The 72089-nt window shown below is 38.9% G+C and overlaps 1 protein-coding gene across 4 annotated transcripts; it reads right to left on the bottom strand.

The window, feature by feature from the left end:
- Positions 1-31710: 31710 nt before the first annotated feature.
- lnpa (limb and neural patterns a) lies at positions 31711-66603 on the bottom strand. 4 transcript variants are annotated; one of them, XR_007935541.1, is made up of 14 exons: positions 66511-66598; positions 63837-63886; positions 62721-62762; positions 59272-59459; positions 55883-55941; positions 47490-47530; positions 42751-42834; positions 42621-42675; positions 40457-40678; positions 39299-39404; positions 38671-38741; positions 36685-36847; positions 36169-36294; positions 31711-32611 (listed from the first exon to the last, which is right to left on the bottom strand). XR_007935541.1 is itself a non-coding variant. In XM_051930686.1 (13 exons), the coding sequence occupies exons 2-12, from the start codon at positions 63861-63863 to the stop codon at positions 36702-36704; spliced, it is 951 nt and encodes a 316-aa protein (XP_051786646.1). In that variant the 5' UTR covers positions 63864-63886; positions 66511-66603; the 3' UTR covers positions 31711-32611; positions 36685-36701. The 4 variants fall into 4 exon arrangements, 3 of the variants coding, with proteins under 3 accessions (XP_051786646.1, XP_051786645.1, XP_028662083.2); XM_051930686.1 differs by lacking the exon at positions 36169-36294 and having other exon boundaries at positions 40547-40678; positions 66511-66603; XM_051930685.1 differs by lacking the exon at positions 36169-36294 and having other exon boundaries at positions 66511-66595.
- Positions 66604-72089: the final 5486 nt, after the last annotated feature.

The raw sequence follows: 72089 nt of genomic DNA, 5'->3' as shown, positions 1-72089 counted from the left end.
ATACTTAAAAGCTCGAAGGGCACGTATTGATTTTTGATTGTTTGTTTTTCTCTGTCTCTCTTCTCTCTCTCTCTCTCTCTCTGCTCCTGACGGAGGGGGTGTGAGCTGCCGCCTTCAACAGCTTTGTGCCGCGGTGCTTCGCATACTTAAAAGCCAAACAGCCCTATTGATTTGTTTGCTTTCCTCTCTCTTTCTGACAGTCTCTGCTCCTGACGCGCACTCCTTTGAAGAGGAAGATATGTTTGCATTCTTTTAATTGTGTGACGGAACTGTCATCTCTGTCTTGTCATGGAGCACAGTTTAAACTTTTGAAAAAGAGACAAATGTTTGTTTGCAGTGTTTGAATAACGTTCCTGTCTCTCTACAACCTCCTGTGTTTCTGCGCAAATCTGTGACCCAAGCATGACAATATAAAAATAACCATGTAAACATATGGTTTCTACTTCGCGGATTTTCTTATTTCGCGGGTAACTCTGGAACGCAACCCCTGCGATGGAGGAAGGATTACTGTATTTGTGAATTTCCCATTGGGATTAATAAAGTATCTATCTATCGATCTATCTATCTATCTATTCCTCAGAAGTGTTTCATGGCTTCATAAGATACCTTGGCTTGCTTTTACCATTTGGAATGTGTAGTTGCCATTGCTCAACGTAAGGGCATGAGCTGTGCCAGCAAAAGTCAAACAAGCCATTAGGAGGCTGCAAAAGAAAAAAAAGTATTGGAGACCTCAGTAACACCTTAGGATGATCAAACTCAACTGTCTGGAATATCATGAAAAAGTAAGAACACACTGGTGAGCTCAGGAATCACAAAGGGGCTGGTAGGCCAAGGAGGACCTCCACTGCGGATGACAGCAGAATCCTTACTTCTTTTTCTTCCTTGTTCAGTTGCTCTCATTAGGGGTTGGGACAGTGGATCATCTTGTTCCATCTCTTCCTGTCCTCTTCACTGTGCTCCGTTACACCCATCACCTGCATGTCCTCTCTCACCACATCCATAAACCTTCTCTTAAGCCTTCCCCTTTTCCTCTTGCCTGGCCGCTCTATCCTTAGCATCCTTCTCCCAATATACCCCTCATCTCTCCTCTGCACATGTGCAAACCAACACAATCTCACCTCTCTGACTGTCTCCCAACCGTCCAACCTGAGCTGACCTTCTAATGTCCTCATTTCTAATCCTGTCCATCCTCGTCACACCCAATGCAAATCTTAGCATCTTTAACTCTGCCACCTCCAGCTCTAGCTCCAGCCCATATTACATAGCTGGTCTCACTACGGTCCTGTAGATCTTTCCTTTCACTCTTGCTGATACCCGTCTGTCACAAGTCACTCCTGACACTCTTCTCCACCCATTCCACCCTGCCTGCACTCTCTTTTTCACCCCTCTTCCACAATCCCCATTACTCTGTACTGTTGATCCCAAGTATTTAAACTCATCCACCTTCGCCAGCTGTACTCCCTGCATCCTCACCATTTCACTGACCTTCCTCTCATTCACACACATGTATTCTGTCTTGGTGGTCCTACTGACCTTCATTCCTCTCCTCTCTAGAACAGATCTCCACCTCTCCAGGGTCTCCTCAACCTGCTCCCTACACACTCTACAGATCACAATGTTATCAGCAAACATCATAGTCCATGGGGACTCCTGTCTAATCTCGTCTGTCAACCTGTCCATCACCATTGCAAATAAAGTGCTCAGAGCCAATCCCTGATGTAATCCCATCTCCATGCTGAATGCATCTGTCACTCCTACCACTTCCCTTGTATGTATCCTGTACAACACTTACATACTTCTCTGCCACTCCGGACTTCCTCATAGAATACCACAACTCCTCTCGAGTCACCCTGACATATGCTTTCTCCAGGTCCACAAAGACACAATGCAACTCCTTCTGGCCTTCTCTATACTTCTCCATCAACATCCTCAATGCAAACATCACATCTGTGGTGCTCTTTCTTGGCATGAAACCACACTGCTGCTCATTAATCATCACCTCACTTCTTAACGGAGCTTCCACTTCTCTTTCCCATAACTTCATGCTGTGGTTCTTCAATTTTTATCCCCTTGTAGTTAGTACAGCTCTGCACATCTTAAGAGTCGGCACAAGTACACTTCTTCTCCACTCCTCAGGCATCTTCTCACTTTCCAAGATTCCATTAAACAATCTGGTTAAAAACTCCACTGCCAACTCTTCTAAACACCTCCATGCTTCCTCAGCTATGTCATCTGGACCAACAGCCTTTTCATTCTCACGTGTATATTACACACACACACTGCTGTAACAATTAGTAGCAATAGCACATAACAAAGCTTCTTTACTTTCTGAAATGCTCTTTCTCACTCTGTCCTTGAGATTCCAGAAGATCGAAGAACACATACATTTAGGTAGGTCATAAGTAAATGGTATGCAGGGTGAACTCCAGGTTGGTGGTAAGGCTGTTCTCCTGGCTTTGCAAGCCATCTTTGCTTCCATTTGGGAGACAGACGTCATCTGAAAGGGAAGGGTGATCGCCTACAGGAGGATAACCCTGCTCTCAGTGCCGGGTAAGCAGGCCCGGTCTTAGGTATTATGGGGCCCTAGGCGAAAGGGGGGGTCCAGGAGCCCCCTGAGGGGGGTGGAGCCCTCCTGGAAGCTCTGTGAAATGCGTGAAAATTAGACCAAGGAGTCGATCCGGGGCCCTAGGCAGTCGCCTACTTCACCTATGCCTAAGGCCGGGCATGATTGGGACAAATAATGCTGTAGCATATTTAAGTATATATGACAATTGCTCACTCGGACAATTTGTTTTGGGGGCCCCCAAGAAGGCGGGGGCCCTAAGCTATAGCTTGTGTAGCTTATACGTAAATCCTGCACTGCGGGTAAGGTCCTTGCTAGGGTCATCCTCAATAGGATCTGTGATCATCTGCTCTCCTACCACCGACTAGAGCTGTCTGGTTTTATGCCCAAGAAGTCTACTATCGACTGCATCCTGGCACTGAGGGTACTCATGGAGCACAAACAAATATCGGCAGTTTCTTTGCAGTCTTTGTCAATTTTCATAAAGCGTTCAATTCATTTGATCGAGTGGGCCAGTGAGAGATCCTAAGACTTCGTGGGATCCCCTCAAAGTTGCTGGACTTTATGTCCAACCTTTACACTGGTATTGCGAGTGAGGTGCAGAGTGGAGGCAGAACTTCTGCATTTTCCCTGTTGATTCTGGGGTTCGTCAGTCATGTTTTTTCTTCTACTCTGTTCAATGCTTGCATGAACTGGGTGTTGGGCAGGGTCTTGGGGTCCAGCAGCTGTAGGTCATCTGTTGGTGAAGCGAGATTCCCCGATCTTGACTTGGTCGATGATGCTGTAATCTTCATGGAGTCAACGGAGGCTCTGAATGGGGCTTTCGAGAGACTGAGTGAAGAGTCTGAGCCGAGTGTCTGGGCTTGTGAGTATCCTGAATAAAAGCCAACATCAGGCCTTTAATGACCTCTTAGGCACAGCCATAAGCAGTGTGTCTGTCTGTGAAGAGAGTGTTGACCTTGTCAAGAGGTTTACTTACTTCGGCAGTGACATTCATGTTACTGGTGACTCTTCCTATGAAGTCAGTAGACAGTTCTAGAGCCATGTGGCACAATACCCAGAGGGTGATCTGACTCATAGGATTCTAATTATTGAGGACCCAGGTGGCTGGAGCAGGATAAAGGCTGTGGAGGATAAAGGGTCATTTTCCGGAGGGTGGGACTAGTTCGCGTGTCCGCCTGGGGGGTTGACAGCCAGGATCCTGAGCTGTTTCATCAAGTGATGGGTGTGGCAACATGCTGTGCCACTGAATGCTGCCCAAAATGACCTGACAAGTAAATTTATTTGGCTTTCTCAATTAGGGCTCTTAATTTTGTTTTCTACTTTTGTAGGCTCCTTTTTGGTGTTTATTTCATCATCTGTTACTCTTAATTGGATTCTAAAGTGCTTTATAAAGTGCGTTCTAATGGTGTCACAATTTATACGGCTTTTGAATGTGAATGGAAAATACGGTGCTCTGGGTAGGCACCTACAGAATCACCGCACCAAATTCAGTTAGGATCAGTGCCAAGGTTCCTGCCACCATGAGATGTCTATATTGTCAGTTATGAATTTCTGCAATTAAAGTCCATTCAGCACCCCATTTATTTTTTAACCCATCCATTCATCCATTACTGAACCTGCTTAATTAGCATCAGGGGTCACTGGGCCAGCAGCTCATTCCAGTCCATGAGAACCAAAACTGAAGAAAAACACCAGTCCACTGCAGGACAGAATTTCGGACATCGGACTCATTTACGGGTGCCAATCCACTTAACCTACGCCTTTATAGAATATGGAAGGAGAAGCATTGCTATCAGATGGTGAGCATGAAAACTTCACACAGGCCAGGGGTCAAAAAGTGAGCTGTGGGACAGAAGCACTAAACCTGTGACAATGGGCTGTCATTTCATTAAGTAATACTGTAGTTAATGTTTGATTGTTTGTTTGTGAAGTACTAAACTTAAATCAAATTCTATTAATTGGGCTTACTTACCAAGAAGCCAACCATCACACACAGTGTGACCCTGAAGTCTGCTACTCACACTATTTGATAAAATGAAAGAACTATGGGTTGAGCAGGACCACCTCAGAATATTGTTGGTCAGATCATCGCATATCAGTTGTGTACTAGTTAAATGTAAGGTAAAGAAAGTGCTTTCTGGTTAGAAAAGTACATTCATTTTGTGATAGTGTCTTTATCGCAACATGAATGGTCAATTGTGCCAGTTACGTTAGATAAATTGGCCATCACTGCAAATTGCCTTTTGATCTCAACCTACTTAGTACGACTAAGGAAACTGCATGTCTAGATCATCGCATATTAGTTGTGTATTAGTTAAATGTAAGGTAAAGAAAGTGCTTTCTGGTTAGAAAAAGACACTATCACAGAATGAATGTACTTATCGCAACATGAATGGTCAATTGTGCCAGTTACGTTAGATAAATTGGCCATCACTTCAAATTGCCTTTTGATCTCAACCTACTTAGTACGACTTTAAGGAAACTGCATGTCTCTGGGTAGCATCTTAATTATATAAGTGTCGATTAAAAAGTAATTTTTCCGTTTCATGAAGGTAGACATGGGAATGCTGTGTGTGTGTTTGTGAACAGGTTACATCAAGATGTTTGAACCTGCAGTTCTGTCACAGCAAGTGGAAGCAACTCATACGTATTGTCATGGTGGATGAAGGAGACGTTCCTGTGAGAGCACAGCAGAGGCATGTGATCGAATTTTGCGTTAAGCTTTGGAAAAATGAATACCTCTTGAAATGTTACAGCATGTATATGGTATTGAAACAATTGGCCGTACTACTGTATTTCTGTGGTAGAAGCACTAAGTGAATGACAAAGCACATTTGGGAAGGCCATTCACCATTTGGTTAAAGACGTCAACATTGCCCAGGCTAACGAACTGTTGCAAGAAGACAGAAGGCTCACTTTACGTACTTTCGACTTCACTTGGCATCTCCCTTGAACAGACATTGTGAGACAGAAACAGAAAATACATTGTGCGTGTAGCAGATGGGTACCCAGAAATCTCACAAAAGAATTACCATATGCACTTTGTCATTGACTCGCATGTTGCTGACATTAAAGTGCTTCCACTACAGTACGGCTAATCGTTTCATCACTGTGTGCTTACTATAAAATTTCAAGAGAGTTTCATTACCACAAAATTCAATCACACACCTCTACTATAGTCTCGCAGGAACATCATCTTCATCCGCCATGACCACACGTACAAGGTGCTTCCACTCGCTGTGGCAGAACGCTGAAGAATACATCTGTCAAAATGCAGGTTCACGCATGTCAGTGTATGCCGTTCACAAACACCTGCACAACATTCCCATGAACGAGGAACAGAGACAGTCTTGTTACTTTTTAGTCAGTTCTCATACCATCTCAAACATGGTGTGACAGCGAGATTCCTGACCAATCAGCCAATTCATGCTGAAACACACCTGTCGCCAGATAATCAATGGTTATTAAAACACGTAGGGGAACAAGGATTGAGCGATTTCTGCGTGATGGTCTCTGTAATGTAGGCTTCAATTCAGCACACAACTCCAAGAGAATGGCTCTAGAACATCTAAACTGGCTTATAAGAAATCATCACAATAATCTCCAAAAACAGCTAATGCCTACCATTGACAGTTATGTCATTGCAATACACAGTCCATTCTTTTTATAGATAAAACACAGAGGATACATATTAAGACAACTAAGATCATGCATTATGTGTCATTACCAACATTGAAGATAGATGCACTGACATAAAATGGTCTGTTAACTTTAATATTATTAGTTCAGGAATATCTGAATGCGACATTGAAATCCTCAAAGAAATGAGATTTTCTGTTCATTTCATTGACCTGCCATCTGGAATCTCTAAAATGCCAATACCAAAAAAGCCAAACCTACAGACGATCTAAACTTCCTGTAACGTGAAGCCAATTTTCACGCCAATCTGCATTTTATAAATCCTGACTATTGCATTAGAAACGACTCCTACACATTTCTGAGTGTAAGCAAGTTTTATACATGGGTCCCAGGTGCTGCGTATGGCCTCTGGCACTGCCACATTGACCTTACTCGGTTATTAACCATCCTTAGCATTATACCAGAGCGTCACTCGGGCTGTATAAAGAGTGAGAAAAGCATTCGTCCCGAGTGTCCCTGAGGCAACCGTATAGAAACCCCAAAATAACAAAGTCCAGTTTTGAAGGTTCTTGAAGTCCTACCATTCACCACAATACTTGGTCACTTTTTCCACATGTCTGTGGTTCTCTGGATGAAGAAAAAGTTCTTAATGTTTGTGCCAATTTTACCTTTAAAAAGTTTCCAACCCATTCAAACCCATTTTAAAGCAACAGTCTTGATCCCCTGGACTAATTCTATTCATAATTTCGAACACTTCAATCATCTCACTTCATAAATCGCTTTATGCTTAAACTGAAAAGGCTCAGCTCTTATAACCCTTCCTCATAATTCATCCCCTGTAGCCCTGGAATCAGATGAATTGCTCTTTTCTGGATTTTTTCTAATGCTGCTATGTCTAGATGAGAACAGGCCCTTTTCAGTCCAGCAAAGCTTTACAGTCCTATCCACTTAATTCTCCTAAAATAACATCTAGTCCATTTCTGAAAGTCCCTAAAGTCCTACCGTCTACTACACTACTTGGTCACTTATCCCACGTGTCTGTGGTTCTCTTGTGGGGAAGCTTCCTAATGTTTGTGTGAAATTTACCCATAATAAGTTTCCAATGTGTCCCTGTGTTCTTGATGAACTCATTTTAAAGTCACCGTCTTGATCCACTGGACTAATTCCCTTCATCATTTTAAACACTTCAGTCAGGTCTCCTCTTAATCTTCTTTTGCTTAAACTGTAAAGGCTCAGCTCTTTAAATCTTTCCTCATGACTCATCCCCTGTAGCCCTGAATCAGCCTAGTCGCTCATCTCTGCACCTTCTCTAGTGCTGTTATGTCCTTTTTGTAGACCAAAACTGCACCCAGGACTCCAGATGAGGCCTCACCAGTGTGTTATAAAGCTTGAGCAGAACCTCCTGTGACTTGTACTCCACACATCAAGGCGCTATACAACTTGACATTCTGTTAGCCTTCTTAATGGCTTCTGAACACGGTTTGGCAGTTGATAGCATTGAGTCCACTGTGACTCCTAAATTCTTCTTATAATAGGGACTTTCGATTTTCAGACCTCCCATTGCGTATTCAAACCTAACATTTTGACCTCCTATGTTTAATACTTTACATTTAATTTGCTTACGCTGTAAAGGCTCAGCTCTTTTAATCTTTCCTCCTAACTCATCCACTGTAGCCCCTGAATCAGCCTAGTTGCTCTTCTCTGGACCTTTTCTTGTGCTGCTGTGTCCTTTTTGTAGCCTGGAGACCCAAACTGCACACAGGACTCCAGATGAGGCCTAACCAGTGTGTTATAAAGCTTGAGCAGAACCTTCTGTGACTTGTACTCCACACATCAAGGCGCTATATAACCTGATATTCTGTTAGCCTTCTTAGTGGCTTCTGAACACTGGCTGGCAGTTGACTGTGTCAAGTCCATTACAACTCTTAAATCCTCCTTATAAAATGTACTCTCTTTCAGACCTGCCATGGTGTATTCAAGCCTAACATTTTTACTTCCTATGTGTAATTCTTTTACATTTACTCCCATTAAAATTTCATCTGCCACAAATCTGTCCAAGCCTGTACACCGACCAAGTCCCTCTGTGATTATTCAACAGATTCAAGACTATCAATCAATCCACCTAGCTTGGTATCATCTGCACTTGGCGAGAGATGTTCACTGACCACATAAGGCAAGACCTTCCATCCCAGTGAGTGGGGTGTCCATCTGTGTCTATCAAAATGTTGGCAACAGTACTGTGTTAAATTACAAAGACATACAGCAAGTGGTCCAAATGGGACCCACACATCCAAGATGGTTACTTACTGACAGATTTCATCTGCCACAAATCTTCCCAAGCCTGTTTGCTGTCCAAGTCCCACTGTGATGATTCAACGGATTCTTGACTATCTGTCAACCCACCCAGCTTGGTATCATCTGCAGATGTAACCAGCTTGTTATATATATTTCTATCCAAATCATTTATATCTATTAAAAATAGCAACAGCCCGAGCATTGCCCCCTGCTGGACACCACTCTTATAATCAGCCAACTGTGATGAGGTTCCTCACACCATCCCCTTTGCTTCCTGTGTCTGAACCAATTCTGCACTTATCTACACACCACACCCTAAACTGCCACTTCTTTTAAATTTGATGCCAACCATCTCATGTGGCACCTTATCAAATGCTTTCTGAAAGTCACCATAAATAACATCATATGCATCACTCTTAATGTATCCAGGACTCTTAAGTAGGACTAGTCAACACATACAATAATTCATGTAATGAAACAATTTAATTTTTATTTATACAGCGGCTTTCTTTGAGGCCACTACCATAAGTACTCTAAGTACAACATGCTTTTTTCCCCCTAGAGATTCAGATTTCTACAATTTGAATGCAAAAAGAATGAGGTGAATTGCTGGGAAGGAATTGGGCTTCCTTGAGGTTTGAAAGCTCCTTATCCCCTAAGCCTGCACTGTGTAAGTGGAGTAAATGATTATACATCACCTTCAAAATGTTTCATTAGTAGGGAACATGAACTGGCCTGTATGTTGCGCCTGTGTTCCCGAGAGTAACCTCCTGTTACTGCTCCATTTTAGAAGGATGTATTACAATTTCGGCTTGGAACTTCTCACATCTGGAAAAAAAAAATAGATATATGTTCTCTTTAACTATTCATTCACACAACAGTTTCATCCAGGTCTCAAAATAAGGAAGAAATAAAATTGCTGATTTTACGAAGTGTTGCTTCAAAGATAAGAAGTGCATTGTGGAGCAGGGTGGTGGAAACAGAAGTTTAAAAAAAAAAAAAAAAAAAGAACACAGAGAAGTGGAAGAAGCAAATCAGAACTGACCGGACACTGAAACATTAAAACAAATCACACTGTTTCATGGGTGACAAATTGCGACTGGGCAAGATAACTTGAAATTGAAAAGGCCTAAAAACCTTATAATCTATCTATACCCATCCATCCATTTTCCAACCCGCTGAATCTGAACACAGGGTCACGGGGGTATCTAAATCTATAATTAAATAAATAAAGACATATATAAATAAATAAAGTATATTTATAAACCAGGGGTATGCAAAGTTGGGCAGCACGGTGGCGCAGTGGTAGTGCTGCTGCCTCGCAGTTAGGAGACCTGGGTTTGCTGCCCGTGTCTGCTTGGGTTTCCTCCCACAGTCCAAAGACATGCAGGTTAGGTGGATTGGCGATTCTAAATTGGCCCTAGTGTGTGCTTGGTGTTTGTGTGTGTCCTGCGGTGGGTTGGCACCCTGCCCGGGATTGATTCCTGCCTTGTGCCCTGTGTTGGCTGGGATTGGCTCCAGCGGACTCCCGTGACCCTGTGTTCGGATTCAGCGGGTTGGAAAATGGATGGATGTAGAAATGACAACACTGTTATGCACGGTCCCCTCATTTTAGGGCAGCATAATATTTGGGACAGCTGGCATCCCAGGTGTTTGCGATTCCTCAGGCGTGTTTCATTGCATTCATCATAAGATACCTGGGCTTGCTGTGGAGTGCACTATATACAAGTCAGTTACATAGCATCTTTCTTATCTGTTATACGTAACATTTTCTATATACCCATTGATTAAACAGCATCATTACCATCTACGTGTCTATATATTACACTAGAATGGGAACCTGGTTTTGACTGAGGTGGAATAATATGCAGATGCAGTCACTAAGCAAATGTTTGTGTGTGTGTCCTGCGGTGGGTTGGCACCCTGCCTGGGATTGGCTCCTGCCTTGTGCCCTGTGTTGGCTGGGATTGGCTGCAGCAGACCCCCGTGACCCTGTGTTCGGATTCAGCGGGTTGGACAATGGATGGATGGATGGACTTACCCTGGGTGGCACGGTGGCACAGTGGTAGCGCTGCTGCCTCGCAGTTAGTAGACCTGGGTTCGCTTCCCGGGTCCTCCCTGCGTGGAGTTTGCATGTTCTTCCCGTGTCTGCATGGGTTTCCTCCTACAGTCCAAGGACATGCAGGTTAGGTGCACTGGCGATTCTAAATTGTGCTTGGTGTGTGTGCCCTGTAGTGGGCTGGCACCCTGCCCGAGATTTGTTGGCTGGGATTGGCTCCAGCAGACCCCCGTGACCCTGTGTTCGGATTCAGCGGGTTGGAAAATGGATGGATGGATGGATGGGTTTGCAAAGTCAGTCCTGGAGGGCCATAGTGTCATTTTATTCCAAGCCATTTGCATAAATCTAAATTCCTTGTTGATAACATCTTATTTGATTTCATGGCTTGCTATTGTTTTCATCGAGACTAAAACAAGCAAATAAGGGTTGGGAATCTTAAAAAGAGGAGCAACTAAAATGAAGCAGAAAAATGTTGTGCGAGTAGTAAGTACATCAACAGCAGTACCGAGCTTCTCATTAAGAAATTGGGTTGGCCTAAAAACCTACACCCACTACAGCCCTCCAACACCAATTCTGCAGACCCCCTCATGAGCAAAACATTCATCTCCAGTGCCTATTTATCTGTTACACTATGATACAGCACCATACCAGTCTATTATAAAGTGCCATTCCTATACATCTTTTAAAAAGTGCTTTTCTAATCCTCCTATCTAGGGTATATTTGTTGTATAACCCTTTTCCTCTATTTTAGAGTATCTTTTGAATCTATCGATTATGTAGCACTTCTGTGTGGGGTCAGATGTGCCCAGGTTAAGCCCTTTTCTTTCGGATCTACTTTGACTTTATCCATTCACCTCCACTCTGGTCTCCCTTGCTTCCTCTTCCTCTGTACGTCCATTCCCATCAATCCATACCAACCCCTATTTTCTCTTCTGTTTTTTTTCCGGTTTTCTGTGGTGGTGATCAGCGTCACCACCATCTGATCAAAGCACCGTGATATCCCTACATTGATGGATTAAAGGCCTGAAGTAAGTCCACATGACTGTCATCATCAGGTTCTTCCATGTGAACCCTGAATACAATGAGGACCGATTGTGAGGTCATTTATGTTAGGTAGAATGCCTCGAGGGGGTCGGGCGGTCTCGTGGCCTAGCCTAGGAACCCCTGCAGATTTTTTTTTTTTTTCCTGTCCTCCCTGGCAATCAGACCTTACTTTTATTCTATTTTCTAATTAAATTTTGTCTTTTTTCACTTTCTTCATTATGTAAAGCACTTTGAGCTACATCATTTGTATGAAAATGTGCTATAGAAATAAATGTTGTTTTGCCAACATATTCCTCGTCTCTCCTCAACATATGTTCAAACCACTTCAGCCTACTTTCCTGTCCTTCCTACTTGTGTTGTACCGCCAATTGTCTACTTTCTTGTTCTGTCTTTTTTTGCAACCTAACACATTCATCTCAACATTATCATTTCTGCCACATCCAACTTCTTCTGCACTCCCCTTAACTGCCCACATCTCATATCCATACATCATTGTTGGCCAACCCAGCCACTGTCTTTAAAACCGGACTTTTAACCTTTGCCTTAGTCACACAATACTCCCGATACCCTTTTCCAGTTGTTCCATCCACACTGCACTCAATGGACTCCCACTGATCTTAAATATTTAAACGTATCCACTCTTTTCTATGCTCTCCCTGCTGTCTAACTTCTGAACCCACCTCATCATTAAACTGAACATATTCTGTCTTGTTCCTGTTTATCTTCAATCCTCTATCTTCCAAAGTCTCTCCATTCTTCCAAGTTCCTCTTTTCTGGTGCTAAACAACACAATGTCATCTGCAAAGAGCTTACTCCAGGAGGGATTGGTGAATTATCCCATTACTCAACACATCCACAACCAGAATCAAGCCACGAGGGGGTGGGGGGCGAGTAGAATCAGCCCAATTTAGCACCAGTCCCAAGACAGGATAAATAGAGCAAATTAGTGACAGGAATGACAGGCAGCTATAAAACTTTAGCCAAAATGTGAACAATAGCAACTTTATTTTACAAATAATTTATGATATATGACTTGGGATAAGACGTACATACTGTATGTAACATGCATTACTTTTAATGACTCATCTGTGCACCCCCACCCTCCCCTCAAGCCTAAATGCCAAACACCGCCCATGGGTTTCAGCCCAGTTTAAGCCTTTTACTTTTAATGACTTCAGTCATCCACCTCTCGCCTGCAGTTCTTTCAGGACGCTGCCGCTTAACTCTTGACAGGTACATGTAAACGAGAACACATTACTCCCATTCTGGCATCCCTCCACTGGCTTCCAGTCCATTTTAAAACTGATTTTAAGATTTTACTATTTGTTTTTAAGTCCTTGAACGGGTTAAGTGCCACCTTACCTCTCAGACCTTGTGCAGTACCATTTTCATTTAAGGTTCTTTGCATACATTTTGGTAAAACCATGTAGAAATGAGGGTGGCACGGTGGTAGCGCTGCTGCCTCACAGTTAGGAGACCCGGGTTCACTTCCCGGGTCCTCCCTGCATGGAGTTTGCATGTTCTCCCCGTGTCTGCGTGGTTTTCCTCCGGGCGCTCCGGTTTCCTCCCACAGTCCAAAGACATGCAGGTTAGGTGGATTGGCGATTCTAAATTGGCCCTAATGTGTGCTTGGTGTGTTTGTGTGTGTCCTGCGGTGGGTTGGCACCCTGCCCGGGATTGATTCCTGCCTTGTGCCCTGTGTTGGCTGGGATTGGCTCCAGCAGACTCCCGTGACCCTGTGTTCAGATTCAGCGGGTTGGAAAATGGATGGATGTAGAAATGACAACACTGTTATGCACGGTCCCCTCATTTTAGGGCAGCATAATATTTGGGACAGCTGGCATCCCAGGCGTTTGCGATTCCTCAGGCGTGTTTCATTGCATTCACCATAAGATAGATGGGCTTGCTGTGGAGTACACTATATACAAGTCGGTTACATAGCATCTTTCTTATCTGTTATACATAACATTTTCTATATATCGATCGATTAAACAGCATCATTACCATCTACGTGTCTATATATTACACTAGAATGGGAACCTGGTTTTGACTGAGGTGGAATAATATGCAGATGCAGTCACTAAGCAAATTAGTGAGAATGATTTTACTCTTAGTGGTGGATTTTAGGAGGCCCAGGCCCCTCATGGACCCCGTGATCATCAGAGGTGACTGTGTGCTGAGGGTAGAGACCTATAAATACCTGGGAGTGCAGGTGGATGATAAATTAGACTGGACTGCCAATACTGATGCTCTGTGTAAGAAAGGACAGAGCCGACTATACTTCCTTAGAAGGCTGGCATCCTTCAACATCTGCTATAAGATGCTGCAGATGTTCTATTAGATGGTTGTGGCGAGCGCCCTCTTCTACGCGGTGGTGTGCTGGGGAGGCAGCATAAAGAAGAAGGACGCCTCACGCCTGGACAAACTGGTGAGGAAGGCAGGCTCTATTGTAGGCACGGAGCTGGACAGTTTGACATCCGTGGCAGAGCGACGGGCGCTGAGCAGACTGCTATCAATTATGGAGAATCCACTGCATCTACTGAACAGTGTCATCTCCAGACAGAGGAGCAGCTTCAGCGACAGACTGCTGTCACCGTCCTGCTCCACTGACAGACTGAGGAGATCGTTCCTCCCCCACACTATGCGACTCTTCAATTCCCCCCGGGGGGGGGTGGGGGTAACGTTAACATTATTCATAGTTATTGCCTGTCTGTATACCTGCATTGTTATCACTCTTTAATATTTTCTTTATGAGCATGCTGCTGCTGGAGTATGTGAATTTCCCCTTAGGATTAATAAAGTAGTCCTGCGGTGGGTTGGCACCCTGCCCAGGATTGATTCCTGCCTTGTGCCCTGTGTTGGCTGGGATTGGCTCCAGCAGACCCCCGTGACCCTGTGTTTGGATTCAGCGGGTTGGAAAATGGATGGATGGATGGATTAATAAAGTATATCTATCTTAAACCAAAATTTCACTGATTAAAATCAGCAACTTTCCATACCTGAACCAAGTCCAATAATGCCTCCTAGGGGTGCTCACCTTAAACAAAAAAAAAAATGCAGGTATAGTTATTAAATAATGTTTACCAAAAGCAAAAAGTTTGGAACAAAACAGCCTATAGCCGAGGATATTAAAAGGTTTGGTGGAAAGAAGTTCAAGTGTATGCACCTGAATACTGAAAACACATGCAAAACACACTCAAGCTTTAATATATTAGGAATAGTACAGGGAAATTCACTCAAAAGAGGCCCTGAATATTCTGTAATGACTCTCACTAGGATGAAGCAATCTGAACAAAACAATGTGCAATGTGCTCCTAAGTATATGGAGCTTCGAACAAGCCGGGATGCCTCTGCATTGGAGCGATGAGGTAGGACCTGGACAGCCATCACAATGTTTAACCTCTGTCTGCAACTTCTGGGTGCCTACCACCCACACCCCTTCACTCAGTCACTCGCCTTTTCATCAGGATGGTGGTGTACAGTATTGAGCAGTGCGTCTTCATGGTACAGATCTACTGGATCACCAATTCGTTTAAGTGATGTCAGAATCAAAAAACTTCTAGCAAGATGGAGCAACGTGTCACACTTGAGCCAAGGAGCATGGCAGAAATGGAGTCCTTCTTCGGCAACAGGGTCATTTCAAAGGGGCTTTGGCCACCACCGTCACCAGATCCAACACCAGCAGACTTCTTCCTTTGGGATATGCGCAAAGAAAAAGTCTATCGGAACAAGCCTCGCACTATGGAAGATTTGAAGGAAAACATCCAACATGAAATTGCCGCTACTCCCCCCTGAGATGCTTTCCAATACTTTCGGGAACATGGAGTGCCACATAGAAATGTGTCTGGTAGAAAACGGAAAGCACTTCCAGCATCCCATGTAACACAGTCGATTACACATACTGTACGTCAAGGTATAGAGCATATTTTTTTGGTTCAGATTGCTTCATCCTAACTGGAGTTACAACAGAATATTCGGGGCCTCGTTCGAGTGAATCTCCCTGTACTTAAGAGTGCATCCGGAAAGTATTCACAGCGCATCACTTTTTCCACATTTTGTTATGTTACAGCCTTATTCCAAAATGGATTCAATTCATTTTTTTTCCTCAGAATTCTACACATAACACCCCATAATGACAACTTGAAAATAGTTTACTTGAGATTTTTGCAAATTTATTAAAAATAAAAAAACTGAGAAATCACATGTACATAAGTATTCACAGCCTTTGCTCAATACTTTGTCGATGCACCTTTGGCAGCAATTCCAGCCTCAAGTCTTGTTGAATATGATGCCACAAGCTTGGCACACCTATCTTTGGCCAGTTTCACCCATTCCTCTTTGCAGCACCTCTCAAGCTCCATCAGGTTGGATGGGAAGCGTCGGTGCACAGCCATTTTAAGATCTCTCCAGAGATGTTCAATCGGATTCAAGTCTGGGCTCTGGCTGGGCCACTCAAGGACATTCACAGTTGTCCTGAAGCCACTCCTTTGATATCTTGGATGTGTGCTTAGGGTCGTTGTCCTGCTGAAAGATGAACTGTCACCCCAGTCTGAGGTCAAGAGCACTCTGGAGCAGGTTTTCATCCAGGATGTCTCTGTACATTGCTGCAGTCATCTTTCCCTTTATCCTGACTAGTCTCCCAGTTCCTGCCGCTGAAAAACATCCCCACAGCATGATGCTGCCACCACCATGCTTCACTGTAGGGATGGTATTGGCCTGGTGATGAGCGGTGCCAGGTTTCCACCAAACATGACACCTGGCATTCACACCAAAGAGTTCAATCTTTGTCTCATCAGACCAGAGAATTTTCTCTCTCATGGTCTGAGAGTCCTTCAGGTGCCTTTTGGCAAACTCCAGGCGGGCTGCCATGTGCCTTTTACTAAGGAGTGGCTTCCGTCTGGCCACTCTCCCATACAGGCCGGATTGGTGGATTGCTGCAGAGATGGTTGTCCTTCTGGAAGGCTCTCCTCTCTCCACAGAGGACCTCTGGAGCTCTGACAGAATGACCATTGGGTTCTTGGTCACCTCCCTGAGTAAGGCCCTTCGCCCCCGATCGCTCAGTTTAGATGGCCGGCCAGCTCTAGGAAGAGTCCTGGTGGTTTCGAACTTCTTCCACTTAAGAATGATGGAGGCCACTGTGCTCATTGGGACCTTCAAAGCAGCAGAAATTTTTCTGTAACCTTCCCCAGATTTGTGCCTCGAGACAATCCTGTCTCGGAGGTCTACAGACAATTCCTTTGACTTCATGCTTGGTTTGTGCTCCGACATGAACTGTCAACTGTGGGACCTTATATAGACAGGTGTGTGCCTTTCCAAATCATGTGCAGTCAACTGAATTTACCACAGGTGGACTCTAATTAAGCTGTAGAAACATCTCAAGGATGATCAGGAGAAACAGGATGCACCTGAGCTCAATTTCGAGCTTCATGGCAAAGGCTGTGAATACTTATGTACATGTGCTTTCTCAATTTTTTTATTTTTAATAAACTTGCAAAAACCTCAAGTAAACTTTTTTCACGTTGTCATTATGGGGTGTTGTGTGCAGAATTCTGAGGAAAAAAATGAATTTAATCCATTTTGGAATAAGGCTGTAACATAATAAAATGTGGAAAAAGTGATGCGCTGTGAATGCTTTCCGGATGCACTGTATCTATTACGTAGTTCTTTCCTATGTGTGTACTTGTTGCATAGCATCTTTCCCATCTACTAATTATAAAGTGTCTTCTTATCTCGATCTCCCTTCTGCCTCTTTAATACAGTGCCTTACACGTGTGCAATATCTATTGTTACATCTACCTCTCTAATGGTCATACAGCATCTATACTATTTACCTCTATATTATTATTAACTGCCAAGTGTGTATCTATGGGTTAAAAAGCACCTTTCATCACTATTTATCACATAATACATTCTATGGATTATATAGCACCTTTCCTCTCTCTGCCTATGTATATTATTTAGTGCCTTCGTATTTACGTGTCTTTCTCTCTAATATCGTGTGTTGTCAATCTATGCAACAAACATTACACATTCACATTTTTTCACCTCCGTATCTCTAGAGGTCAAACTCTTCATATAGCGGGCACCAATTCGAGCAGTTACTGTTCATGTCACAGTGATGCATTGCAAAGTGCAGAAGGTCAGACTTCGGCACTCATGTATTATCAAATTTGAAAGAGAAATATTTGATAGCAACCCTTTAACTGTTCAAGCTGTTTGGGAAAACCGCACATCGGGGGTGCAGTGGGAGGGGGGGTTTCATTGACGCACTTCTGGAAAGGCAAAATGACAAGCGGCTTTCGAGAGCAGGGAGAGGGTCAAACAATCAAGATGCACAGGGTTAGGTGTCAGCACCATTATCTAACACTGTCTTAAATGATCAATGGGACATAGTAAAATGATCACAAGCTCAAATTGGCTTACTAATGAAAATAGAACATTTTACATGCACTTTACTGCCTCACCTCAGTGACACGGGGCAATACCTTGTGGACACAGAAGCACGTACACAAGAATAAATGAGCCCATCTTCAACGTCCTCTGCATCAAAAGCAAAAGAAAATGTTTTCCCAGGGCATATCATACACAACTTTATACGACTGGTGCCAAATACTTTACTTAATTCAAAACAAAAAAGTGTTAAAAAGCCAATTAAAACATAACATCTCATGTAAAGTGGGATGTCCTACAAAATATTTTCAACTGAGCTTTCCTTTTTGTTTTATTACTCAGTCATTAGTAGCACAAGGTATACAACAGAAGCTCCCCTGGTTTTACATCCTGCTTTAATCTAAAAAGGTTTGGTTATATTAGCAATGAATCTCTTATATACTGCTGAGCAGCAAATGATTGGGTCTTTGATACCCAAAATGCCAACATCCTGGTTTGGAATCCCATGGCTATAGTGTTCTCTGTAAGGTTTGGGACAAAGACACGTTTTTCTTGATTTACACCTCTGCATCCAGTTACAAATTAGAAATCAAACAATTCAGACCTGATTACAGTGCACATTGCACACTTTCATTTAAGGGTCTTTGCATACATTTTGGTCAAAACATACAGAAATTACACCTTTTCTACATGGTCCCCTGCCATTTCATTTGGGCATTTGTTTCACAATTTCAATGGTTTAAAGGTGCTATTGTAAGATTTAGGTTATACTGTAATTTTATAAATGCTCAAAAAAAAATTAAAAGGAACACTTTGAAAACACATCAGATCTCAATGGGGGGAAAAAAATCCTGCTGGCTATCTCTACGGATATGGACCGATATGGTGATGTGATAGGAACGAAAGGATGGCACATCGTTTGATGGAAATGAAAATGATCAACCTACAGAGGGCTGAATTCAAAAAAAGAGACCCTGAAAATCAATGGGAAAAAATGATGCGGCAGGCAGGTTAGTCCATTTTACCGAAATTTCATTGCAGCAACTCCAAATCATACTAACTAGTTTGTCTGCCCCCACATGCTTGTATGCATGCCTGACAACGTCCTAATGAGACGACGGATGGTGTCCTGGGGGATCTCCTCCCAGATCTGGACCAAGGCATAACCAAGTTTCTGGACAGTCCGAGGCGTCGGATTGACCAAAACAATGTCACACCCTGAGGTGTTCTATTGGATTTAGGTCAGGCGAACAGAGCGTGGGGGCCAATCAATGGTATCAATTCCTTCATCCTCCAGGAAGTGCCTGCATACTCTCGCCACATGAGGCCGGACATTGTCATGCACCAGGAGGAACCCAGGACCCACTGCACCAACATAGGATCTGACAGTGGGTCTAAGGATTTCATCCTGATACCTAATGGCAGTCTAGGTGCCGTTGTCTAGCCTGTAGAGGTCTGTGCGTCCCTCCATTGATATGCCCCCCCAGACCATCACTGACCCACCACCAAACCAGTCATGCTAAATGATATTACAGGCACCATAACGTTCTCCACGGTTTCTCCAGACCCTTTCATGTCTGTCACATGTGCTCAGGGTGAACCTGCTCTCATCTGTGAAAAACACAGGGCACCAATGGTGGACCTTCCAATTCTGGTATTCTATGGCAAATGCCAATCAAGCTCCACGGTGCTGGGCGGGCAGTGAGCACATTGCCCACTAGAGGACATCAGACTTCATGAGGGTGGCCGGAGGGCACATTTTATGATTGTTTGGTCAGAGACATTCACACCAGTGGCCTGCCTGCTAGAGGTTCATCCTGTTCCTCCTTGCCCAAAGGAGCAGATACCGGTCAGTCCTGCTGATGGGTTAAGGACCACCAACGAGGGGCCCTGTCCAGCTCTCCTACAGTAACTGTCTGTCTCCTGGAATCACCACCATGCCTCCGAGACTGTGCTGGGAGACACAGCAAACCTTTTGGCAATGGCACTATTGCTGTGCCATTCTGGAGAACTTGGACTACCTGTGCAGTCTCTGTAGGGTCCAGGTATGGCCTCAAGCTACCAGTAATGACACTGACCGTAGCCAAATGTGAAACGAGTGATAAAACAGATGAAGGAAAAATGTCATTGGCCTCCACCTGTTAAACCATTCCTGTTTCAGGGGTTGTCTCATTGGTGCCCCTCTAGTGCACCAAAGCAGCTGAAACTAATGAACAACCCCCTCTGCTACTTCACTGACCAGATCAACAGCCCAGAAGTTTCACTGACTTGATGCTATACTCCGATTCAAAAGTGTTCCTTTAAATTTTTTGAGCAGTTTACTTTTACAAGCTTCTTCCTCCTCTTCATCTTTTTCCACTTCTTTAGGACGACAACAGGCTTGATCAACCTTCTCTACACAGCTTTGTCCTTCACCTCCTCGCAAGTTACTCTTTTCCTTCATTTCTTTTTTTAATTTACCCCTCCTCCACCTCTGCTTTGGCCTCCCTCACTTTTTGCTTTCCCTGAATCTGCATTCCTATCACTCTTTTCCCCACATACAGGTGCTGGTCATAAAATTAGAATATCATGACAAAGTTGATTTATTTCAGTAATTCCATTCAAAAAGTGAAACTTGTATATTAGATTCATTCATTACACACAGACTGATGTATTTCAAATGTTTATTTCTTTTAATGTTGATGATTATAACTGACAACTAATGAAAGTTCCAAATTCAGTATCTCAGAAAATTAGAATATTGTGAAAAGGTTCAATATTGAAGACACCTGGTGCCACACTCTAATCAGCTAATTAACTCCAAACACCTGCAAAAGCCTTTAAATGGTCTCTCAGTCGAGTTCTGTAGGCTACACAATCAATGGGGAAGACTGCTGACTTGACAGTTGTCCAAAAGACGACCATTGACACCTTGCACAAGGAGGGTAAGACACAAAAGGTCATTGCTAAAGAGGCTGGCTGTTCACAGAGCTCTGTGTCCAAGCACATTAATAGAGAGGCGAAGGGAAGGACAAGATGTGGTAGAAAAAAGTGGACAAGCAGTAGGGATAACCGCACCATGGAGAGGATTGTGAAACAAAACCCATTCAAAAATGTGGGGGAGATTCACAAAGAGTGGACTGCAGCTGGAGTCAGTGCTTCAAGAACCACCACACACAGATGTATGCAAGACATGGGTTTCAGCTGTCGCATTCCTTGTGTCAAGCCACTCTTGAACAAGAGACAGCGTCAGAAGCATCTCGCCTGGGCTAAAGACAAAAAGGACTGGACTGCTGCTGAGTGGTCCAAAGTTATGTTCTCTGATGAAAGTAAATTTTGCATTTCCTTTGGAAATCAAGGTCCCAGAGTCTGGAGGAAGAGAGGAGAGGCACAGAATCCACGTTGCGTGAGGTCCAGTGGAAAGTTTTCACAGTCATTGATGGTTTGAGGTGCCATGTCATCTGCTGGTGTTGGTCCATTATGTTTTCTGAGGTCCAAGGTCAACGCAGCCATCTACCAGGAAGTTTGAGAGCACTTCATGCTTCCTGCTGCTGACGAACTTTATGGAGATGCAGATTTCATTTTCCAACAGGACCTGGCACCTGCACACAGTGCCAAAGCTACCAGTACCTGGTTTAAGGACCATGGTATCCCTGTTCTTGATCGGCCAGCAAACTCGCCTGTCCTTAACCCCATTGAAAAATCTATGGGGTATTGTGAAGAGGAAGATGCAATACGCCAGACTCAACAATTCAGAAGAGCTGAAGGCCACTATCAGAGCAACATGGGCTCTCATAACACCTGAGCAGTGCCACAGACTGATGGACTCCATGCCACGCCGCATTGCTGCAGTAATCCAGGCCAAAGGAGCCCCAACTAAATATTGAGTGCTGTACATGCTCACACTTGTCATGTTCATACCTTTCAGTTGTCCAACATTTCTAAAAAAATCCTCTCTTTGCATTGGTCTTAATTGATATTCTAATTTTCCGAGATACTGAATTTGGGACTTTCATTAGTTGTCAGTTATAATCATCAACATTAAAAGAAATAAACATTTGAAATACATCAGTCTGTGTGTAATGAATGAATCTAATATACAAGTTCCACTTTTTGAATGGAATTACTGAAATAAATCAACTTTGTCATGATATTCTAATTTTATGACCAGCACCTGTATTCCTTGTCTCTCCTCATCCCATGTCCAAACCACTTCAACCTACTTTCCTGTACTATTTCTCCCACATTTGTTGTACTTCTGATTATCTAATTTCTTATTCTCTCCCTTATCATAACTCCACATATGCATCTCAACATTCTCATTTCTGCCACATCCAACTTTTTCTTTGCTCCCTTTACTCCATTCATCATTACTGGTCTTGCCACGGTCTTTAAAACCTTACCTTTATTCTTTGGTCACCTGATATTCTGTTCTATTCTATGGGTTATCCCTGAATCTAGATTTCTATCTTGGGCTACCACTGATCCGAGATACTATATTTTCATTTACTGACTTTTTTCCCCCCCAATGGCTCTCCCTGCAGGGTAACTTCTGAATCCTAATTGCCATCACACCTCATATATTCCGTCGTCTTCTTCCTAATTTTTTTCAACACTGTCTTCCTTCTCCATTCTTCCAATTTCCTCCTTTCTGTTGCTACACAACACAATGTCATCAAGAAAAAGCCCGCACCAGTGGGATTGGTCATTAATCCCTGGACTCAACACCTCCATAACTTGGAATCTAGCCACCAGGGGGGCAAACCTACCAAGCTTTTTTTTTTTTTTTTGGGTTGTCAAAGGTTTCGGTCAGGAAGGACATAGGGCTGTAAAACTTTAGGCAACAATTAATGATGGTAACTTTATTTTACAAACAATTTATGATATGTGATTTGGGATACAATGTACGAGGAGGAGTCAAGCTAAAGTTACAAAATGGGAATTATCAGAAAATGGAACAAACCTTAACACAACTGATCATGTCATTTCTCAATATTGTCTCCACCCTTATCAATGCACTTGCTCCACCTACCTGGCAGTGCCTGAATTCTAGCAGAATAAACGGTTTTGTCTTGTCCTCGTCACCACTTGTGCAACAGAGTTATTGTCGAACATTACATGCCAAGAGATACTCCAGTCACTAGTGCAAGTTACTGCAACTTGATGGAGACCAATGTGAAGCCTGCTATTTGATCCAAGCGGCAGGGACTGCTGTCTCAAGGAGTCCTTTTACTGACAACGTGAAGAAAGCGGTGCACGAGTGGTTACGTGGACAAGACAAAATCTTCTCTGCTGGAATCCAGGCGCTTCAAGGCAGGTGGCGCAAGTGCATTGAGAAGGGCAGACACGATACTGAGAAATGACATGATCAGTTTTGGGAAGGTTCGTTCCATTTACCGACCTTAACTTGACTACCCCTCATATATATGTACCATGCCCTACTTTTTATGGGTTATCTGCCATTCCCCAAGCCATAATGTCAAACACCGTAGATGGGTTTTAACCAAGTTTGAGCTTTTTCTTACTTTTACTACTTTGACATTGTAACATCTCGACTACTGTAACTTGTATACGGGAATCGGTCACAATCAGTCATTCACCTCTCACCTGCAGTTGTTTCAGGACTCCGTTGCTCAACCCTTGACAAGTACACGTAAACTAGAACGGGTCACTCCCATTCATGCTTCTCTCCATTAGCTTCCAGTCTACTTTAGAACTGATTAAGATTTCACTGGTTGTTTTTAAGTTCTTGAACAGGTTACCACCACCTTATCTCTCAAACCCTGTGAATTACCACACACCTGCACAGTTACTTAGGACTTCTCACCAAACGCTGCTGAAAATTCCCAGATGGAGTCTGAAACGCAGGAGCGATTGTGCTTTGATTTCTGCTCCAAAACCGTGGAATAAATTACCACTTTACATTAGGAATACATCTGTTACTACTACTTTTAAATCACACCTTTAAAAGATTGAGAATAAAATCAGTTTTATTCTATTCTAGAATTCTATTTTACTGTAACACCCTCCTCTCAGGACCACCCAAGAAAGACATCAGTCAATTGCAACGAATACAGAATGCAGCTGCTAGAATCTTAACTAGGAAAAGAAAATCAGAGTACATCACACCAGTTCTGATGTCACTACACTGGTTACCCATGTCATTTAGAATTGACTTTAAAATACTGCTTATGGTTTACAAAGCCTTCAATCATCTGCTCCATCCTAGACTTTAGAATGCCCATCACCTTACACTCCAAATCATACCCTTAGATTTTCAAATGAGGGTCTGCTTAGAATTCCAAGAGCTAAACTTAAAGTGGTGAGGCGGCCTTCTGCTGTTATGTACCTCAAATCTGGAATAGCTTGCCAATAGGAATTCGCCAGGCTAATATGGTGGAGCACTTTAAAAAAACTGCTAAAAACTCATTTCAACATGGCTTTCTCATACCTTCATTTTAGTTTAATCCTGATATTCTGTACATGCATTAAATCATCATTACCATTCATGGCGGCTTCAAAATCCGTACTAACCCCTACTTTCTCTGCTGTTCTTTTTCCGGTTTTCTGTGGTGGCGATCTGCACCATCACTACCCGATCAAAGCACCATGATGTCCCTACACTGATGGATTGAAGGCCAGAGGTCCGCATGACCATCAAGTTCTTCCATGTGAAGCCTGAAAACCATGAGGACTAATTGAGATCATTTATGTTAGGTAGAATGCCTAGAGAGGACTAGGTGGTCTCGTGGCCTGGAACCCCTGCAGATTGTTTTTTTTTTTTTCTGTCCTCCCTGGCCATCAGACCTTACTTTTATTCTATGTCAATTAGTATTGCCTAATTTTCTATGTTTTGTCTTTTATCTCTTTATTCATCCAGTAAAGCACTTTGAGCTCCATCATTTGTATGAAAATGTGCTATATAAATACATATTGTTACTCCTGTTTATTCCTCCATTTATGTTTGATTTCAGTTATGTTACTTTTTTTTGGTTTTTTAACTTGTGCTGCACTTTAGTAAACGTTTGTTTTTTTAAATGCAACTTTTTATAAACTGCCATTCCCTACTGAAATGTGCTACACAAAAACGAAGGTTGTGTCTTCAGTTTACTGTAGTAGTTGTGTTTGAACTAACAGGGATTCACATTCCGATGTCAGTCAGTCATTTTCCAACCCACTATATCCTAACACAGGGTCATGGGGGTCTGCTGGAGCCAATCCCAGCCAACACAGGGAGCAAGGTAGGAAACAATCCCGGGCAGGGCGCCAGCCTACCGGAGGGCACACCCACACACCAAGCACACACTAGGGACAATTTAGGATCGCCAATGCACCTAACCTGCATGTCTTTGGACAGTGAGAGGAAACCCACACAGACACAGGGAGAACATGCAAACTCCACACAGGGAGGACCTGGGAAGCGAACCCAGGTCTCCTTACTGCAAGTCAACCTATTCCGATGTTAAAATTCAAAATTGTGTTTATAAACGGCCAAACTTCCTTTAGTTACACAACATTGTTTTGAATGCTACATGAGTGCAATTATCACATTTATGATGGGATGCTAAAAAATATGGCAGCGATCACACTGTGCATTCGATGCCAGTGGATAAGCAACTTTATTATTTCTAATTTGTCTCACACTTTCATCCAAGGCAATTTACAATCTGAGATTAGATTCAGTTTATTAATCCTAAAGGGAAACTCAAAATAAAATTGATACAATTGGTTACATTTCATTTTTTTTTTTCTAATTGGCGTATAGGCAAGGGAAGTGACCTGCTCATTGTCACACAATGGCAGTAGCAGGATTTGAAACTTGGTCTAAAGCCTTAACTATTACGCCACAGCTTTACAAATCTTTAGTATTAGTTACTTTTCAAGTAGGCCTCATCAATAAGGTTTATGTTGTTTTGTGCACCTTGCCCTTGACTTTCACGCCTCTTTGCCTTTGGGGTTTCATGGCAGCCCAGTTATATTCTTTGATCTAACTATTCTGACTCATGATTATATTGATTACTTAATGTTCTTGTTTTCATCTCCTAGAATGGCAGTGCTCATAATACTCCTCTGACACTCTGCGTGTGCACAGGAACAATTAAGTCCACCACTATGCCAGAGTTCACTTGACAATTTCTACACATGGAGGTTTAAAGTATTGCTGACCAACAACTTTGGCCTCATGTATAACCGGTGCATACACACCAAAATGTTGCTTATGCCCATTTCCATGCTCACTTCGAGATGTGTGAACTTGGCATAAAAAGTATTTAGCGTGCTGCTTTAGTTACCATGGGGTTTGAAAAACTACTTAAACATCGATTTTAAGATGAAGTTTACGATGTTCTACTTTAAAGACAAAACAAACAGACTGAAGTGAAAATTTCAAGATTAAAGCCACCCAATAGTATGTTTTTCCTTGCCTATATTTCACTTGTCAGGACCTAAATTTTGCATTCCCTTAAATTCTTTTTATTCCACATGCTTTTGCCATCATCGTTTAACAAAACATTGAATGGAAGGGGCAATTTATATTGATTTGCATATTCAAATAGGCTAAATTCTGGGAGGAATTTGAGTGAGAATGCAGGCGCGTCTATGTGCATTAAAATTCACAGTCAAAAGGGATTGGGCGTTCAAGGGGAAGTGCATGAAACTTTCCTTACACACCGTTTTAAGCATATGAAATTTTGTGCGTACGCAAATATCCAGTTTCTGCATATGCCATTTTCAGTGTGAATTCTATGCATGGCATTATAATACATGAGGCGCTTCCACTTCAGGAAGACTAGGGACATGAGACAGATTGACACAGAGGAAGGTAGACCCCCCTCATACCTTGGATATCCTGCAACCCAAAATGCAGCCGTTTTAAAAGACTTGCATGCTACTTCAGGTCCAGCATCCTCTCCTTCATACTGTGAATGTGGAAAGTCATTTTTCCTTTCATAGGTGGTATCCTGCAAGTGAACATTAAGCTCATTTTAGTGGAAATCCGCAAACAAACAGTCACATGCAAAAGTACACCCACCCTACCCCATGGAAATTATTTATGTTTTCAACATACTTGAACAGACAAATAGTAGATCTTCATGCAAACAATGTCTACAGATAAATGCGATATACCTGAAGAAATGACATCAAATTGACATGGTGTATTCTTTCTGATAATCTAAATAAACAAGAACACAGATTTGTGAAGTGGAAAAAGTCAAGGCCACCCCTACACTTATCACCGATTCAGATCCATCAGAGTAGAATAGAGCGTTCCAGATGAGAGGCTAAAGATTAGAAACATCTTAGGGAGTAGGCTGTTGGGCCCAGTCTTATTTACTTTTTTAAAACCACAGATTGAGGATCAGGTGTTCTCTTTGCTACACGTGGGGTCATCATGCCAAGATCATAAGCGCTCTCTAAGGTCCACAGAAAAAAGGCTGTGAACGTCTAAGTCTGGCAAAGGATTTAAAAACATCCACACATTTAGAAAGGATTCATTGCACTGTAAGAAAAATCATCTTCAAATGGTATAGCTTTCAAACAACTGCTCATTTGTCCAAGCCTGGCCAGCCAAGCAAATTCAGCCCAAGAGCTGACCATTTGATACCAAAATAAGTTTCCAGAAACCTTAATTTTATTGTGGGATCTGCAGGTAACTCTTGAAAAAAGTTGGTGTCAAAGGGCACGTATCTACAACTAGCCGTCCCCCGCAACTCCACCTGCATAGTACCGAAACATGTATAAAAATAAATAAAAAGGTATTGCTTGCGAAGCGGAGGCAAGGTACGCTCCAATACATCGTGAGAGGTAGAGAGACTAACAGAAGCTGGTACGCGAGTGAGTGAGGAGGGCTGTGCCTGGCTTCCCACTCCAGACGTCACGCTTCCCCCTTTCCTTGGCCCATAGTCTCCGTCTCGGATTAGCGAAAATATATTGCTCCTGCAAACGAACTGCGATTCTTTGCATGATGAGAGAAATCACAAAATCAATCGAATGTTCAAGGAAATTATAGAAAAAAACCCAATCTAAATCCATTAAGTAGTTCTCTTGTTCACTAGCTAAGCAGAGGGTAAGGTACCCCCCGAGGGAACACCCCCCTCCCCAAGGCCCACTGCATCTGATTCGTGCAAATAAATCGGTACCACAAGCGAACTATGATCATAGCGCAAGGAGAGAAGTCACAAAATCAACCGTAATGTTCAAGCAAATTATAGAAAAAAAAACCCAATCTAAATCCGTCAAGTAGTTCTCTCATGAAAAGTGGACAGACGCTGGATTTTATATACTTGTGTATTTCAAGTCGGGTCTTGAAACCAAAAAGATCTAAAATCAGACCCCGTCTTTTACCCCCTTTGTTTTTCTTGCCTCCTCCAATCTCACACCAGTTTCTCCAACACATCAAATTTTCTTTTAGCAAAGCAGTTACCAATTTCTTTTGCCACTCCAACGACTTTAATTTAAAACCGGCTTCATATTTTCTTCTGATCGAACATTCCAACGTAGATAAGGGATGCAATTACGATAAAGGTATAGGAGGGTGTGAGATACAAAAAACACTGAACAGTGCAAAAGTTGCTTTGCAATAGTTCGAGTAATACCGGGTGGTCACGTAGGCACAATACATAGGAAAAAAAAGGCCATGTGCTCCATGGTTACTCTCTCAGGTGGGCATTAGCATATCATAATCTCTTGTATCAATAGGGTGAGAGTTTTCCGCATTCGACTTATACGACAGACATTATAAAATACCAGAAATTATACTGTAAAATCAAGCCTCGACTTATCCGTAGGAGAACTTAAACACGAGTATATACGGTATATAGAAATTTAAAGATTGCACAAATTTCAACCAGAAAAGCACATGAGCTGTGCCAAGAAGTCGTCGACGATCTATAAACAACATTTGAGCAACACTACAATTTGCCATTGAACAACGAAGCAAAGACCAGGCCTACTGGAATAATATGCTCTGGACAGATGAATCAAAGATTGAGTTGTTTGGTTACAACTAATAAGACATGTCGGTCACAAGCCAATGACAGCACTACAGGAAAACCTCATACTAACTGAAAAGTACGGTGGTGGAAATACTTTGGTTTGGGGCAGCTCAAGTATTACATCTGCATCATAATAAGGTGCGCTTGAGAAGAATACGAGGCAAACTGTATGACAGTTGAAGCTGAACCAGAAATGGAACTTGCTACACAATTCACGTGCCAATGCATAGTAACATTTTCTAAGCAATGGCTGAAAAATAGAGAGCAGTCTCAGAAAAATAAGAGGGTTATGCACGGTCCTAACCAAAGGCCTGATCTAAATCCTACTGACCTGTTGTATGGGGTGTATTTGAAACTGGTTAGGACACAAACATCATACAACTAGAGGCACACTGAATATGGCAGGTATGGTCAAATATTTCACCAAGACAATGTCAGTGCCGGGCAGTTATGAAAAACACCTACAAGAAGTAATTTCTTCTAAATGGGGCAATACCAGCTTCAGTGGCAAAGAGCGGATTTACTTTTTTTTCCCCAGTAGACCATTATATCTATTGATATTTTTGTTGAATAAATGAAGGGACAGATTTTACTTGTTTTAATTCATGTCTACCATTTTATTTGTGGGCAATGTTTGCATGAAGATCTGTTTGCATGTACAAGTATGTGGAAAACAAATTTTCAAGAGCTGTACTTACTGTGCTTTTTTGTTTGAACCTACAGTCGTGAAAAGTGACTTCAATGCATTACCATGGTCCTAGCCAGCACTAGCAAGGGTTTAAGCAGGTTTTGCACTACTTGGCAACTTTTCTTAATTTGGACTAAATCAGCAGATTTATAACCAATGTGTACTGAATACTTCAATGAAAAACAATTTGACAATTTGTCAAAAAAGTGAACTGTTATGCACTTTATATTTTTTCATGGAGGCACTTTCCATCTTCAGTATTAATGGACTCTACAGGTTGCTCTACTTGAATACTTTTTGCCTAAACCTCTAAGAGACAGTTCAGGTGCGATATCATCTGACAGGTCCCATTATAAAGTGATTTTTTTTTTAAACTTACGCTCATCCCAAATAACATCCAAAAACCTCTCTCAAAAAAAAAGAATAAAACACTCAAAATCTGAATGAACTTAATTTGGAACATACTGAACAAACTGTTGTGAAGACAAAGAACTTACCATTATCACCAATGCAAGAATCTCTACCAAAACAGAAATGTGACGACTTTGTATGGTGTGGAGTTTTGTTTCTGGTTCTTGACCTGTGCTCAGACAGCTAAGCTCTGGAAAAAAAGTCCAAAAGGCTGAATAGCTTGACAGCCTGCAATAAGTCCGCATACAGGTGCTAAATTAAATACTCCATCGCCTTTTTTTTTTGGTTACTTACTATTTTGTAGTGATGGTTGAGAAAACAATTTAAATGTTTTCATGCAGAACAGAGAAAGTTTGATATAACGGAACCTAAGTGTGACATCCAAAAAAGACTCGTGTCATATAATCAACATGTGTGGTATACAGTCATTCTCAAATCAGGTAAAACACATGTATTTCTTGCTTAAGACATACTTTCGGAAACCACGCATCAAATATATGCACTCTGAGAATACTGCACTTTAAATTTCTGTCTTATTCAAGAGTCAATGTTTTAGCAAAAAATGCATGTGATGCACATTCTGAGCAGATGACGAAATAACTCAACAGTGGATTATGAGACACGAGTAACATCACATTTCTTTCCTTTTTCCATGGATGTTTATATCAAACTTTTTCCCCCCCTTTCCATTCTGTATGAAAACAAGACATTTAAATTCTTTGCCATCACTACAAAACTACATGGGGTAAATAAATAAAACAACAACTTTGGGTGGAGAATTCCTTTAACTCAAGGAAACAGGTTTCTCTGTTTTTAAACACACTCCCTTTTCATCAACTTTCTCAAATATTCAACAATAGAATTCCAAATATGCCCACTCCACAGTGAAATTAGGTAACCAGAAGTTCTGGCACTCTCTGCCCTGCAGCTGTAATCCAATTTTCTAATTTTTCTCTGGATGTTTAAATTTCTAATGTTCACATAGTATATATTGCATTACAAGTCAAAATAGTTGCATGCATGTGTGAAAATGCAAGCTACACTTTTGTAAAATATGAACAATAATTTGTACCTCACTGTGATTTATGCTCTAAATGGTTAAGCAAATGTGTTCTAAACTGTAGATTCAAATTACGTGTTTTAGTTGGCAGGTTTCAAGAGGTACTACATTAGGAGGTGACACAGGAATGTGTGAATAGTTTGATGTTTTAATAACTTACTGTTAAAATGTTTTATCTTGTACTCCATGAACACTGCACATAGCAGAAACCATGGTCAACATATTACATTTATTTTCCACTATATATTGCCAAGAGAGGGTGGAGAACGCACCACACACACACTGTGACCAAGATGACAGCAAACAAAAAACCCCACTTCAATTTTTTTAATAAACATCCAATAATGACATCACAATGCTAAATGATCATTTTCACATGTTTCGAAGCTAAAGGCGGCCCAAATCCAGATCACTGTACCTCACACTCGGTATGTATTCCAAAAACAGCCTTGTGTTGTATAATTTTCAGTCACCTGTTTATACTGGCTTATCAAGATCTGCAACATTCTGGTTTCCTTAACTCAATGTTAATTGGGCCATAAACATTAAGGTAATGCTATAGAAGTAACAAGACAAGAATCCCTCAGATAATATGTGCTTTATTTAACCCGAAATCCTTAAAAACCACACAGATGCACACACCTTGCAAAATCTTAATAAATAAAATCTGAAGAAACCATTACTTTGCTACCCGTACCTTGTAAACATAAGGCAGATCCTGCACAAATGATTGCACAAGATATTCTTATAATACTTAATTGGCCAGAGCCATTAGCCAGAAGTATTAAATAAGCTATACATATTGTACATTCCATAAATTATAGCATTTTACACCATACGGTGTAAACTCCTTTAAAAACACATTAAAGACAAAAAGTTATCGTACTGGTCGTCTCTATTCCAGGTAAAAACTGCCGAGTACGTTTTACCGTCACTGATTACATTTTTTGATTCCTTCAAATATGAAAATAAAAATTAATAAAATAAGAGAAGACATTCCAATTGCAACAAATGGAAAAAAAATCCATTTCATTTTCTGAATATTACTTCAGTAAGTGCTAGGACAGAGAATATACACCCATACCTTCCAACTGCTGCATTTTTCAAAAAGCACTCAGGACCACAGTAAAGGGTTTAATTAGACAACTCATGCTTTTTTTTTTTTTAACAAAAAAAAAAAAAAAAAAAAAAAAAAAAAAAAGATGGAGGTTAAAAAATTCGGTGAATTTTTTTTTTTTTTTTTTTTAAAAAGCAAGGAGTTTAGATGCTAACAAAAAAACAAAAACGTTCCATTTATGCTTGGTTTTGTTTTATTCCGTTTCCATGAGAGATACATCGTCATCTTTTTCCTTTTCATTTTTGGAGGGCTGCCCATCTTCTTGTCTAAGGGACTCTTCTACTTGCTGCTCTTCACATTGGAGCACAGGGATTTCTGGCTCTTGGTCAGACTCTGGTTGTGTCTCCTCCGTCTTAGTTACAGTCTCCTCTAAACAAAGGGAAATGTACACAAAAAGTGACTGGTTAAATTCACCTCAAATGCTGAGAACTTTAGCAAAGTCTTCTTCATTTTAGAGTTCTGACATCTCAAGTCATAGATGCCCACTGACGTGTTTGGCAGATAACCTATTAAAAACTGGACAGTTACAGATTTACTTGTAGTGATGTTAAACCACTTGATTGCAAGTATTGTTAAAAGTCAAATGGTCATACACACATTGTGTAGAGTACAACAGAACACAAGTGAGAACAGACGGCAGTCTAGCACATTGGTTTCACTACTTCACATGAAAAATGATTAGCTTAAGCATAGCGGTTTTTACTTATGTATCTATCTCTCTCTCTATATGGGAAGAAAACTGGAAGTTATCTGTACATATAAACTGTATCATGTATTTTTAAATTAGGTGGAATAATTTTTTAAAGTGTATTTTCTATACAAATGTCTTTCTGAATCAGATTCATAGAATATCAGGCTACAGTATATGATAAAGGAAATTCTTAAAAAAGATAGTGTATTTAGTGTATAAAAGGCAGACAAGAGCAAGCTGGAAAATTTACATGTAAAGTAGGACAATGAGTCACAAAAAGTCAAATCTTTTACTTAGCAGTAAACATCTTCATGGCAAAGAACATCTGAACATTAAAAGCAACACAAGTTATTTGCCACAAAGTACAAGCAGCAGATCAATACATTTGGTCACAACTGTTAAAATGGGAGTGGGTAGGGGCAAATTATACAAAACACTGTCAATATCAATGAATTTCTACATTACAAAAAAAGTCAAAAAATCCTATCCGTCAGTCACATTTAAGCAATACTTCAAAAAAACAATCCAAACTAGACTTCAGGTAATTCAATGGAGGTTTATTACAGTCCTGCAGGGTATACAATTGTCTTGACACTGAGATGTCCAAATTGAAAATCTCTTTATAATTTATATATATATATATATATATATATTCACGGCATTCGAAGTCTGTGTCACAATCTGATTGTATGGGTGGTTACCTACCAGGTAACGCTTGTGGTTGGCCAGCAATCTGCTAACATCCGCCACGGTGCCCTCAGTTTGTGAAGAGCAGATCATAGAATGATTGAAAAATAGTTTACTGTCAAATAAATGCAAAGAGTACGCGACACGTGTTTCGCCCTCATTCTGGGCTCATCAGGCATACACACTCCACTGCACTCCCTCTCGGGAATCGAACCTCGGACGTCAGCGCCAGAGGCAATGCCCCTAACGTTGCACCACGGCGTGTGGTTCGTTTATTTGACAGCATGTAGATCGGGGTAATTATAAAAACACCTCAAACTGACCTCTTCAAACCCCATCACTAAGCTGTCAAGGATTAACTAAACACTGAGACAAAGAACACCGAAGCATTTAGACGGTGTTAGAAAAAAGTATTTTGCAGCTCTAAATCATACTTCTCATGAGCTACTCCAAGTGTAAAGCAAGCTAGGTAACAAACTAGCATTACTGTTTTTGCAAGTTATCTTGCATAATGGTGTCCACTAAATAAAAACTAACAGGCCAGCATTTAACCGAAACATCTACCAACTTAAATCCTGGTTTATGTATTCTACCATTTACATATAATGTAGCTCTCCTGAAAAAAGAAAAAGAAAATGTCCAGTTAAATCAATGAACAGCCAGAAGACAATCTTAGAATATTGAATGTACCTAGCCAAGCCACACAATGCATTTCATGTTAAACAGCCTCCAGTCAGTGAAACACGAAACATAGAAGTAAATTCCCAGCCAAAGTCATATTTGTAGGAAATGCATTATAACGGTTTATTAAAACATACAGCAGAAGCTTGCACATAGTAATCTAATGCAATTAAGTTACTGTAAATGTAAGGTATATATATATATATATATACACACACACACACACACACACACACACACACACACACACACACACACAGTGGAACCTCGGGTCACGACCGGAATTCATTCCAAAACTCTGGTCGCAACCCGAAGTAATATCCCCCATAAGATTGTATGTAAATACAATTAATCCATTCCGTACCGTACGTGCTGTATGTAAATGTATATTCATTCTCTCTCTCTCTCTCTGCGCAGGGAGAGACTGAACATGTGCAGAAATCATCGGCCCGTACGAACCAGAAGGGAAACTGGTTTGTTCGTCACCCGAGTGTGTGGTCGTGAACAGATGCAAAAGTTCACAGTAATCACAGTATATATTCACATTTCAATACTTTGTGCTTTTCAGAGGTAAAACAAAGACCAGAAAACAGAGGGTCATACCATAGGTTTCTGAATTTCTTTTTTGTCACTTTACATATTGCTATTTTAAATGAATTTTAAATAAAATTGACAACATTACAGACTGCTCGCACTACCCAAAAGTAATGTTGGATTATGTAATACAACATGGATTTCTGTACCAAATGCCCTATTAAAACCAGTAATCTTTATTTTTGGAAGTGTGAAACTCCAAATTGCTGTTATGCAGCTAGTTTTAAAATACTTAAAATGACATTTTTCCTGTTGAATATACCTTATTTTTTATATTAATAAAAAAACAAACTTCTAATACAGGCTTCAACAAATTTCAAAATCTCAAACTCTTCCCCAGGGACAAAGATTGCTCTACCTATCTAAGTTTAAAAAAAAAAAAAAAAAAAAAAAAAAAGATAATACAAACCTGACAATTAGGGTTAAGTGAATAGTGAAGTGAATTGTTTAGCAAGGTCAATAATATTTTCATTCATTAACTCATCTCTATGATTCAACGAAGCTTGAAGCACGTTACTTTATAATTCTTTGTAATTGTGCACTAACACCTACAACATTACTTACCATTAAAGAGAACTCCAAAATGAATTCAACAACCAAACAGGACTTTACCTCTACAATATGTCTGAAAGATGATGATGTAACCAATCACAATGTGGGTCACAAAGTTTGCCAGACATTGACAACTCAGTTAACACAGTCTTGTTTTCACTGCATGCACATCAGCACTACATATTAGCCATCAAAGCAAACTGCTGATTTATCTAGGAGTTTATTTAAAAAATGTGGCATTGGTTTTTATAAGACATAGAACTTATCAAGGGCCAAGCTAGACTTAAATGTTAATTTCATGAGTTTTGTTATAAAGGCTACAAAGTATCTGAAGATAATCACTCCTGCTTAAAACAGAATGGTAGACCAGAATATTTCAGCATAGCAAAAATAAAGGGAACCACCACCAAAACCCTCATCTCAAAAATGATGGCAATGATTTGAGGAATTGACATGCAGCTCAAAAGTTAGAAAAGCATTTTATTTGCAGAAATAGAAAGCCAATAGTTTCCCAGCCAAGCCCATCCCAATTTAAATAAATTAGCTAAACTGCAATAGCATCATTGACTACATCAGTGATCACAAAAGACCTGTCAATCATCGAAGCACCTCATTAAAGTGTGAATCATTACAAAATGATTCTGAAAATGATCACTTTCACTGTATAGAAAATTTTCATTTAGTGACAGCAAAAGCAGAAGCCCATATAAAGAATGGTAACCTTTTACTTGGAGATCAGCACTGTTTGAGGTGAAACTGTGAACTTTACTCCAAGGAGCTGTAGCTAATGGTACCGATGCTTCACCTTTCTGAAGGCAGGGGGGAATGATCCCCTTTTCTTTCCTAGCTAATTAGAAAGAAGTATAAAAAGGAACTAGTAGGTATGGTATTAATATACATAACTGGTTAAACTACAGAATATTCTAAACGAACAGAAAAAAATCCCCTATTTAAATGGTCCACATAGACCTCTAACAAAACCACCCAACATTACCTTACACAATGACAAAAAAAATTTACAGAAAATTATAACTGGATCTACAATCTCGTGAATGGTGCAAAATACTCGAGATACCAATTTAAATTAAAAAAAAAAAGTCAATTTTTAAATAACTTAATAAAGTCAACATTACATTTTTTTTTGCATAAAGTAGTTTAAATCCTAAATTATCCACAAAATGTGCATATATATGAACAGTAAATTGAAAACATTTTTGCAAGATCAGATATTACAAACCTGTAGACTGCAGATTCTCAGTCAAGCAATCCGATGGAGATGCAGCTGAAGCCTGAGAATCTGTCCACGGTTTTTTTTTCAAAGCTGAAGTCAGGTAAACGAGGTGCTTGAGGACGCATTTTCCGTGCAGGATTTAGAAAGAAGCAGTATGCACATCTAAAAGCTTCCAAAAAAAAAAAAAATGTATATTAAATAATATATAAAAATCTACAACATTCTATAAAGGTTACAACCTATTTACATAAAAAGTGGTTGAAGTATTTAAAACTTACTGTTAAAATAAATCTGAAGCACAAACAAAAAAGCCACATGCAAAAACTCCATTTAGCCAATTATAAAATAAACACTGAATCTGGTACTACGTCTTGTAGCTTGTCACTTTTTCCTTGTAACTTGAATGTTTGTTTTATTGGACAATGTATTATAAAATAGTGGTTGTTAGTTCTTCCACTACTTTTGCCATTACAGTAATCCCTCCTCCATCGCGGGGGTTGCGTTCCAGAGCCACCCGCGAAATAAGAAAATCCGCAAAGTAGAAACCATATGTTTATATGGTTATTTTTATATTGTCATGCTTGGGTCACAGATTTGCGCAGAAACACAGGAGGTTGTAGAGAGACAGGAACGTTATTCAAACACTGCAAACAAACATTTGTCTTTTTCAAAAGTTTAAACTGTGCTCCATGACAAGACAGAGATGACAGTTCTGTCTCACAATTAAAAGAATGCAAACATATCTTCCTCTTCAAAGGAGCAAACAAATCAATAGGGCTGTTTGGCTTTTAAGTATGCGAAGCACCGCGGCACAAAGCTGTTGAAGGTGGCAGCTCACACCCCCTCCGTCAGGAGCAGAGAGAGAGAGAGACAGATAAAAAAAATCAATACGTGCCCTTCGTGCTTTTAAGTATGCGAAGCACCGTGCAGCATGTTGCTTCACGAAGCAGCTGCACAGAAGGTAGCCAACGTGAAGATAATCTTTCAGCATTTTTAGACGAGCGTCCATATCATCTAGGTGTGCGAACAGCCCCCCTGCTCACACCCCCTACGTCAGGATCAGAGAAAGTCAGCACAAGAGAGACAGAGAAAAGTAAGTTGGGTAGCTTCTCGGCCATCTGCCAATAGCGTCCCTTGTATGAAATCAACTGGGCAAACCAACTGAGGAAACATGTACCAGAAATTAAAAGACCCATTGTCCGCAGAAATCCGCGAACCAGCAAAAAACCGCGATATATATTTAAATATGCTTACATATAAAATCCGCGATAGAGTGAAGCCGCGAAAGGCGAAGCGCGATATAGTGAGGCATCACTGTACTCCAGAAACACTCAATAATATTTATCATTAGTAAAATGGGAAGATTTCTGCTTCTTAAACACATTTTTCTGCTCAACTCTTTCAATATCTTGTCTTATTACAGCGGTAGATAATACAATTCATTGAAAGTCACTTTTTAATCTGAAATCCCAAAATTTTCTGCTTTTTATGCTATTATGTAGTCTTCTCAGTTAGCAAGACAATGAAGAAATAACGATCATTCTTCCGATGTTCCTTTTGTTAACTTAACAAATCCCATTTTTAAACAGCCTTTCCAATGAGAGCAATGCTTATTTTAGATATGTAAGCCAACCCCAGATTTAGGCAGCTGTTTACTTGTCATACCATACTTCAAACAATGAGGCACAACAAATAAAACAATACGCATACAGATTCAGGTCACCAATATTACATTTTTGCATCAACTGTAAAAAGGAGTTTTGAAAGAATCTGTTCTATTGAGTGTTGTATGAAATTTCCTGCACATACAGTATAAAAATGTATGTAGCACCCAGACCTTTGACTTTACATTTGAAGATATTTGAACACTTAAACATCCTAACCTATGTTTCTGTTTTCCAAAAACATTTAGAGTTAAAATGATAAATCAGGGGGGAAAAAAATAAGAGACACACTGATAAGATCTATAAAAAAATGCATATTAGGACTTACCAATGTACTCATATTCCTCTTTCAAGGCCATACCATTATGAGAAAAACACTGTTGACAGATAAGTGCATACCTAAGGACAAGAGTTTATATATATATAAAAAAATAAAAAAAAAAAAAGCAAAGGATTACATGATTAAATGAAAAGCAGTTGATGAAAATCAGGCAAACCACTAAGTGCTGTCTGTGAGGGCCAACTACAAAGATTCGAAAGGTACAATTCTCTACACTTTTGGCAAAACTCTCAATGTTGAAATCATAATTAATGTATACCCAAATATTTTTTGGACAAAATAAGATATCACCGCGATTAAGTGTCTTTCCTGTGACAACATACACGCAATATATTAAGGAATGCAAGAAATAGACAAGCTAACTCTGCACCAACTATGAAACAAACTAGAACCCAGTACTATGAGGTAGTACTTGATCTGCCCAAGTACAATTTTGTGTTACCAAGAAAGTTCAGTAAACAACCAAACACAAACCTGAAAAACTAACACTCTCAATTTGCTTCAATTTTAGATGGCAATCTAATTGGTCGTCATTCTAAAAATATGATCACAAACTAAAGACCTCAAGGAACTGTAACAAGTTACACCTACACAAACAGGGCTAGATACTGTGTACCTGTTTTGAGGACCATCTCCTACTAAGAACTCTATCACTCTATCCATGGCTCCCCTTTCCCGTGGGAGAATTGGTCTTGCAAGTGGAGGTCCAGGTGGATGTCTGCCTAATCAAGAAAAAAGTAAAACCTTATTATGCAAAACTGAAAATCAATTAAAGAAAGCCTCCACTCAAGGAAAGCTTGCTTTATCTATTATTTTGCATTCAGGTGAAAGACCTAATTCTACTAGGTAGAATTTAAAAAAATATTTCCATAAAACTATCCTTCTGTTCATTTTATAACATTAAATCACAAAAACACAGCCTAATTTTTATTTATGCTATTCCTCTACCTGCAACAGCAAAATTACAGTTTAGGCTAATCAATTGCCAGATCATAAATGGACATTTCATAAGAGGTTTTTAATAATTACTTATGGACTGACATCCCTCCAGAATCATGTATCTGGGTATTCATGCTGTTATGGTGTGCAGTAATTAATATAATTAAACATAAAGAGCAATCATCACAAGGCGACTGGTCATTTCTGGAGAGCTTGGCAAAGTCTCAACTACCTGCTGGTTATTAATTCACCAACATATGGAAGCACAGTGGTACCTCACTTTGTATTAAATTGGTTTTTGCTTCAAATAAATGATCTAATGAAAAAAAATGAAACACTATCTTTGCCAGCTGTTTTGGGAAATAGCCATTTCAATTTTTAAATAAAAACCAAGAAATTCCAAAAATTCTGATTTTCAAGTGTAATTGTACACTGTATAAAAATGTGCACATAATTTAAACAAATTAATCAAACTAATCCTCAAGTCATAGGATATTGCCATTCTGATTTTTGTAAAACTAAAAATCAAACAGTTACAGCGCCCAGAATGAACAGAAGTCATAGAAATCAATATGCTAAACTCCTGACAACACCATGACACACACAGTAAACCAGTTTATAAATTAACAAATGAACGTACCCAAATGTACTTTATTATAAGCTGTGGAACACTTGAGAGGAAGGGTCTGGTTATGTTCAACTGTTTAGAGCTTTGTGCCCATTAAAACAGTTATATTGTAAAATTTAAAAAAAATTCACTTTAAGAACTTTAACATTTCTTGGGAGATCCTTTTAAGTATTGAGTCTATACATCAGAAATATAATTTAAATTTACCCATTCCAGGCATTGGTGTTCCAGGTGTCATTGCCTGCCTCATAAGGTTTTGCTGAGCTATTGATGCAGGGTGACGTTCTGGGGGCCCACCTGGAGCAGAAGTAGTCATCTGCCCGGAAGGGGTCCCAGGAACAACAGGCAGTGCAACTCCATGACTGGGATTTGCTGGCACAGGAGTTGAGGCAGCAGGGTTCCTCTGGGAAGTATTACGTTGACGAAGTTCTGGGCAAAACAAAATGTCAGAGTAGAAGGTGTGTGATGTTAAAATTAAGTGTCTCATCAATATTGAGAAGTCAAAGGAAAAGGAAATGAAGCAAATTAGAAAACTTAAAATACAGTTAGTATTTTAGTACTTCTATGAATGGCTTAATTTTGTCAAGTCAAATAGCTGTTTTGACACAGACTGAAAAGACAGCATGAATTAGGACTCAACATGCTATAAGCTGCTTTTCCACTTAACATTTTCATTTTTTCCCTACCCAATCACTCAGATCAAACTGCTTTTAAAAACTGAACTGCTTGCACTGTTGTTGTAAATAAAGCCCAACTCACTGCCAAACATAAAAAGTGCTTAATTCATTTTCTTCAGTTCACACAAGCAATATTGTTTAGTTTCTGCTCGGCTATACACAGATAAAAAAAAGCTAGACAACTGATTTTACATAAAAATTACCATCTAACAACATGTGACAAAAACCCACTATTGTCGGATTTTGTCTGTTACAGTAGATACATGTAAATTTGTATAAACTTAAGGCCAAAACTTATTTTAACAAAAATACGTATCCGTGATTAATTGCGTGCAACACAACAAACTACTTTACAAATATACTGTAGAAAAAACCTGGTCATGTCAATCCAGCCCATAATAGAATAACATACTCTATAACCACTTCACTTACACAAAACCATTAACAATGAAAAACAGTAATTACAAACCAGGATGAAAACAGTGATTATGCAGTAAGGCAAAAAAGTTAACATTGCGTGAGCTACAGAAACTGAGCAATTACCAGGTCCCTTACAGAACCAAACTGTTTTGCTCTAACATCATATTCACTACTCAGATCGATTAAAATACAGGTCCTCTCTCAAACACTCTGCTGCTGCTGCTACTGACAAGATACTGCCTTTTCCTTTCCTCTGTCTGTAGTAGTAGGGTGATGTACCATGTTAGCCATTATGGCTGTAATAAGAAGTCAAGCAAAATGACACCTTTTATTGGCTAACAAAAAGATTAAAAATCCATGCTTATTGTAATCTTTTCACTTAGCCAATAAAAGGTAATTTTGCTTGACTTCTCTTTCCTTTGTCCAAAATTCAAAACACCAATAAAAATGCAACACCACTAAACATAACACTCTGTAAAACAATACCAACGTATTAAATGTAATACGCACTGTGGTGCAGTGGACAGCAAAGTCTTCCATCCCATAAGTATACTGAATAAAACTCAATACAAATTCACAACTATACTTAACTTGAGCACCCATAAATATCAAAACATCTGTAATCTTATTTGTTGCACAGTGGTCACCATTGCCATTTACCACTATTTTCAAAACAGTCAGTATGCTGGTAAGCCTTAGTGAAAAAGTTTTTTGGGGGTGATTTTTCAATAATTCATTTAATGTGCAGCTAATATGGAAAAGTAATTTCAAATTACCAATTTCATTTTTAAGATCATTACTCATACTTCCTGGCAAGAAATTTGTTTTACTTATTTGAATGTTCTGCTGCACCATATGCACTCAGAGGTCTTGTGGGTTCACATTCGGTTGATTTTGCTTAATACAAGGTATATTGAGGGTCTACTGTAACAATAGCACTAACAGTACTGATTTAATAAATGTAGCAATTTCATCATTTCATCTTATTCTTCAAGTGTAGGAACAGTAAAGTTAGAAAATAAAAATTGCAATTAAGATCTTTTCTAGAAATCTTACAGCCTTAATATATACATAGATATTACACACATACATACATGAAGTCGTAAAATCTAATCTGCAAATGTGAACACAAATTTAGGAAACAAAACAATGAATAACTACAATGTAGGGTTGGGGTACATATGGTAAAGTCTTTAATAAACCTGTTTAAAGTTCTTGTTCTTTAGACCATTTAGTTTTTTTAAACCAAGTGTTTTTTTACTATAGTATTCTACCTTGGCCAGGCCTTGGAGTTAAAGCTGCTCCCGTTACTGGGATTTGTTCCAGTTCCTAAATAAGAAAACAATTTTTATAAGTTGGCAGTAAATTTAAGTTAATTCACAAATTAAATGCATGAATACTTACATTCTTTTTCTTTGAATCGGGATCAAATCTCTCTAAAATTAACTTGGCTGTTTTATAGGTCTCCTTTTCCATCACTTCTTCAAGCTAATTAAAAAAATAAATAAATAGTTACTTGCTTTGCATTTAGTTTGTAAATAAGCAATGAACATACTCAACAATGTAAATGAAGATTTTAAATTACACATAAATAAAGTTGTACACTACTAACTTAGTATTTCTCTTAAAATGAAACAGCCTAACAACAAAAACGCTGTAGCAGGAAATTAAGAATCTGCAAGCATGCAAAGTATCTACAAATCATAATGGCTGTTAATTTTGTTTAACAGCTTCATTGCAAGGAAATGCCAAATAGTGCTAATTGTTTACATATAATGAGGAGAATAATTATGTGCACTAACTTCGATAATGGAATGTGCAAAAATCCATCAGCCATAATTATTGGAAGTTATTAGACATGACAGTAAATGACAGGCAATTTCTCAGATTTATTTCCTCATACCACTTAATGCTATTAATTTAAAGAAGGTCGTTAGCAGAGTGCTTTACAGAATAAAGTCTCTGTGCCAATTAACCGCTGTCTGCATTGATTTTAGATTATTTATTAGCAGCAAGCAATTAGCTTGCTGCAAAGACCTGTGAAAACTCAATAGAGGCAAAAAGAGCTATGAAACTTCCTATAATGACTTCAGGCCTATATCTCATTTACTTCAGCACTCCCCTCACAGTGGTGGTCTGAGGCAAAATTTGCAATATTCTACAGTTAAAATAAACATTTAAAAAATGAAAACACAAACACACACACACTTACTTATATACATACAGATATCACTGCTAGACTGTTAGAAAAGATGTAATTTTAGTGTATCTAAAGCAGTTAATGTGCATTTAACCACCAAGGTATCCAAGTATGAATATTTTCAGTTGTCAGCTGCCTTTTAACAATCAATGCAGATTCAAGACAATTTTGAAATTACAAAAAAAAAAGTATCCCCCACAAAAAAAAAAAAAAAAAAAAAAAACCTCACACACCACCTAGTAACCTACTTTTCAGAGGAGAAGTAATATGTATGAATGACAGTTGGAATTCTCATGACTAAAGTAGGATATTTTTTTTTATTCAAGAGAACACTACGTACCACTGGAATTTTTGAGACTGCCACCATATCACATCGAGAAGCAGCACATTTGTGCTTTTGTTTGGTTAGCTACTATTGTCATCTAGACTGCCTTTGGTACAATACGACATTAGATTATCTCTTTTCAAATGCAAGCTGCTATGCACAGCCCCATTATGGTTTATATGCACTCTACGCTTCAAACAGAACAATTTCCACAAACAAAAATACCCAAAGGAAAGCAGAATACTGTGTACATCATGGCTCTATTTATACCAGTGAAGCAAAGCAAGGCTATGAGAAGCTGCACAGAAGAATCTGTCTGACCAAGTTGCCAACAACCATACTTCTGTAGCTTACGGCTACTTTGCCCTGGATGCTTTCTGGAAGCTAGAATATTATATATATATATATATATTATATATATATATATATAAAAAAAAAGGTACTGTCTATAGCAAACTGTGACATTAAGCTTTTTTTTCATAACTTGAATCAAATGTGTATAAGAATAAGACCTTTGCTACATTAATATGTATGTTGTTGCATTCAAGTATGAAGTTAAAACGTGACCACAATATAAGCAGAACTACAGTAACTCCCTAGGGCCCTCGGACCCTCAGATCATTATACTACTGCACCATTGAAAGCATCCTAACAAGACGCATCGCTGTCTGGTATGGGAACTGCACTGTCATCAATCGAAAAGCCTTGCAGGGGGTAGTGCCCAACAAATCACTGGAGTTGAAGTTCCCAACATACAAGGCATATGTTAGACGGCGAGTAAGGAAAACCAGGAAAATTAATGACCAATGCTGTTATTTAAGGCATTCTGTTACAACACATTTTTTGTATTGTTAGTATGTATTGTAGAGTATGAATTTAACTACGTTAACAGTTTATTTTTAAGACTGTATGTGATTGGTGAATTAATATTTAAATGTATTATGTGCAGTCTATTGAGTTAATACTGCTCTACTACTGCAGGCATTGCACACAAGTTTTTCACTCACTTGTACATTCATATTAGATGATGTGACAAAAGTGATTTGACTTGATTATTTTCAAACTAATAGTGCACCAATAAATTATGGTTTTACTAGTCTATCAGTTAAGAGAAAGCATGGGTAAAAAAGCATGAGCACTCACAAAATGAATGATTGTGTTTTTATAAAATACTGTAGTCAGTTTGTCAAAATTTGTCCAAAAGCTACAGAATTCACAGGCATCCCTGAGGGGTCAACAATTAACCACACAAATCATGCACCAGTATACTTAAAATTTAGTCAGCGGTACAATAAAAATAAGCAAAGTAGTGGTATACCAGAAGGGGTTACATTCTCTCTCAGTGGTTAATTAATGTGGAACTTAGCAAAATTCCAGTGCTATGACCTGAAGAATGTAAGAAAACGTATTCTGTTAAAAAGAGTACTGTATATTAACATCTCCTTTCAAGTTGCATAGACATCAAACACAAACGTAACATGGATGGTCCCTGAAAGAAAGGTAAACATTTTACAGAAGCTCTCAAAAGAAAAGGTCAAGTCAGGCTGGGGAGTAAGCACTGGGGTACAGCACATTTCCACACACACCACATGACAAAACAGCTCAGGATCCTGGTTAGCAATCCTCCAGGCAGACACAGATCATTTCCTTAGGGTGGAACTGGACTCCATCTGCCATAGCAATGTCATGTGGGCATACCCTTTGTCTGGTCCAGCCACTCGGGTTCTTAACAAGGAGGACCTAGAGAGTTGGCTCACCTTCGGGGAAGCACGCCATATAGCTGTAGTACCATAACTGACACCACCTTAAATTCTAGGTAATGTGCCTCATTTGGGACTCTGAGAAACCGCTCATTTGACACAAAGTCAAACCAGTGGTACCCAAGAATTCTCTGAAGAGAGACAGTACCGAAGGAGTGCGGACTTCATTTCAGTTCACAGGAGAGCACTCAAGTCTCACAATCATAGCAAAATAGGAAGCAAAAGAACTCTATAAAGACTTGGGCCAGCATCCTTTGGCAAAGAAAAATTTTAAAACCAACAAAACCAAACAAAAACCTGTGGCTTGGATAACAGCTGCTTCTGTCCATAACAGGCTTGTAGGTGGCAGTAAAACAAGGTCAAACTTGATTGGATTCTGCACTAGGTTAATATTTAAAGTCATTATCTGGATACAGCAAGTCCCGCTTGTACTGTCCAAAAATGGAACATGCCCAATAGACACTTTATTCCTTGTTTTAAGTCACCAGCATTCAGAATGATTCATCAAAAAGATATTGGCACCGAGTGAATCATTGTTGCCGAGTCAGCCAGAAGGATACAACTTAATTTCCTCGGCAGCAACACTGACAAATGCAATCCAAATTTCTACATCCCGATCACACATTCTACTTTTAAAATTGTACAGTGCGCCCTTTTTTCATCATTGCACATTCACAAATCTCCAGTCCCCATCCCATTTCTTCCACTCAGTCTAATGAAACCAATACAGCATTAAAAATGTCTGAAATAAGGTGCAAGCCAGTCATCGCCAGGATCGAAAATATCACAAACCTGAAAACTGCCAAAGGTCACTGAGATATTAAAATATAGCCATTTATCTACATTTTAATACCTTCTGTAAAATTAAACATTCTTCCACACCCCCAAACCACAGACTGCAAAATTAATACATGTGGCCAGAATTAATCATTTTATTTTAAAATGTATCAAATGTCACAGATTGGTAGTAATTTTTACTGCCTCTCTGTGGGGCTCAGCAATACATTTTTGATGTGATATTTAAGTGAAATGCAAAAGCCAACTTTGCCATGTTCAGCACATTCACCCCCTCCTGATTCACGAACTTGACATTAACGGTCTCAGGTTATTCACAAGTCGGCTGTGAACAATTAAGTGGGAATATTTTTGTGGCTTGCAAAAACAAACTTTGATAACTCGCAAGACAAATTATATTATATATATATATATATATATATATATATATATATATATATATATATATATATATATATATAAAAAACAATACTGAAAATCATCTGTATCACATAAAATATATAAATGAGTGTTGCAGCATGCAATTACACTAATATTTTCGGAAAAACATATATAACGTGGAGAGATCTACACCAGCTACCTTCTGCCCCTTAGTTATTCAGCAAATCCAGACATCTCCTACTTGGTTCACACTCACTCACTCACTCACTCTCTCTCTCTCTCCCCCCCCCCCAATGTACTGGAAGCCCGCTTAGCTCTTTAGCTATCCTTGGTCTCATCTTTCTCAAGCACTCACTCAGTTCAATTCCCTTTCTCCCGAGTCCCAAACCTCAACACCCCAACTCAACCTTACCTGCCCCTCTCCATTTTATCCCATTATAATAAACAGTAACAAGAGCACAATGTACACGTTAAGATTACTGGTTGATAACACATTTTTGGAAAAATATTGCTAAAATGAAAGTTTAAAGTTGGCAGGTAAACAATATTCCAGAAAACATGTTCAGCACACCTTTAATTATTTTAAAGAGGGGTGGGGCACTGATTATCAATCCACATTTTCCCTTTAAATATTTGTTATTTTTCTCACAATAATTAAATGCAGATTCAAAAGAAAACTTACTATTTTCTTCTTTTGAGACTTTAAATCTTCTAGTTTTTCATCTGCAAAACAAATTTAGAAAGTCAAGAACAATTAAAATTTGAATACATGAATACATATTTTTGTAGTGGCGTTATATACTCATTATTTGAGAGTTGTTGGCGATTTACATTTTTTGCTATTAATAAAGGCCCTAAACCAGCTGCCCAAATGTGTTAATATGTTTACAGAAAACACAGCTTTAACAACTAAAATACAGTACAAGAAAACATGAATCTCTGTACTGCAGTGTAAAAAGACACATTACACAAATCTAAGTTAACACTACAAATAAAAACATTTCACATTGAAAACAGAAATCGATGCAAAAACACCCATCATCAGTGAAGGTTTCATTTTGACTAGCCTTTCCCCAAATTTATTCTGCGGTTGGCACAATTCTGCAAGCAAAAACATCCCAAGGCACACCACTATTTTACTAACCAAACACATTATAGAACATTAGCACAATCTAGGAGAACAGACCATTAAGCCCAACAAAGCACTCCAGTCCTACCCATGTAATTCTTCAAAAAAGAAAAAAACAAGTCTAGTTTTGAAAAGCCCCTAAAGTCTTACTGTCTACCACACTCCTTGTTAGCTTATTCCAAGTGTCTATGGTTCTCTGTGTAATAAAGAAACTTGCATATATTTGTGCAAAACTTACCCTTAAGTTTCCAATCGTGTCCCTGTGTTCTTGATGAACTCATTTTAAAATAATCTCAATCCACTGTACTAATTCCCTTCAAATTTTTTAAACACAATTTTTCCTCATAACTCATCCCCTGAAGCCCTAGACTGAGCCTAATCACTCTTCTCTGGAACTTTTCTAGCACTGCTATGTCCTTTCCATAGCCTGGAGACCAAAACTGCACACAGTAGTCCAGATGAGGCCTCACCAGTGCATCATAAAGTTTTGAGCATAACCTGCTTGGACTTGTACTCCAAACATCATGCTATATAACCTAACATTCTATTTGCCTTCTTAATGGCTTCTGACCACTATGACTCCTAAATTCTTCAATAGATCATACATGTACTCAGTTGTCCGAAGTGGCGGGAGTATTAAAGACATTATATATATATATATATATATATATATATATATATATATATATATATATATATATATTAAAAAAAAGAAACACACACAATTCCGAGATCAGCATTCACAGGCACAGCACTTAGTGAGTACCTTGTTGGCTTCTCCCAGTTTCTTCGTCCCATCTCCAGCCCTGCTCTGCCTCAGGTACAACTCATGTGCCCACTATCTACCAGTCCTCTGAGGCTCACTGATGACCACGCAGCCTGGCAGAAGGAGTACAGGAGCCAGTAGACATGTGCTCTGCAGCATAGCGAATGCAGAACTTGTTGCTTTTAGGTTTACACCCAGGTGCGCTACACTATTTAGACACTACACTGGTTGAAATTCACTCAGACGATCTACATAATCATGCTACTACACTAAAATAAAAATAAATTAAAAGTAGCACGATATTCATAAAGAAATCTTACAATACATTATGCAGCTTGATTTTTGATTCTCACTATAGGTATTTCATAAGTCTGTTTATCATGGTTGGAATTAACAAGGAAAAACAATATTACCAAACGAGAGACATATTGTAACACACAACTTGATTTCCTCACTCACCATTTCTGATTATTAAATTTGCCAATCTACTATATAATTTTGCTTAAAAAAATTAAGAAGGCTAATTTAACTTGGCTGTTTTGAAAAAAGAAAAAAAAAAAAAAAAAAAAAGACACAAATGCATCATTTCCAGATTGGGATTACTATCACAAGGTTGAGAATGAAATTTTAAAAAATAAATAAATAGGGTTTTGGGTTGGGTTGCATGGGTGGGATTATCTATGGGGGGGAAAAAAAAAAAATGTAAACAATGGCTGTCCTATTTCCCGCTTGAATGCCTTACTGACCTATTAGGTTTGGGTCTTGACTGGATAAATGAAGACTTATTAATTTAAGAAAAAATAGCATGTCCACTCTCTGCACAAAGCTGGGACTTCTCCGCTATGACAATATCCCCTACAGTTGAAAACACTCACTCACTCTGTACAGACATAGCACGGACAGACACGATTTGACCACAAAGTCAAGCACTAGGAGTTTGGCCGCTTTCTTTTCTCAGTTACACTAGAGGGCTGCTGACGACAGCAATGCAAGATCCACCACCGTGTATTACCTACCTTCTGTAATCTAAAACTCTTTCTGAATCAGTATCAGTGCAAGAGGTATAGATGTTAGAAGTTGCGGATGTGAGAATCAGTGCTTGGAACAACAGCCGTTTTAGTACATCATGAGAACTACTCCAGTACAAGAAGTTTGTCCTTTGCCAGTACCAAAATATTTTGATTTAAAAACAATCCTGGCAATGAACAGTACAGTTATTAGAAAAAATATTGCATCCCTGGATGAGTGCAGTGAACTGCAACTTGCTAAATTGTGTGTGCACACACAATAATGAACCTGTGTCCAAGCCCACTTTCACATACAAGAGATGCCTGTGTTGTGCACACATCATTTCACCACATATTTTGGCTATGTACAATGTCACTATAGGTTCATGCCCTCAATTGATGACAAAGGAGCTCACGGAATCCATAACCAGTAGAAAAAAAAAAAAAGTGTCTATTTACAGTACCATTTATCATATTCACAATTTTTTCACCAACTCTTCACAAGATGGTGCAACGTTTAAGGGTTCAAGCAGCACAGTTCTCTATACAGTCTCAGTAAGAGGTAGAGATCTGTTCCAACATCATTCACAAAAGTATTAATACATTCCATATGATGAAGAGAAGGAATCTTGATATATTGTGCATGCAAGAGACCAGATGGAAGGGGAGTAAGGCCAGGTGGATTGGAGGTGGATTCAAATTATTATATCCTGATGTGGACGGGAGGAGAAATGGAGCTGGGGGTATCCTGAAGGAACAGTATGTCTAAAGTGTTTTGAAGGTGAAAAGAGAGTGTCGGACAGAGCTGGATACTGAAGGTGATGATGAAGGTGCACGTGGCCTGCAAGTTGGGCGTGTGATGGATGAGAAAGGAGACTTCTGGTGCGAGCTGGATGAAATGGTAGAGAGTACCCAAGGTAGAGACAGTGGTTATTGGAGTGGATTTCAATGGGCATGCGAGTGAACAAAACAGAGGGGATGAGGTGGTGTTGGGTAGGTATGGTGTCCAGAAGGTGGTCAGACGATAATGAATTTTCCGAAAAAAAATGGACATGGCTGTGGTGAATATCTATTTTAAGAAGGAGGAACACAAGCTGAAGTACAAGAGTGAGGGAAGATGCACACAGGAAGATTATTTCCTATGGAGGAGGATCAATCTGAAGGAGATTGGAAACTACAAAGTGGTGGCAGGGAAAAGAGTACTTAGCAGGGCAACTACAGCAGACGTGGTAAGGGGGACAGCTAGAAGGGTGCTTGGTGTGACATCTGGAGCAAGGAATGAATACAAAAGAAACCTAGTGGTGGAATGGGGCAGTAAACATGCTTGTAATCCAAAGCACTCATATCAAAGCGAATTTCCCCATAAGAAATAATGGAAACACAGAGGATTCGTTCTACATCCCAAAAATATTCATATAAAAATGATTAATACAAAATATAAAGTAAAAATACATAAAACAAATTAATCTGCACTTTACTTTCGAAAAGAATCATGGCTGGTGTGAGGGAGACGAGAGAGATGAGGAGGGTTATTGTGTAGGACAACTTTCACTATAAGTAACAGAATCTCTGCTATCTGTTGGTTCACTGGAATCTTTTTTTGCGACTTTAATAAGGAACCTACCCAATGACAGTTGCTTTTGCTTGAAGAGTCACTACAGTTGGATACAAAATATAAAAAAATGCTTTATGTACTGTAAGGTTTCTAAACTCTTTTGGGATTCCCCCCCCCCAATGGGACGACACGCGGAAGAGCATCCCGAAGCAACCGCAGGATCCCACCGCTGTAGCAGTTCGCCACAAAAGTGAATCCGAAAAGATCGCGGTCATGCTAGAAGTGCCTGCCATCGATGGGTGATGCATAGAACATTATAAATGCAAGGGCACAGTATTACTTGGCCACTAACCTGGCACCGACCCTGCCGGATTGCTGTGTCTGTGTATAGGAGAGTAGCAGATCCCACTACAATTAAATAACCGTGCTGTCCTTCTTTCAAGCTGAATAAAAGCTGGTTTTGCTAAAGTACTGAGACTCGGCTTCGTGTTTTGGGGTGCAAGACAGGGACTCGCACATTACAGCACATACGTGGTCACAATGATATAGTAAACAGTATACACTTGTGCAGGTGTTGACTATATGAGTGAGGCACACTGACTCAGTCCGAGCATGGGAGACAACTACCCACAATCCCACAGCGAGAGAGAAGGACCATCAGCTCAGTTGTGATCACGTGACGCTCGGCAGACAAAGCGTATACTTACTACTCGTACTGCAAGACCTTGCTCGTTTGTCAAGTTAAAATTAAAAAATTTTAGCTCATCTTGCAAAACACTCGCAGATTAAGTTACTTGCAATCCAAGGTTTTACTGTATACAGAAGTGGGATAGTCAGAGAGATGAAGTAGACAGTAGTACAAGGACATAAGGTGTAAGGCAAAGAGAGGTGGCGAAGGCTAAAGAAAAAGTGTATGATAAGTTGTATGAGAGGTTAGACACTAAAGGAAGGAGAAAAGGACCTGTACCGATTGGCTAGACAGAGGGAGACCAAGGTGGGAAAGATGTGCTACAGGTTAGGGTGATAAAGGATGAAGGAGGAACTGTACTCACAAGAGAAGAGAGTGTGTTAAGCAGATGGAAAGAGTACTTTGAGAGGCTGATGAATGGAGAGAGAGAAGGTTGGATGACGTGAAGATAGTGTATCAAGAAGTATTAGAATGGAGAAGTAAGGACATCTATGAAGAGGATGAAGAATGTGAAGGCTGTTGGTCCAGAAAGGGGAGATGGAAGAGAAGTTTTTAAACCAGATTGTTTAATACAATCTTGGTAAGTGAGAGGATGCCTGAGGTGTGGAGAAGTGTATTGATTTTTAACAATAAAACGGATGTGCAGAACTGTAGTAACTACAGATGGATAAATTGATGAGCCACAGCATGAAGTTATGGGAAAGAGTAGTGGAATCTATGTTAAGAAGGGAGGTGATGATTAACAAACAGCAGTATGGATTCTTACTGGGAAAGACCACCACAGATGCGATGTTCGCTGTGAGGGTGTTGATTGCGAAGTATAGAAGGAGTTGCATTGCATAGAGAGGAGTTGTGGTATTGTATGAGGAAGTCAGGAATTGCAGAGAAGTAAGTAAGAGTTGTACAGGATATGTATGAGGAAAGCATGACGGGGCAAGGTCTGCAGTAAGAGTGACCGATGCATTCAGGGTAGAGGTGGGATTACATTAGGGACCATCTCTGAGCTCTTATTTGCAATGGTGGACAGGTTGATAGACGAGATTAGACAGATGTCCCCGTGAACTATGATGCCTGTGGATGACATGGTGATCTGTAGCGAGAGTAGGGAGCAGGTCAAGAAGGTAAGATATGCTCTACAGTCATGGCCAAAAGTTGAGAATGACATATTAATTTTCAAAGTTTGCTACCTCAGTTTTTATGATGGTAATTTGCATATACAGTGGAACCTCGGTTCACAAACGTCTCTGTACACGTACAAATCGGTTTACGACCAAAAAGTTTGCCAAACTTTTGCTTCGGTTCACGACCACACACTCTGTATACGAACAATCCAGTTTCCCTTTCGGTATGTGCGCGCCGATGATTTCCGCACGTGTTGCATTGTTCTCGGTCAGACGTGTGTGCTTGCACGTTTGTGCGTGCTTTCGCTGTGAACTCTGTGCTCCATTTCATTTCCCTTCCGGTTCGTACGCGCCGATTACTATATTTAAGGACGTGTTCAGTCTCTCCCTGTTCTTTGTTCTCAGTCAGATGTGCGTGCTTTACCCGTGAACTCTTTGTGCTCTAAAGTATTTTGTGTGCTTTTGCAGTTAACCATGGCTTCTAAGCAAGTGAAGAGTGGCGAGAAGAAAGTTTTGCAGAAAATTGAAATTGAAGTAAAGAAAAATTATTGAAAAGTATGAGCATGGCGTTCATGTTACTTATCTTGCCGCCGAGTACAAGAAGTCAAAATCTACGATTTCGACTATTCTAAAGCAGAAAGAATCTATTAAAGCAGCTGATGTTGCAAAAGGAGTTACAGCGTTAACCAGGCAGAGACCTCAAGTACTGGAAGAGGTGGAAAAACTGTTGCTAGTGTGGCGGAACGAGAAGCAACTTGCAGGGGATAGCGTAAGCGAGGCGATGTTATGCGAGAAAGCCAGGAAGATTCATGGCGATTTGCTGCAAAACCATCCTTCTACGAGTGGCAAAAGTGAGGAATTTAAAGCCAGAGGATGGTTTGAAAAGTTTCGCAAGAGAAGTGGCATTCACAGTGTGGTAAAGCATGGAGAGGCTGCTAGTTCAGACGCTGAAGCTACGAAAGAATTCGTGAAAAATTTCACAAAATTAGTGGAGGACGATGGTTACATCCCGCTACAAGTCTTCAACTGCGACGAGACCAGATTGTTCTCCACCCAGTTCCTCCTCACTTCATGCCAGAACTCGACTCATGCAAGGTTAGTTTTCTTGGTGGTTTATGGTTAGTTTTTGTATTATATATTTTTCAAATGTTCATTTTTCGGTTCATAGCATGAATTGTTGCAATGTTTCTTTTCTCTTTTTTAAAATGTTCATTTTTTCACTGTGCTTAAAACTCATTAAAAAAAAAAAAAGTTTACACAGCGATCGGGTTGTAAAGCTATTAGCGTGAACTCCTGCAATGTTACTTTCTTGGTTGCTTATGGTTGGCTTTTTAATAAAGTTCGGATTTGTTCAAAATGTTCCTTTTTTTCCCCTCGTGCTTAAAACTCATTTAAAAAAAGTTTACAGTGAGTAGTTCGTAGCGTGATTTGTTGCAATGTTACTTTTCTTGGTGGTTTATTAAATTACAGATTTTTCAAATGTTCATTTTTTCCCCTGTGCTTAAAACTCAAAAAAAAAAAAAAACACTTTACAGCGATCGGGTTATAAGGCTACAGTATAGCACGAACTCTTGCAATGTTAGTTTAGTCTGTTATTCAAGGTTTTCTCAGTGTTATTCAATGTTTTTACATTTAATTTACTATTACGCTGTGCATTCTATGGTTTAACTATATTTGTGCTTAAAAACTTAAACATATATATATTTACATACAGTTCGTATGGTCTGGAACAGATTAATTGTATTTACATACAATCAATCCTATGGGGGGAAAATTGCTTCGGTTCACGACCAAATCGGTTTACGACCAGAGTTTTGGAACGAATTATGGTCGTGAACCAAGGTTCCACTGTACTTCAGAATGTTATGTCCCTCTGCCATGAAAATGAACTTAATCCCAAAAAAATCCACTTCCACTGTTGTTGTGAAGAAGGCTTTAGGGTGCCCAAGAAAGTCCAGCATGCACCACGACCATCACCTGAAGTTGATTCAGCTGCAGGTTCAGGGCATCACCAGTGCAGAGCTTGCTAAGGAATGGCAGCAGGCAGGTGTGAGTACATCAGCAAGCACAGTGAGGCAAAGAATTTGAGGATGACCTGGTGTCAAGAACAGCAGCAAAGAAGCAAAGGAAAACATCAAGGACAGACTGATATTCTGCAAAAGGTACAAGGATTGGGACTGCTGAGGACTGGGGTGAAGTCATTTTCTCTGATGAATCCCCTTTCAGATTGTTTGGGGCATCCGGAAAAAAAATTGTTAGGAGGAGAAAAGGCAAGCGCTACCATGAATCCTGTGTTATGCTAACAGTAAAGCATCCGGAGAACATTCATGTGTAGGGTTGCTTCTCAGCCAAGGGAGTGGCCTCACTAACATTTTTGCCTAAGAACACAGCCATGAATAAAGAAAGAGACCAAAACATTCCACAACAGCAACTTCTCCCAACCATCCAATAACAGTTTTGTGAGGAACAATGGTTTTTCCAGCATGATGGAGCACCGGCCCATAAGGAAAAAGTGCACGTTTTGGTTATTCAGAGGTTAATGTGATCACAATGTATATGCAGGGTTTATGTTTGGGAACGGAGTCATTACAGGTTTTGCAACAGCTTAAAAGATATCAATATGCAAGATTTAAATTTTGTACAGTTTCAGAATTAAAAAAAATAAACAGTAAAAACCCATTAACTTAAATTTGGTTTTAGAAATAAATTGTGTTAAGTCACCAAAACAGCCAAAGCTACAGGTGTATACTACAAATCATTGTACAAAAATAAAAAATAGTTAATAAAACTCAATAAAATCAAATCTTACTGTTCCTCTCTGTCCTTTTGGAGAAGAGCCAGATCATCACTTTTCTAACAAACCATACTCTGTTAAAATAGAATAAACAAAACAGAGAAAAATCACACTTAGCCAATAAAACCGTTGCCTAAGCCTTTATTTTCTTGCTTTGTCTCAGACTATTAGATTATAGGATGTATCACATGTTTATTACTTTGCACTATTTATGGCACATTGGGCAGTATGGAAACAAGGATGTGCTGGCATTTAAGTTAGATCCCAAATGAAAACCTCAAATATAAAACACATACTCGGTCCTGAATTGCCTGTTCTCATCAAAACTGTTCTTGAATCACCTTTTTAAGAAAGGCAGTTGTACATACGCTATAAATTATACTAGGAAAAGAACTGCTTTCATCCTGTACTTAGGCTCTATGCAAAACAAATGTAAAATGATTTTATCTACATCACATAAGACTATTATTCTTGTCCATTACTACAAATCATACACAATATTCAAGACATTTCATATAGGTTTAAGAAAGTACTGAATGGTTTATATAATCCTATTCAAAAAAAAAAAAAAAAAAAAAAAACACAGAAAAAGGTATTCTTCCTGTAAAACTACACATCAGATTTAAATCAACACTAGCCAACGCCCGGTGTAAGAATAGGAACGGAAAACGGTAAGAAAGGAATTCAGAAATCAAGAAGAAATACATACTTCTTGAAAGACGCAGTGTGCATGTAGAATTTCCAGCCAAGCAGGATTACATGTGAAAATGATAAATAAATCGGGCTTTCCGAATTTACGTACCATGGCATCCGGATAGTTTTCTTGTATGCATCTTGGACTTCCCGGAAATGCTGACGGTAATATGATCATTTTGCCTACACGTACGTTATTTTCAGCGTTTGCTTGCAGTGCATCTGATAGTCCTTTGTATTGTTCCAAGCGCGGATCTTGTTGATTTAATCCAATATAGTTGAGAAGCGCACCCTCCGTTTTAACATACAGATCTATGACGTACTGTTGGAATAATTTGCCACTGGAGTACAAAATACTAAATGTATTCATCATTACTAATCTGAACATGTAAAACTGGCATTGAGTAAGCCTTGAGTTGCCTATGGGATAGATGCAAATGTCCCTTTCGGCAAGCGGTTCGCCATCTTCTCTGACGAAAATCGCTGCAACATCGGTGTGACACATCGGGGCATTGTATCGTCATAAATCCTGCCTAGGGATTCCATGAAAACCATTCGTACAGTGCTGTTGGATTGAACGGAGCGATTTTGTGCATGTGTTTGTATGATTTAGCGAAGGGGTTGATGGTTCCGAGCATGGAATCAAGCTGGAGAAGTAAATTTTCACTGCATACAGAGTTTGCTTTATTTTGCAAGCATACTTCAGTAGCTTGTGCTGTGTCAAAAACATACAACCGTCCATATCCTGGAGAGGTAGAAGTGCTTGCGTATAGTACAGAGATTTGGTGATAAATTTGCCCGTGTGTTTAAAACAGTAGGTTCCGTGGCCAAGAGATGGAGTTATCTGTGCACCCATGGAAGCAAATGCTAGAATGCTAGAGAAGAGTTGTATTCTCAAATGTGTTCACGATAATTTTTAGCTTCTGATGTTTGCTGTGTAAGACGCTGTTGTAGCTCCCGCAAAGGTGGTAAAGCTACTTTACCATTGTGGCAGCACCTCGAGTACTTGTTGGATGTATTACGCTCAGCAGGCCAGTATAGTGCATGACATGGAAGAGAACGAATAGGAATCGAGAAATGCCGTGTCGGCTGCATGTGGGCGGGACCGGTTTTGAAGAGGAGCCGCGGGCAGTGTGGGCAAGGGTTTGGAAGAGGACGAATAGGAATCGAGAAATGGCGTGTGGACGGGACCGGTTTTGAAGTGGAAGCAGGACGACCCAGAAGAGAAATACATATATAAGATTATTATAGTTTAATTTTACAAAAGGATAAGTTCAGTATTTTTCAAGTTGAACTTATTTCTTCACAAATATATGCAATTGCCACATGAAATTTTATTGTTCTATCATTTTAGAAAATAGCTTGCCCACACTCGCATTTTATAAATGAAGGCCTTCGGGAAAAAATGGTACATCACTTGAAAAATGAGTTACCAATACATCTACTATGAAGTGTTAAACATTTGAATATAAGAACTTGTCTTTCATGTTTCTGATGTATATTTGGGATAACAGAACCGATTCCGAAATTATCATTTTATCGCATATTCCTAGTACAATTTGTTCTGGAGAGAAGGACGCCTTTTTTTTTTTTTTTGCTAGTGCAACAGCAGTAGCCTTTGTTGGAGGAGTTCTCACATAAATAAGGAAGCAAATCAACACGATAGATACCAAGCACATGGCAGAAAACGTTTAATGGGAGTTGGCCTTTCGAGAGGAACCTACACCCTGCAGATTTTGTAAGTTTTAAAGCTTTTATTTTCTGGTCATGTTTGGTGACCTATAGCCACCATTAAAAAACAAAGGCAGGCAAGATATTTTTTTTTTAAAATGTATAGAAAAAATAACTTATGAACAATTCAACATGGCAAAGGCAAATATAACATGTTTGTGAAGAAATAATTTCAGCCTGAAAAACAGAACTTCTTTTCTCCCTTTAAAAGTATCTTAGAAATAAAACACAGTATATATGCAAAGTCAATTTATTATATTTTTGTTCAGTGTTAATATGGTATTATAAGCACGTAACGTCTACACCAGAGGTCGTCAATCACAGTCCTGGAGGGCCACAGTGGCTGCAGGTTTTTGATCTAAAAAGGTTGCTTAATTAGATTGCAATTCTAGCCAATAATTTTATTTCATAACTTGTTAGTTTCTTTAACTCTGCTATGTCAGGTCATTCTCGTATCTTAGATTTTCTTCCCCTTTCTAAGGATATCATCCAAAATGATTTGAAGGCTAAAATGGATGAGTAATTCTCAGTCCTTCACTTTCCTTCCAAGTATTTAATTAAACCCAAAAGTGCATGATAAATACACACTGGTGTAAATAGTAACAAGCTACATGGAGAAATGCTGGTCTCTTTAGCAATAACATGCAAATGACAAATTAGGAGCAATTAAAAACCAAGAATACAACTACTGTTTAAGACTAAAATAAGCAATAAGGATTCAAAATCTTAACGAGCGAGAAAACTAAAGTGAAGCAGAAGTATCACTTGAGCAATAAGTGCTTCTTATTAAGCAACTGGGTTGGAGCAAAAACCTGCAGCCACTGCGACCCTCCAGGACCGTGACTGAGGACCCCTGGTCTACACTATTAAGTTTATAAGAACACATTCTCTACTGGTTTACTCATACAATAGTGCCTAAAATAAAATTGCTCAACTGAAACAGAGCACCATTTACAGAAATTAAATTCAAATCTACTTACAACACAGGAAATGCAAAAAAAGGCAGAGCCATGATTAGGCGTCCTGTCCACTGCTCAGGAAAATACCACAAATAAACCACTATGCAGGTTAGAAGGTAAAGGAGAGATGAATAAAGAAGTAGTCTTCCAAGCCATAGCTTTAATAGTCTTTGGTTTTTTTCTCTAAATTCTTCAAGGTTGTTAATTTCCTAAAGGACAAAAATAATATCTTACATTCACAAAAGACACATTGTTGATTTAAGTATAGTCATAAATATTTGATCATCCAAGTCAAATACCTCAACAGCCAAAAACAACTTAACCTGCATTCCTATTGATGTAATGTGGAAAATACACTAATAAGTTTTAGATGGTCCCTAAAGTGTGAGCACTTGTTTAAGAAAAGTACTACAGGCAGACATTCCTTGTGCAATGGATGGGGCTCATTATGCAAGCACTGACTATGGCTTTTTAAAGAAAGAAACTGTATAGCAGAATTAACTAAGAGTTCAGGTGATGAATAGTTATTTTACAGGAAGGCAGAAGAGCATTAATTTTCAACACTTGCAGATCCAGAGGTATTGTTGTAGTAGACTGCTGCCCTTTTTAAAATAAGTTAAAACACATGTTGTTATCTGTGCCCTTGACCAACCATTTATATAGAAATGTTTTATTTAATCTCTTCTGCACTTCCCACCAGGGTGTCAAAAAATGAAGGAACATGGGGTTAGTGAAAATTCCCCAAGTATATTTAACATTTTAAAAGGTCTCACTGATTAAAGTTTTCACTCCTTTTATTATATATGAGTGATGGGAAAAGAATTTAAGTTCTACTGACTATTAGGAAAATCCTTTGTACATTCAATTCTCATACATAAAAAAGGCTGTGGAAAAATCACTACTGAAATGCAGCGAGAAACTCATGTGTTTTAGCACTGCTCCAATTCAAAACACAGAGAGGTATTAAAATATAGACAAGTATTAGGAATGCTCTTTTCAAAGCTTTACAGTAATTTAATTGCAGTGCTCCTTTATGTGAGGCATTATGATAGTTAAACCGGCATGTGTTCTTTATTGCAGCAAACTTCCTGTACTGTAAACAAAGAGCATCAAGTCAAAGCTTGTTTTACCAGAAAGGGAGACAGGATATTATCCTTTATGTTATAGGAGGTGGAGCTAAAAACTGAGAAAGGGAATAGGAGAAGTCATCCTGTGCAATTAGATAAAGGACAAGAAAAGCTACTTTAATGAACTCAGAACTTTATTTTGTCCTTTTTAAGACTGATGCTGCTTGAGATTGGACAGTAAGCTTGTGTGAAGTGCAGCAACTTGCATTTTTAACTGGAAATAAAGAATTTGAAATTGCTAAGTAAATAATCCTGTTAAGCATGTTAGCCTTGTGCCTTCTAGATACACAACTTATGAACACTGGATATACTTGAGGCTTTTTAAAAGATTTGTACTGTATCATTTATTTGTGCATGTCATACAATTTATATTTTGGTAAGAAACAAGTACTACATAAAATTTAATCAATATTTATAATTACACCTCAAGAATTCTAGCTGAAACTGAAAAAACATCTGTATAAATATAGTAAATGTATGTTTTAACAGCAAAAAAGCTGTACTATAATTAATTATTAAAACCTATAAAGTGCAGGTATATTTACATTTAGGAAATGTTTAAATGCCAATATCAATTTATTGTGCGAGTATACATATTTTTCTTGTAGGAGAAAACTACTTTAAAATTAAGCATTGCTTCAGATACATTACAGAAAAAAATTAATATCACAGATTGTAATCATGAATAGCATTTCCTTTTATGCCACTTGTATTATGGATAAACATTTTTGTACATATTTTAAAGTAAAGAAATTTTAGTACTTTTGTGGTCACTGAACAGTAACCTACAGAATTTAATTTTGAAAAAAAAAAAAAAATGAACAGTTATCACCTACGGTCTATACTTTAATATAGAACAAAAAGCTTCTATGCATGAGATTAAAAACTTTTTAAAAAACTGTTTCTGCATAAAGGTATTTATAAAAAAGATCCAACCTGTTGCAATCAATCTCCAGCCTCATTGGGGCACATGTCCAAATTAACATCATTTTGGACCAAAAACTTTAAATGATTTTCATACTGTACAGCCTTGGTGTCACAACCCCTCCTAATCCACTAACAGCTGTGTTTGTCCTCCACTTTAAGCATCTGGAAGTACACCAAACAAACTAATTGTCTTTACTTCACGATTGGCATGTAGGCTTGTCTTGCTCAACTGAAAAATCATAACCCACCTCTTTAAAGTCAGTGGTGATGTTATAGATTATTTGAAAATTGGAAAACATCAAATTCTCACTTAGAGGATCTGTATAAAACTTTCAAAACCTGACAGGATCAATAACATTTTAAAACAAGCATTTAAATTGATGAAGTGGATTCTCTTTCCTCTTTTTTATTCTATTTATTTATCTATTTACATACTTTTACTATTAAAGTTTTACTCTGCTGGCCTAGCTTTCTCTCTCATAGGTGGGGGTTTGATTTGTTTTGAACCTAGTTTTGTTAAACTTGACTTACTTTTATGGCATGTTATTTGATTTTAATAAAAAAAATCAATAAACTGTTAAAAAAAAAAACACCTGATTGGAACATACCTAATTATGGTGTGGGTCCCTATGCAAGTCAACTAAAAATACAAAATACAGGGAGGCAAAATATTTTCATAAATGATCTTCTAAATTTCGTAGGCAGCAAGCAATACAGAATGCCCAAAATTTAAAAAAAAAAAAAAAGCCAATTTTAAAACACAGACACACGATTTTAAAAACATACAAAAAGGTCAAGTTTCAATTGTGTACTTTCAGAAAAAAAACTGCAATTGCCACAAGGCGAAACACCTAAGTAATTACAACAAACTTTGCCTAACTTAAAAAAAAAACATGACAAAACTTGTAAAAGAAACTTCAACCCATTTTTAAACACCATTCTAAGGCATAAGTAACAGCTTTGCTTTACACACACCACTCACCCCAGAAGAAGCCTAGTACAAGAGCAAAAAAACTTAGAAATCTAGAAATGATTTAAGAAATTTTAGAGATACTTACTAAAATACAACCAAGTTTAGTTTTTTCATAAATGTAATACAGTACATGTTCAATTAACTGTCCTTTACAGATGACACATGTCACTGTCACTCCAACTATCCAGTTTCTTGTGTACTTGAACATACACCATGACATTAAACTGCTGGCAGTGCACAAAAGCATATGCAATACCAAGAAAGATTTGCTGGCTGGGGACAAATCTCACTTAGCTACTTTCCTGCCCCCTTTTGAAAAGCCAAAAAAAGCATACCCAACAGTTTCAACGGCACACAGATAAGACAATGGACATGGCACAAATGCAAATCCGTGGAAAAACAGAAAAATTAATGGCAGAAAAGTTAAAGTAGAAAAAAATTACCTTGTCAATGCCTTCTAAAACATCCACAGTAGAAGGTTTACTCTAATAAGAGAAACAAAAAAAAATAAAATAAATAAATATGGAAGAGTACCAAGCTTTAACAACTCATAGTACTGCATGCATTAATCATTTAAAAAAAAAAATGTAATGTTCTAGGATATTTCCAGTTACTAATACCTCAAAAAAATAAAAAAAAAACAACTCTGTTTCAACGAATTTGCAACAAGCAGTTATAACTTGTCTGCATATGATTTAAATATGCAATAATGACTTAACATTTTACACAACAAATTGATAATTCAAAAACTATAACCACAGAACTGTAGACTAATATTTCAATTATAAAATTAATGGATTGTCAAGGTCATAACACCATTATTCCTTAGACTAATTTTAGCACATCTTTGGTTATAGTAACTAAAGCATTCAAGGACTGTAGTTTCCTTCTATAAATAGCAAACAGTAAAGTCAAGATGGAAACATAAGCTCTGTGAAAAAACATTTGGTACACAAACTATATTGGCAACAGCTCAGGCAACATTCTGTGACTTTTTAGGATGTGAAGATTATGAGGTATATAATTAGGCTCAATTTCAATGTAAATAGCCAAATCAAAAAAGGAACTCACAAATCATCATAAGGAGAAAAGTAAACACAAACTTTCATGGCAGAAACTATACTTTCCAACAACAAACACAGCCATGTACTTAAGGAATATACTTCAGAGGAGAATAATCAAATGTAATACTGTCTTAAAAGCTAGCTAAAAAATGAGGTTATCCAATATATAAAACTTTTTTTCTTCTTGTGAACAAGGAATACAATAAATGACCTCATCCTTTAACGAGAAATCAGGATCCATGGATCAGATCTATTTGATCATTTTCCTATAGTCCGCCGCCATGCTCACTACAAAGAAAAAATTAAGGGCCTGAATGAAACTTATTAAAACTTTGCAAAGATTAATGAGATTAATAATCAGCTATATTTGTTTATGAACTAATAAACTCAAGTAAATTTCTCCCATTAAAATCAGATGCACAGTTGATAACAACCGATTCTTACCAAGCAACACGTACAAGGGAAATAAATGCATAAAGCTGATCTTATACTCACTCTCCACTTTGAAAGAGTAGCCCCCATTGTGGCTTTATTTTGTTGAAAACCTACAAAAAAAAAAAAAGCATCAATTGTTAAAAAGGTCTAATGAATTGTAGCAGTAATTGTAACACAGTAATAAACAGTTGAAATTCCTTCCTCTCTGACAAATGACAGAAATAGTGTTTAGTAGTTTCCTCAGACGTTGTACATGCAGTATGGTTCTGTTATTTTTCTTCCTTTGTCATGTCCCCTCAGTATGCATGCTCTCCCTATTCTGACCTTAAAGGAATTATGCCACCCAAAATGTTATGTTAATTATGCCATGTAGTTTGTAGTGGTGCGCAAAACAAGTTTTCTTATGGACTTCACAGAAAAAAAATAAAAGCCAATAGTGATCAATGCTGTACAGTGTGAAACAACATTGAAAACTTCCATTTAAAAAAAGAAAATCCTCCATGGATTGCGTCACACACTGTAATTGGCATCTCTGTTATCCAACCATATGCTTAAAATGTGCAAAACATACTGCCATTTTCAAAAAATACTTGCATTATTTGCACTGTGTAAGCAGGGCATTTACTCAGGTTGGAATTGGCCACAAATGCCTAAGAACATGATCACATTGCTGATTTATAAACTAGTTACTAGGACATGAGTGAGGTGAGGTGAACCTACAACATAGCTGTCAATATTACATATCTCCAATTTCCTAAATCACATAACCCACTTACCTAATACATGGATGCCAAAAAAAAAGATGGATAACCCATTATCACTTAGTGGGTAACCAAACCAGGACTGGACAATACACATTCACCCCAAGTTGAAATTTGAGTAGTTAAATAACCTAAAACGCATATCCCTGGGACAGAGAAAAATTGAGTTCCCAGAGGAAGATCCTTTAAATCCCACATGTGCACTGCAAGCCCAGGATTCAAAATCCAGTACTCTAAATGTGAAACATCTGTGCTAACATTTAGAAAAGACAAAAATAAAAGCATCATAAAGTATAAAAATATGAATCATGATGAACATAGTTTAACTTGCACTAAAATGAAGACTTTATTCAACACTGATTCTGGGCAGAAGGGGTATAAACACACAAGACGTAGGTCATGTTTGAAACAACTTCACGTAATCTGCTCCATTTTAGGAAAAAAAAAAAAAAATGAACCAAGGTTTTTGTACTTCATATAAATTAAGTGAACTTAAAATAATCATGTTTGTTGATATTACATAGCTTTTTCTAGTTAGTTTGACATCATTCTCTTACATGTTAAATTAATAAAATTAAATGATGTTCAAACAAAAACACTGCATTAATTTTCTTTTAACAGAGGCGTAATCAGCCTCTGGGACAGTCATAATCACTCGGCTCTTTTAAGTTAATCTTGCTCAAAATTAATATTGTTTTCATACTCAAAACATGATATTCCCTACTTCACAATTTACAGTTGAGTTAAAGTATACAGTATATTTGCATACAATAAATATTTGCACAAAGATCAACCCATTTAGTTGCATTGTGTCAAAGATTCCCACACCTTTGTACAGGAAAAAGTTAAAGACATCTAGCAAACTGACTTTTCTGAAAGCTGTGGAAGCTGACTCATGATGTAGATTTCTTTGATACACTAGCAAGTTTGTTGTCCACCCTACATCATGGGGAAAAAAATAATTGCTATATAATAGAATTGTTATTGTTAAGATCAAACAAAAAGTGCAACTGCCCACACTAAAAGTAAGAGTCTTGCATATTCTTAACTGTTTGTATATTAAAATGGCTGCTTAAATGTTAATTATACCAAATGTACCTGTATATCTTTAAAATAATCAACAGATTGCACTGGAGAATAAACAACGTGGATAATTTTTAAATTGTTAATTTCATAAAGTCATTATATTTAGTAAACACAACATAGTATAACTTATGTGAAAAAACTTGACCTAAAGTAAATCCAATTATTTTTAAGTGAAGTTAGATGGAAGACGGGAGGGGCGTGGCATTGGAAAAAAAATAACATTTCTCTCTAAGCAATGTTCGGTTGCTACATAAAACAACACACACAAAAGCAATTATTTGCTACCACAACTGGAACAGCCCTCGGCATAATATTTAGCATACTTGTACGTAGCAAGGAACTTTATTTTGGGCTTTAAAGACTTGTAGCTGGGACTATCAAAATACAAGCAAATAAATATCAATTGTGATCAGGATGCAGAACACATTTACTGCAAATTTGCATTTAAGTGAAAATACAAATTCTGTTGCCCTTATACAACAAACTATTAAAACAAAGCTCAACAATATAACATGGTCGGCTGAACGATTAACGGGCACACTAGCAAAAAGCGGTTGTCTCAGTCACCTCAGATTATAGCAGAAACACTAAATCAGGGCCCAAAGAAAATAATATTATATACATATAATCACGACATAAAAAATAATTCACCTTATACAACCGGAATGTCTACAACAAAGCTGCATATTTTACAATAACTACAGCACACACCCGCTATTCCTCAGGCTCAACCAACTAAACGCTTCATTCAAAAGCAGTAAGTGGGCCTACTCAATTCAAAAAGCTTTTCTAAAATTGCATTCATATTCACAGCCGTGGTTTCTTTTTAGCAAACTTTGCTGCAAATTGTTTAAACTTGGAGCATTTTAAACACAACGCAAACACACCTTCGCACTGAAATTTACCTGCACTGCTCACAACAGCGTTTTGTTTCCCTCTCTCGGGCGCTGACTTATCTGATTGCAATGACGTGGATGTCAGCCTCCCAGCAGCCTGTGCGCGCCTGCGCGCACTTTCAAAAAGGCGGGGCCGAGCATGACGGAGGTTTCGAACAGATTGGTGGGAGACGCGAGGTGTTTACAAACAAAAAAAAAGAAGAAAACAAAAATGAATAAATAAATAAATAGGGGGGGGGGGTGGAATCTCCATCCCGTGTACTCGTCTACCACAGTGTCGACATCTTTTTATTACATGACCTGCTTGGAATTATGTAAAAAATAAATAGCGGAGGCTGCAAAAACGACCATATTCACTCAGGTAATTTAAGTAAGATGGACTTGGGACGCCAGGGTGGCAAGTTCAGATTCCGACCTCATCTTCAGATCATTCAGAAAGTGAATGGCCTATGCGTCCACGTTGCAGTGATTTTGAAAATTGTGTGATCTAACGAAGTGACACACAGTTATGTGAAAAATGAAATTTGCTGACTTTTTCAGCAGTTTAACACATACGTTAACAGGCAAACAGATCTTCATGCAAACAATGCCCACAGATTAAGGTGATATCCATCCATCCATCCATTATCCAACCCGCTATATCCTAACTGCAGCGTCACGGGGGTGTGCTGGACCCAATCCCAGCCAACACAGGGGCAAGGCAGGAAACATCCCAGGCAGGGCGCCAGCCCACAGCATTAAGGTGATATACCTGGCATAAAAAACAAGTAACACTTTTTCTTTCAATTATTTTTTCAACAAAATATCAAAAGCTGTAATGGTCTAACTGGGGAAAATGTGAAGTCCACACTTGGCCTCAGTAGCTGGCATTGACCCACCCCATCCGACAGCTGAAGTGGCTTCTTATAAGCGTTTGGCATAACTGCCCACCAGTCACTGATATTGACTTGGTGAAATTTTCTCCATGCAAAATTTCTTCAGTTGCAAGATAGTTTGTGGGTTTTCTTGTATATACCTTAATTCTAAAAAAAAATGGACGTTTCTTAAGAATAAGGTTTTATCTTGGTTTTGCTGCATTCCCATCACTTGACTTAAATACACAACAAAATGTCTAAAAGGAAAAAAAGAAAAACTTCTGACTTAGCTAAAAATAAACAGAGCAGTCACAGTGAGGCATTATGAAAGCAAATTATATATATATACAGTACTGTGCAAAAGTTTTAGGCAGGTGTGAAAAAATGCTGTAAACAAAGAATGCTTTCATAATTATAAATAATGATTGTTTATTGTTATCAATTTACAAAATGCAAAGTGAGCAAACAAAGAAAAATCTAAATCAAATCAATATTTGGTGTTACTACCTTTTGCCTTCAACCCAGCATCAATTGTTATAGGTACTTATAGGTATTTTGTAGGATTCTAGTCAGGTGTCTGATCAACCAATTCTACCAAACAGGTGCTAATGATCATCAATGTCACACGGAGGTTGAAACCCAGTCATTAACTGAAACAGAAACAGCTGTGTAGGAGGCTTCAAACTGGGTGAGGAACAGCCAAACTCTGCTACCAAGGTGAGGTTGTGGAAGACAGTTTCATGTCATGGCAAGATTGAGCACAGCAACAAGACACAAGGTAGTTCTACTGCATCAGCAAGGTCTCTCCCAGACAAAGATTTCAAAGCAGACTGGGGTTTCAAGATGTGCTGTTCAACATTTCAATATATATCAATAAATCGTTTTTTAAACAGTTAGATTCAATAATAACCTCATTCATTTGGAACTCAAAACACCCACGTATCCGAAGAGCGACCCTACAAAGACCTCAGGCAGAAGGTGGCATGGCTTTACCTAATTTTCAGTTTTATTACTGGGCAGCAAACATACAAGCCATAAAAACCTGGACACAAATAAATGCACATACACAGGCTTGGTCTGCAATAGAAGTAAAATCCTGTAGTACTTCTTTATATTCCCTGCTCTGCTCTCCAATAAATGAAAGTTATCGCAAATATACTAATAACCCAATTGTGCTTTACTCACTCAGAATATGGAACCAAATTAGGAAGCATTTTAAGATGGAAAATCTTTTATCAGTGGCACCTCTGCAAGGGAACCACCTCTTTCAACCTTCGCAAGTATATTCAGTTTTTAATACCTGGAAAAGTTTTGGGATTAAAATGCTCAGAGATCTTTATATAGACAACATATTTACATCTTTTGAACAATTACGTTCAAAATTTAACCTCCCAGCTACACATTTCTTTTACTATCTTCAAATTAGAAATTTTGTTAAACAGAAATTGCCCGATTTCCCCCACCTTGCACCCTCCACAATGCTGGAAAAAATATTGCTCAATTCCGAGGAAACAAACACTATTTCCGCAATATATAAAATCTTATTAGAGTCCCCTACCTTTCAAAGATCCAAGAGGACATTGGGAAGAAGATCTCTTAATCAATATATCAGAAAAGGAGTGGAAGGTAGCAAAGCAGAGAATTCACTCGAGTTCTATATGCGCAAAGCATAGAATTATTCAACTAAAAATTATATATCGAGCTCATCTGTCTCGCTTAAAACTGTCCAAAATGTTTCCAGGCCAGGATCCAACCTGCGAGCGCTGCAACCAAGCTCCTGCCTCACTGGGTCACATGTTCTGGGCCTGCACCAAACTAACATCATTTTGGACAAAAATTTTTAAGTGCCTCTCAGACAGCCTTAGTATCACAATCCCTCCTAACCCATTAACAGCTGTGTTCGGTGTCCTTCCAGATGGACTGGAATTGGAGAAGGACAAGCAAACGGTGATTGCATTCACTACACTCTTGGCACACAGACTTATTTTGTTAAATTGGAAGAATCCTAATTCTCCTCTTATAAGTCAGTGGGAAACCGATGTTTTATATTATTTGAAATTGGAAAAAATCAAATTTTCAGTTAGAGGATCTGTACAAAATTTTTTCAAAACATGGCAGAATTTAATCAATATTATTTTAGAATAAGAGAAATAACTATTACCGCATTTAACTCCCTTCTCCATCTCTTATTTATATAGATATTTACTTCTCCCCTTCTTTTGTCTAATGTTGCCTTATTAAAAAGCTTAAAGAAATTTTCCTTTAGCTAAGCTCTCCTTCTCAGGGGTGGGGTTTGATTTGTTTTCAAATTTGTTGGGTTATAAATTGATCTGTTTGTATGGAATGATTACAATGAAAATTAATAAAATAAAAATATTTAAAAAGCGAAAAAAAAAAAAAAAAAAATGTGCTGTTCAAGCTCTTTTTAAGAAGCACAAAGAAACGGGCAACGTTCAGGATCGTAGACGCAGTGGTCGGCCAAGGAAACTTAGTGCAGCAGATGAAAGACACATCAAGCTTATTACCTTTCGAAATCGGAAGATGTCCAGCAGTGCCATCAGCTTAGAACTGGCAGAAACCAGTGGGACCCAGGTACACCCATCTACTGTCCGGAGAAGTCTGGCCAGAAATGGTCTTCATGGAAGAGTTGCAACCAAAAAGCCATACCTCCGATGTGGAAACAAGGCCAAGCGACTCAAGTATGCACGAAAACATAGGAACTGGGGTGCAGAAAAATGGCAGCAGGTGCTCTGGACTGATGAGTCAAAATTTGAAATATTTGGCTGTAGCAGAAGGCAGTTTGTTCGTCAAAGGGCTGGAGAGCGGTACAATAATGAGTGTCTGCAGGCAACAGTGAAGCATGGTGGAGGTTCCTTGAACGTTTGGGGCTGCATTTCTGCAAGTGGAGTTGGAGATTTGGTCAGGATTAATGGTGTTCTCAATGCTGAGAAATACAGGCAGATACTTATCCATGATGCAATACCATCAGGGAGGCGTATGATTGGCCCCAAATTTATTCTGCAGCAGGACAACGACCCCAAACATACAGCCAAAATCTTTAAGAACTATCTTCAGCATAAAAAAGAACAAGAAGTCCTGGAAGTGATGGTATGGCCCCCACAGAGCCCTGAACTCAACATCATCGAGTGTGTCTGGGATTACATGAAGAGACAGAAGGATGTGAGGAAGCCTACATCCACAGAAGATCTGTGGTTAGTTCTCCAAGATGTTTGGAACAACCTACCAGCCGAGTTCCTTCAAAAACTGTGTGCAAGTGTACCTAGAAGAATGCTGTTTTGAAGGCAAAGGGTGGTCACACCAAATATTGATTTGATTTAGATTTCTCTTTTGTTCATTCACTGCATTTTGTTGATTGATGAAAATAAATGATTAACACTTCTGTTTTTGAAAGCATTCTTTGTTTACAGCATTTTTTGAATTTCCCCCTGGGATTAATAAAGTATCTATCTATCTATCTATCTATCTATCTATCTATCTATCTATCTATCTATCTATCTATCTATCTATCTATCTATCTATCTATCTATCTATCTATCTATCTATCTATCTATCTATCTTTTTCACACCTGCCTAAAACTTTTACACAGTACTGTATATACAGATGTCATCACATTCTCAAATCCTGTTGACCCACTTCAGATTTTGGGTGTACGTACGTCATTTATTTCACAGATTTTTTCTTCAATACAGTATCAAAAGAGATCTTAAAGAGTTGGGGCACCAAATGGTGAACCCTGTAGAATGGTTGTCAAAACAACAAACACAAATTCAAAATAATCATGAGCATGTCTTCCAAGATCCTAGTCAAAGTATGAAATGGTTCAAAGTGCCAGATCTTACGGTTTTAAGTCCTTCCAGTAGGAAGAGGCGGGTCCAGGTAGGAGGACACCAAAAGTGATATCAGTGGTGTTACAGCCATCAATCTTCTGGTCTGCAAAGGAAGAAAGAGAAAAGGCTTTAGGGTACAGCACCAACCCATGGAGTGATGGAGAATTACAAATCATTAGTGCCCTTAAGCCTTCCATGCGTGACAACAGCCTAAATGTACTCTAGCAAGATGGTGGGCCATGTTGTTTGTTTTTGTTTTGATTTGTATGTTATGTTAGGTTTCTGGTAAGTAAAATGTGCTGGTCAGCAGTCTTTGGGTCAGTGGTAATGGTCATTTACCTAAACATATGGTTATGAAGAATATGGGCTTCCTTGTTCTTTCATCTAACAGGTAGACTGTCTGTAGGTCATGATTTCTTGCCCAGCCTAGCCCTGTACAGTGCATCCATAAAGTATTCACAGCGCATTACTTTTTCCACATTTTGCTATGTTACAGCCTTATTCCAAAATGGATTAAATTCATTTTTTTCCTCAGAATTCTACACACAACACCCCATAATGACAATGTGAAAAAAGTTTAATTGAGGTTTTTATTAAAAATAAAAAAACTGAGAAAACAGATGTACATAAGTATTCACAGCCTTTGCCATGAAGCTCAAAATTGAGCTCAGGTGCATCCTGTTTCCCCTGATCATCCTTGAGATGTTTCTGCGGCTTAATTGGAGTCCACCTGTGGTAAATTCAGTTGACTGGACATGATTTGGAAAGGCACACACCTGTCTATATAAGGTCTCACAGTTGACAGTTCATGTCAGACCACAAACCAAGCATGTCTGTAGTCCTCCGAGACAGGATTGTCTCGAGGCA

This window comes from Erpetoichthys calabaricus, chromosome 8 (assembly GCF_900747795.2).
Source record: "Erpetoichthys calabaricus chromosome 8, fErpCal1.3, whole genome shotgun sequence".
NCBI lineage: Eukaryota > Metazoa > Chordata > Cladistia > Polypteriformes > Polypteridae > Erpetoichthys > Erpetoichthys calabaricus.
Note: the sequence above shows the minus strand (reverse complement) of the source record. Positions and strands in the feature narration are given on the sequence as shown.

Bases quoted from the DNA above. Each gene is read 5' to 3' on its own strand.
- lnpa (XM_051930685.1), bottom strand. From the start codon at position 63,863: ATGGGGGCTACTCTTTCAAAGTGGAGA. The intron at 55,942-59,271 runs GTAAGTAGATTT...CTATTTTAACAG, and splicing joins TTTTTTGCATTTCCTGTGTT to AGTATGGTTTGTTAGAAAAG. The intron at 42,835-47,489 runs GTAAGTTTTCTT...TTTTTTAATTAG, and splicing joins AGTCTCAAAAGAAGAAAATA to CTTGAAGAAGTGATGGAAAA.